The following is a 72,089-nucleotide window of genomic DNA, read 5'->3' on the forward strand; positions in this document are numbered from 1 at the left end:
CAAGCCCAAAGGGTTGATACTTACCGAGAAACAGGCCAAGCCCAAGTAGGCTTGGGTTTTTTTATCCAAACATCCCAGCGCGAGCTGGGTGAATTCGTCGTAGGAGAAGACTAGCACCACCACTTCAGGTGGTCTTGTCGCAGTGCAAAAAATCATTACGATGGTCGTGGTTTCAACAACAACCTATAAATTTGAAAGGAGAGTGAAAAATTCTCAACATTGTAAAACCCTAGAATTTTTATTTTAATTTAAAAAAAAAAAAAAAAAAAACATCGAAATTCAAGCAAGGACTCATCGGTGACGACTTCAGGTCGTCGGGGAAGTAGTTAGAGGTGGCTGGGCATGGCTGTAAGCCATGCTACTCGATGGTTCAAGGGAGGCAGCACTATCTAGGCGTCGAGTTTAGGGTTTGGGCCTGGAGCTGTGGCTCCAGGTTCGACTTTTCGGCTCGGGGGAAAAAGAAGCCCATCGACATGGATGGGTTTTCAAAGAAACCCTAAAAATTCTTTATAATTTTTTTTCAATTCCATATTAATTCAATGCATATTCAGATAAATAATTTAATGCATGAACAGATATTTGATGTAATTCATGGCAATATCAAATTCATATAATTCAACAATTATGGATATAATGCATATACAATTTATGTAGAATCTAAAGGGGGTGTAGTCAAACTAAGATTTGGTAGGATTTTAATAGACTTTAAAATCTGGGTGTAGTCGATTAGAGTTTTAAAAGATGATTTTAAAAGATTTTGAAATTATGGTGTAATCAAATTAGGATTTAAAAATACATTAAAATCTAGGTATAGTGAGAATGTCAAAGATTTATTAGGATTTTAATGGCCAAGGGATTTTGAGGGATTTGAACCCTACCACATGTGATTTCTTTTCACATTCCTCACAGAAGTGGAACAGTTTTGTCTCTCATCTTCCTCTATCGCCACAAGGTATTGCAGTATCTTTATGAAACTACAAAACTATTTGGGTGTGGCCAAATAGAAAATTCATGATCTGTTATTCTTCTGTTGTATCTTTATGAAACTTACAATTTAATTTTTTTTAAAGATTCAGGAAAATTAAAGGCCCAAGAAAGCTGTAGGTATTATACATATCCTTCTGTACTCCACGGAATGCCTTTATACATTTGTTTTGCCATGCTTTATGGGATTGTATTATTACTGTCTTTTACAATTTTTTTTCCTTCCACTTGTTTCTTTGTAATTCTATGTAGCAAGGTAATTTTCATGGATTTAAAAGAAATAACAGAAATGAAAAATTCAACATCTTTTGGGAAAAGTTGATAGAAAATGTATCTATGAATCTGCGTTCTCTTTATGTATGGAACATAGAGAAAACAGACCTTAGGAAACATTGTGCAACTGAGTCATGAGACTTGGAGTTCTTATTTGCAGCCAATGTTGGCATCCTTAAATGTCTTTTGAATTGCCGATTTAAGATATACAGTTTAGGAAGATCTTGGGTTCTGTAAGATTGTTCATTAGAAGATTTACATGATCTTTGAAAATGGACAACTGGTATTGTGAGGACAAGTTGATCGAATAGTATTGAAAGGATGAGGTATATGTGCCTTGTGCCCTTGCAGATTTGAGTGGTTTCTGAGGATCTTTTAATTGGGTTCTTTTGATTTAGTTGTCTTGCTCTACTATTCTTCTTAAGTTGTTTGCATTGGGTTGAGTTTTATGCTTAATGTCATGTGTTTATTGGGTTTCCTGAATAGGTATTGAAGCCACAAAAAATGAAGATGTGCGTGGGATGAGTTTATCCTATATATTTGTCATTTAGTTTGTTATGTTTTGATTGAACATGTGCATCTCTTCATGTAGGAATTATTTGTACATTATATGCTGGTAGTGAGCAAATTATAATCTCGTAATGTTATGTGATAGATCATCCCACACGCATTGCGTAGTTTATATAATGTCTCAATCAAGCATGGAAGTGGAAGGTGGGGAAGAAATGGAAGTGGACGAAGTGGATGAAGAAATGAAAGTGGAGCAAATGGTGGAAGAACAAATTGAAGAAGAAGAAATTGATGAAGAAGAAATTGAGGAAGAAGAACTAAATGAAACCATTAAATATTTATTGATGGCGATTCAAGCTATAGTCCACATGCTAAAAGAGTTTATAATTACATTTGGACAACCTATTGAACATCCTTTTAAATCGACGATCAATTACTACGGAAGGATACAATTATATACATAAAGTACTGAAAGAAGACCGCCCAGAGGATTTCCGTCAAAGGTATAGAATGTATCCTGATGTGTTTGTGAAGTTATGCACTATTATTAGAGAAAAAACACTCTTACGAGATACAAAATTCATTTGCATAGAAGAAATGCTTGCAACAATTTTGCTTATTGTTGGACACAATAGTAGATATTGTCTACTACGTGATGCGTTTGGGCAATCACATTGGACTACCAGTAGAAATTTTAACAAAGTTTTGAAGGCCTTGAACACAATAGCACTGGAGATGATGGCCAAACATGGATTAGCAATGCTATCTAAAATAAGGGAAAGTACGAGATTTTCCCCTTACTTGAAGGTACGTATAGTGTGTTTTTTTTTTGTTTTTTTTTTAATTTTGTATCATTCTAATTTATTCCAAATGATAAACTTAACACTATTTTAGGATTGTATTAGAGCTATTGATGGCACACATATCCCAGCATCAGTGTCCGGATACAATGTAAGCAGTTATCGTAATCATAAGGGTGTCATATCACAAAATGTATTAGCTGCTTGTAACTTTGATTTGGAATTCATGTACGTCCTTAGTGAGTGGGAAGGATCGACTCATGATTCAAGAGTTCTTAATGATGCTTTGACAAGAAGCAATGGACTTAAAGTGCCACAAGGTATCAAATTATTATTTATCATTTTTATTATTATTTAATTTCTCATCAATCGATTGAGTTGCATACTAAAATATATATTATCAGGGAAGTTTTTTATAGTAGATTGTCGATTTCCAAATAGACGTCAGTTCTTAGCTCCTTATCGAGGAATCCGATATCATCTCCAAGAGTATAGTGGTTCGGGTCATGAGCCTAGAAACAAAAAAGAGTTGTTCAATCTTATTCATGCTTCTTTATAAAATATCGTCAAGAGGATATTTGGTATTTTAAAATCACGATTCCCGATTTTAAGGATTGCATCTCCATTTCCATATGCAACACAAGTGGAGGTAGTATTAGCTTGTGCAGTAGTGCATAATTTTCTTCACAAGGAGTGTAGATCGAATGAGTTTCCTATTGAACCAGATGATGAATCTTCTTCGTCTCCACCATTGTCAGTTTCTGAAGGGGATCTTGACCAAGATTTTCAAACACAAGAACAACAACGGAATATTGCTAATGAATGGAGATATAATATAACTTTGGACATGTGGAGAGATGCTCATAATGATAACAATGTTAATGGAGGATAATGAGTCACAAATAATTCTAGTGTGGTAGTGATGAATTTCCGATGATGTTCTTGTAATGTTAGGTTTTGTGGTTGCATTCGAGAAAGCAAAAAAGAAAGAAGAAAATATTACTTGTAATGATGAATTTCTGACTTATATAAGGTTTTGTGGTTGTGTTTGAAACTTGGAATTTGGAATTTCATTTGATTGCTTAGCTACTACGATGACATTATTATTCTATGTATTTGAGTTCATGATTGTGCTTGCTAACACTTCAAATTTATTGTTAATGGATCTCCTTTGATTCAAAATGTTTATGTTTCTTGTGCATTATTTCATTTTATGTTATAAGATTCAACTAATAAATCCTAAGAAATCCACAAAAGAAATTCATACAAATCCATACAAATCTATAATAGAAATCCATATAAATCTGTCGAAATACATATAAAAGTGAGAATCTTTTAAAATCCTTTAAAATTTATCACTTAAAAAAAGTATATTAAAATCATGTGAAATCCAAATCGATTACACCCCCCTAAAATTTGAAAAATGTAAAGTTGGGTCATGCATTATGATGGATGTTCATGCTATCAGGGCTGCAAAAATATCGAGATAAAAACTATTGTTTTGAAAGAACCTAATTGCGTGATGATATTGGTGAACCGGTTTGATGCAGAAAGCTCCCACGTCAAATTCCTAAGCTCAGCAGTACGAACGTGCTAATAACGTGTTGTGGCGTATATTTAGGTGACAGGGAAGGGGGGCCGGCAGCACAGAGAAAGAATAGAGAGAGATGTGTTTGTAGGGTTGTGTAGAGGATGTGTTGTTATTTCCCCTAGGCAATGCCTTTATTTTATAGTAATAAGAGAGAGGAAATATTTCTCCTCCAAGGAATACAAATTCTAATAGAAAACATAAGTAAAATCTAACCTAATCTAGGATTTACACAATTACTTAAATAAGAAATTTATAACAAAAAAATAATAATTGTCTCCTTTTTTTGTATCGTCAGGGCAAGATTCCAATAATTGGGAGGAATTAATGACAAGTTAAGACTGCAAAACAAATTCCAAACTATATATTTTTTTTTTTTCTTAGATATTGTTTGAGACTAAAAGTTTAAATTAAATTAGTAAATAAAATGATATGTCAGAAAATACATGCGTTTATTGACACTTAATTAATAATTCGATCATCAACAATTATGTTATTTGGTTTACAAATTTTAATTTAAAAATTTGATCTCTTTAACATTACCAAATTTTACAGACCACAGTTCTCATTACCAAACTTTACAGATCACAGATCGGAATTCTAATGAAGTTCATAATTTTTTTTTTTTTTTTTTTATGTTAATATAGTCTAAATTTAACACAGCACCGCTCACCTGAATAAATTAACACGGATTTGGATAACCAAAACAACTCATTAACCCCGGACCCAAACAATTACTTAAACAGTAGAAACCAAACCGCCTGAACCGGACGGGATCATCCGACGCTCAGTACGACCCCGTTTCTCAGCACCCTCGATGTCGGCGGAGTTACAGTAGTTCCTGATGGCGGTGAGCTCATAGGGCCACGTATCGGTGGCTAGCCACTGCTCGACGGTGAACAGCTGTTGATGGCAAGGAATATGGACCCCTGTGGAGGTGACCTCGACGTAGTTAACGTACCAGCCGTGGTGGGGGCCGGAGCCGTCAGAGGTGAGATTGAGAGAGCAGATCGGGAAGTCGAGGCAGGGACCTCGGCCGCTGAATATGTCGAGATTGCCCCTCTCGAAGTAGTTGTAGCCGGGACCCATCAAGCCGCCCCAGGCCTCGAGGTTCGTGATCTCGATGCCGTATCCGTACACATCGTAGAGGCGGAGGTTGACGTTCGAGTCCGTCCCGCCCTTTATGATCGACCCCGTGCGAACGTACACCGTGTACACACAATCCGGGTCCTGCAAATACCCATGTTATTATCAAACGCCAAAAATTAAATCAGAGAAAATGAAAATAAAATAAAATAAAATAAAAAATAAAAAAACTAACGAAAAATTCAAAAAAAATTCACTTTAATGAAAAACTATTTTTAAAGGTATAATGAATAGTATCAAGAAAATGTATAAATGTGATTTTTCGTTAAAAATGAACAGTACCTGAAGTGTTTTGTTAAACCTCCTAAAAAAAAATGAAAACTTACGTGGGAGAAGGCGAGGGTGAGGAGGAGGGAGAGGAAGAAGGAGATGAAGAGATAGTTGACGGAGTTGCTGGATGCCATATTTGCGAATTGCGAGGGTGAAGCCTGGTCGAGTGAGTGGTATATTATTTAGACCTTTATATGGTGGAAAATGATATGCTAGTTTGACTATTGCGCCCACGTTGATGTCTGTTTTGGGGGATGATTTAGTCATTCGGTGTGAATGATACAGGTTGGCCCATGTATTTCTGCCACTTGCCACCCTTGTAATGGTGAGATAAGAACACGTCGGGCTTGGTACACTGTTATAATAAGGGTAATGCTAGGGTTTAGGAAAGGAGGGTTCAAAAATATGAGTATTGTTAGGGAAATTAAATTTATAAATTAAATGATGTGTCATCAATATGAAATGAGTACGTTTATTAATGTTTAAGTAATAATTCAATCATCAATTTTCATATTATTTAGTTTACTAAATTTAATTTACAAATTTAATCTGCCTAGTATTACTTAAAAAATATTACTAATGCTCACCTGGCTTTTTGCTTTTTCATTCCTCGTGATGCTTATTTTTTGTAAGATACAATTTTTTTTTCCTTAATATTCACGTTCAGTTTAAATTGGCTCTCTGGCCCTTTCCCTATAAGAAGCCATTGATAACATTTTGTTTTGTGATAAAACAAAAGAGAAGAGTCACACGAAGAAAGAATAAGGTAAGTGATCTTTAAGAATTGAATCGACACTTAAAAAAAACTTTATTATTTCTCACATTATAATCCCGAATTGAATCGACCCTATACCCTCACCTTAATGTAAATTAGGTTAACTATCTTTTGTCAAAACTAGTGTGTAAAATCTTCTTCTTTTTTAATGTTAAAGAGTGTAAAAATCATTAGTCATGGATTGCTCTAGACGCTCTGTGTATAGCTTGATTGGCCTCTAAAACTATTCTGTGCAATACAAAATCTTGATCGCAATCACCGGACGCGAGAATGTTGTTTGATTTGACCAAAATAAAATAAAAGTAATGTGGTTTGGATCGTAAGTACATCAGCTAAGCGACGAGAGACCGGACTTTCCTCCACATATACGCTTTTTGTCGCACCTTCATTATTTACTTTGGAGAAAGTTGTAGAACTTTCAAGCATGCTTTTGTTTTGGTCGAAAGCATGAAAAGCTTTACACAAAAAAAATAAAAAAATTCAAAAAATAAATAAACACACACATGAAAAGCATATTAGAATGATATTTGTAGAATTATGAGTGACAATATTGATGTGTGAAAAATATTACAATATATACAAGATTATTTTAATTTTATTGATATAGGAATTATATACTAATAACAATTGGAAATTACATTCGTATATTATATGCTACAATCACGGAGAAAATTCCAAATTAATTAATGCTATCCTAATGTCATCACCCCTAAGCAAACTAGACAAGCTGGATCCGAAACAAAGAAGACCATGACGAGCCTAACGAAGAGCTTTAGTGAGAAGATTGACCGGTTGATCACCAGAAGGAATGTAACAAACACGATTACTACGAATAACAACTTTCTCACAAACAAAATGATGATAAAGTTTGATTTGACACGTGCAAGCAGGATGAATTAGATTGGTTGAAAGGTAAGTAGCGCTTAAATTATCACAATGTAGTAAAATAGGAAATGTCAAGAGAACCCCAATTTCACCAAAAAGGATGCAAGTGGTCTCAACACATGCATGAGCAAGCGAGCGATACTCAAACTCAGCACTCGAGCGAGAAATAGGAAGCTGCTTTTTGGACAACCCTCCAATCATCATGAGAATAAGCATATAAAGTAGCAGAAGTTGTTTGAGGATGTAGATGAATACCAAAATCTAATGTACCTTTAACAAAATGGAGAATCCTTTTAGCAACTATCAAGTGAGCAATACGAGAACTCATATGCCGAGCAACAATGTTGACCACAAAGGAAAGGTCAGGACAAGTAAGGGTAAGATACTAGAGAGAACCAACTAACTCACGAAAAGCAGTGGGAGAAGCAGGCAAAGAGCCATCTGCAATAATGAGAGGAACTTTGGCAACAATAGTGGTCAAGGTTGGCTTACAGGAAACCATACGAAACTTTGTAAAAAGATCATGAACATATTTAAGTTTATGAACATGTAGGCTAGTGGAGTCAATAGTAACCTGTAATCCCAAAAAAGAACGAGGGCCTAAATCCTTCATGTCAAACCGCTTGCCAATAAGAGCAATAAACTGAGTAACAAGATCTAAAGAACTGCCAGTGACGATAATATCATCCACATAAAGATGCAAAAAAATAGTGTGAGTGAGACGCTGAAATATAAAAAGAGAGGAATCAGCAGCACTCTAAATAAATTCAAAGGACAAAAGGAAAGAAGGAATCCACAATGAGCCTGTTTGAGACTGTAAAGAGATTTGTGTAGGCGAAAAACATGACGAGGATGGGTGTGATCAATAAATCCAGGGGGATGAGCCATGTATAATCTTCGTAAAAAAACCATGAAGAAATGCATTTTTGACATCCAATTGGCGTTACGGCCAATTTTGTGAAATAGCCAAATTGAGAACGGTGCGAACAGTGATAGGTTTAACAACATGGCTAAACGTCTCATCATAATCAATACCTGGTCTCTAATGAAAACCCTTGGCCACAGAGACGAGATTACGCTTAATTCGAAAAACCTACTTGTAGTCAACTGTGTTTTGATTGGATTTGAAGGCACAAGAGACAATGTTTGATTATGTAAGAACACATTAATTTCCTCCTTCACGAAGCTGAGTAACCATAGGATATGGGTGGATATGGCAGTTGATAAGGCAGCCACATCACTGTTTGTAAGTGCGGGTACAACATTGGATGTGGCGTGGACATGCCAGCGGTTGGTTTGATGGTTATGAGCCCAAATTACAGGAGAGAAGGCACTTGCTAGATTAAGACAGCGGTTGGAGGGCCAAGAATCATGGAATAAAGGTGTTGGATTAGGAATACGACTGAAATGCACTGGCCCTATACAACCAGTGTGGGCTCTAAATTAGGCATAGGCTGGGAGACTAGAGGATTAAACCTGGACCTTATAAACGAACCTTGTGTGCAGAGGAAAATCGGAAGGTGGCAATTTACTAAGCTCAGGGTAAAACCGTGTTGTTGTGACCCAGTGTAATTAAAATTTTTTTAATTTTTTTTATTCACTGGGTAACTTTTGGTCATTGAGAAATGAGGAGGTAGGTAGTTGAAGGATTTGGGTGTGTGAAGAGGGAAAGAGAGGTGAAGAGAGGGAGCTACGTGAAAAGTCGATTTCAATTGGATTCAAGGTTAGTTGCTACTGTGACCGGGTAATCAAGTACCTTTATTTATTTTTATTTTTTTTGTTCACTGGGTTTGTTCTTGTCACTGTGAAAAGGAAGAATTAGGTTGTCTTCGTAGGGAAAAAGATGCAGAGAGATAGAGCTAGTGAAGGGTATAAGGGATCGGTTTGTGTAGATTGAAACAATGCTTGGGTTAGAGTTGACAAAGGTTGTTCATCCAGAAACTCTGAAGAAATTGAGATTGTGCAGGTTAGTCTTTGAAGAAATCTAGAGCCTCTGTTATAATATATTTCCATTCCATTTTGTTATTTATAATTTTGGAATTTGAATCCATAATGGTGGGACCACCGACGTGAAATTGGATTTTAGATATATAGGTGCAAAATTTGTGCTAGTTTGTGATAAGTTGTGTTGTAGTTATATAGATTAGTAACAGGTAGACATATACGCATAATTCGATGGGGGATGAGTTAGAAACATATGAAATTGTGGTGGAAATAAAGGATGTAGATGTAAGGGATCAATCTGCTGCAAGGAGGGTTGAATTAGTTTTTCCAACGGTAGACAATGGGTTGAAACTGAAATTAAAAATGGAATTTGAGTCATTAGATGAAGGGTATGCTTTTTACAACAATTATGCACTTGCAGCGGGGGTTGGGGATTCAGGAGCACAGTAGTAAGAAGGTTAGTGATGGTAACACTTGGTTAATGAAAGACTTTATTTATTGCAAGCAAGGCAAGAAGAGGATGGATCCTAATCCCTAACCTAATAAGAAAGGTAGGAGTGGAGATGCAAGAACTGGGTGCAAGGCGAAACTTGCGCTGAACAAGGGAAATGGTTGTGAAAAGTTTGTTGTAACAGTTTTCAATGAAGGACACAACCACCCTATGTCAAGTGCATCACACTTATTTAGATCGCATCCATGATTTTCAGATGCAAAGAAGGCGATGATTAACAATGTGCACATGCTAGTATTTTCATAAGTAGACAAGTGAGTTTATTAGAGGTGCAAAGTGGAGGAATTGGAAATATTGAATGCACCCCAAGTATATGTATAATGCCGAACAACAATTGCAAGCTCTTCTAATCGGCCATGATGCATAAATGTTGAAAGAGAATTTTGAGGATGAGAAAGCAAAAAACGATTCATTTTTTTTCGAGATGGAGATTGATGAAGGTAGAACACTTGGGGTGTTACTTTTGGGCGGATGCTAAGTCATGACATGCTTACTACTATTTGGTGATGTGATTGCGTTAGGAGTTAACCACAGTCAAACAACGATATTGGGTTATGCATTCTTGATAAATGAAAGAACCGAGAACTTTGAGTGGTTGTTTGAAGAAATGCTTAAACGTCTGCCGGGTAAGCCGCCGAAAGTCATAAATTACCAATCAAGATGGAGTGATGGCAAAGGTTATTAGCCATGAATTGTTAAGCACCTTTCATCAGTACTGCATATGGCATATTATTAATAAGTTCAATGACAAAGGTCGGGTTGAGGGCGTTTTCAAGGATTTGCATGATTGTATATGGGATATCGAAGGAAAAGAAGCATTTAAGGCAAGGTGGAATGTGTTGGTAGAACAACATGAGTTGGTTGATAAAACGTGGCTTGAGGACATTTATGAGTTGCATGGAAATTGGGTTCTGACATTTTGTAAGCACCTTATTTTAGTTGGAGTGTCAAGCAATCAACATGCCGAGAGTTGTCATTCCTTTTTCAAGCAATATGTGCATAGGAAACACTGATTGAATTCATCATTCTGTTTAATCAATCCCTTGGATGGCAACGTCAGAAAAAGGTGGTTGGTGATCATACCCCCTCCATTGCAGCTTTGCACCCCAATAGAAGCTCAAATAACCAAATTGTAAACACGATTTATGTTCGAAAAGTTTCAAGTGAAGGAATTGAAAAGTTTAACTTGTTTCTTGAGCGACCAGTCCAAGGATGGGAATGAGACTCCATAAAGTACTTGAGAGGGCTGCGGAGGTGACCAAAATGAAGAAGTTAGCGGTTGATACGATCTCGGGTTATGCTAAATGCAGTTGTAAAAAAATGGAGTTTCAGGTATTCCTTGCCGACACATGTTAGCCTACTTGAGAATGAAACAAATAGAGTTGCTGCCGAAATGTTAAATACTAAAAAGGTGGCTTAACATCGCCAAATCTGACATTATTTTGGACACAAAAGGGAAAAAAGTGGGCAAAGAAGCCAATAATTCTACCGTGTCCAAAAGAGCTAAGTTTTTATGAAAAACTTTCATATTTGATTGACAAGGCTCTGATGTCGAATGAAGGTACCCAACTTTTATCCTTGAATTTGAAATCCTTGGATACAAAGCTCAACTCTTTGGATGGTGGTAACCATGATCAGAAAAGAAAACAAACTGAAGAAGGAGTCAAGAGTTCTGAAACCGAGGTGCTTAAAGATCTCATTCAAGTTAAAAGAAAAGGGGTGTTGAAAACAAATACAAAAGAGAAACGAAGTCAAAATTGGAGACGCAACAATGGGAAAAAGAATTGTCCACGTCTAGACACAAAGTACACAACGTAATTAATTATCGCTTTTGGTTTGCCTGATAATATATTTATGGTTGTAATATTTAAAACAATTTTGGATTGTTTTGTAGTTGTCTAGTTTATGCCGGACAAATCCCAAAGAACGAACACATGCAACAACGGGCCCCGCTCCTGGTGATGTTACAAGGGCAAATGAAGTTACTGACCCCGAGCCTAATTCAATGCCAACCAAAAATAGTAGCACTCAACCTATGGATGAAAATTACGGAGTGCTAGATGAATTTTACGTATATATAATGAATGGCCCATTAAACAGGGTCTGAAAATTAAATTTTTGCTAGTCATTTTGTAAGCAAGCACTAGTAACAAAAAAAAAAATAAAACAATAAAAAAAAAAACCCTTGCGCAATGAAACACACATCGTCGTGCAAAGTGACTTTGCGCGACCAAAAACACATTGTCGCGCAAAGTCACTTTGCACGACGAAACTTTAAACTTCGTCGTTCGCAAAGTCTTTACAAAAATAAATAAAATAAAAAATTTATTTTTTACAATCTTTGCGCGACGTAATCCAAATATTTAGTCACCTAAACCAATTTATTTTCATTTTTTATTTTGTACATACAACACTTAAGAAATAAATCGGTATATATATTTATTAAGTAGCTTTAAATTTATTATTGTAGTTCGGCTGGGGTTTTTGTTAGAAAGATATATTTTAAATTGACGATCGAATTAGTTCATTGTATTCATATAGGGTCAAGGAGTGTAGCTGTAAAAAATCATCAAAACCGGAGTTGAAATAGCCGTTAAATTGTGGTTTTTCGTTTATAACCGTCGAAAAGTTTTGTCCCATTACTTGATCTCTAAATGTTTATTTTTTACAAATTTTGGCATATAAGATCTCGAAGAATATACAAACAAGTTTGACGGTTTGATCGTTAAAACTAGTTTTGTAGAATGCTTATCCCATCAAAACAATAGATTTACTAACACTTAGAGTTTATTTATACTTTCATTAAGTATAACATAAGATTTTGTGGTATCCACTAGTGTAAATATTTTATATTGAAGATCGAATTTAGTCATTGTATTCATATAGGGTCAAGGAGTGCAGTTGTAAAAAATTATAAAAATTGGAGTTAAATTAACCGTTAAATCATGATTTTTCATTTATAACCGTCGAAACGTTTTATCCCATTACTTGATCTCTAAATGTTTGTTTTTTGTGATTTTTAGCGTATGTGATCTCGAAGTATATACAAACAAGTTTGACGGTTGGATCATTGAAACGAGTTTTTTAGAATGCGTATCCCATCAAAACAATAGATTCACTAACACTTAGAGTTTATTTATACTTTCATTAAGTATACCATAAGATTTTGTGCTATCCATTAGTGTAAATATTTTAAATTGAAGATCGAATTCATTCATTGATTCATATAGGGTCAAGGAGTGTAGTTGTAAAAAATCATCAAAATTGGAGTTAAAATAACCATTAAATCGTGATTTTTCGTTTATAACCGTCGAAAAGTTTTGTCCCATTACTTGATCTCTGAATATTTTTTTTTTTTTGCGATTTTTTGGCATATACGATCTCAAAGTATATACAAACAAGTTTGATGGTTGGATCGTTGAATGGTATATATATTTATTAAGTAGCTTTAAATTTATTTGTTTTGTACATATAACACTGTTGACTCTAAAAATTACAAAACCTACGTGGCACGCAGGCCGAGTAACTAATAAGCTAACTACGTCCTTCGGTTGAATGTGGGGCGTGGCTACTCGTCGGCCTAGCTCGGCCGAGGAGTACAATTCGTTGATGTCGCGTTAAGCGCGTTGTTGACTTCTTTATCTTGTGACTGCGACCGAGGAATGAACACTCTCGGTCTTTGGGTTCTAGAGCCTGAAGACAAGGCTACTAATTCTGCGAAGTTCACAAATCGTCAGCGCCCGATTCGATCACTGTGATTATATTCGTAAGAGTATAGGCACGTCGAATCGACACCAAACTATATGGACACAGGTACTCAAATATGATGTATGTCTTGATAGTGAATGTAGTTCGGCCGTCGAAATGCCGAACTCTGAAACTCACTTGTGAGTATCCAATCATAAAGTCACTCGGCGTCCAGTACGCCGAATAACGCAATTCGTAACACCTTACTACGCCGAGAGGGCTAGCAAGGTGACCTCTACCAACAAAGGTTCGAAAAACCTTCTCGGTCGAGACTTAGATAGGTAACCAGTCGGCCTCGACGCAATGCTGTTTATCCAAACTGAAGGTGCTTCTCAGTCGGCTGATTCTGCAGCAATAGTGCTGTTTATCCAAACTGAAGGTGTGTCGGCAAAAAAAGAAAAGGAAAAATCTCAAGGTATTTGAGAGGCTTTGCGCAGGGCAATTGTATGTTGAATTGAAGGTTCTTCTTTGTTGCATGATTTCTTGTATTTATAGCACCCGTTCCTTGAAACTGAATCGCGCCCTTATCTGGATTGGGAGTCCTTGTCCCGTTCCAACTTTACTTCGAACAAACCCACTCCCATTAGGATTTCGAACTTTCCCCTTTTCCGAGGCTTTATTCTTTGCTGACCGGGAATCCTGGTTGCACCAGGACTTCCTTGACCGTTTTGTTTATTTGTTTATTTGGTCGGGCTTTGACCTTGAAGAAGCGGAACCATCTTTTGCTTTTTAGACTTCGCTTTTCTTGATAACCATCACTGCATATTTATGAGATATGATTGCACCATCCTTGTTACTCCCGCCATACAGCCACGTGTCGACTCTCTGCCAATCCTAACAATTTTCAATCATGGCCCTCGAAAACATGCACCCACAGAAGCGTCTCTTCCTCATTAATGCATTAAAACTGCCGCCGCACGCAATCATGCGTCCTGGATCCTCGAAAATCTCGATCCTATCCTCGTAGGTTCCCAAAATATCCGAAATGATTGGGACCTTTTCCCGGTTAAATTTCCCCCGAATTCAAACTAGTGCTTTCGAATATCAAACGCTTGATCTTCATTCTGAAATGCCTATAAATACCCAAATTTCTTCCATTCGCATCCCACGCTTTCAGACATTTTGAAAACCCCCCTTTGCCATTCCTGCTTGCTCGAACAAACGCCCTCAAGTTCATCTCTTTGAAACCTCCTTCAAACCCACGCACTACCCTCTTCTCTACCAATGGCCTCCTTCATCTCCAAGCTTTCCGATGAGTGCAACAAGTGTAAAGACTTTATTGACTGTAACGCCATCAAAACGCTACGCTTCGAAAATGACCTGGCCACCACTCACCAAATTCTGGGTCCACTATTCAAAGACGCAGTGCCGTCGTGCATCACTAACCTTCTCAAGGAGCAATGCTTAACACCCCTAATGCAAGGGTTTGATTGGTCAAAATGGTGCTTGGCGCGGCCCCAAGGGGCTTGGCCCTCGACTACCGCAGCCTGGGTCGCCTGGGTCGACCGAATGAGCGCATTCTTCGGCAAATAGTGGAAAGCCCTTGGTATCTATGATGCCATCATGCTCTCGACCATGGAGATTACCATGGATAGAGAACTGTTCATGGCAGCGCTGAGTTTATGGTGTTCGACCACCAACACCATGATTCTTCCTTTCGACCCTCTCGGCCCCACAGTTCTCGACATCTCGGCTATCCTTGGGACTTCTCCATCTGGTCTCCCAATCGATGCTGCCCTTTCCGGATGCCCCTCGCTCCTCGACCTAAAAGCGTTGTTCGACGAACGGGCCGTCGAAACACTCAGCCGAGGCGATTGGGAGCCTTCGAAAGAAGAAGTTTAGAAGCTCCACAAGAACTTATTCAACTACAATACTCTCATCCTCCACTTCGCCGGCCGAGGCGAAGAGAGCCTTAGGAAAGGAGAACACGAAGCCTTCCTATTCTACTAGTACAACAAATTCATTTGTTGTACCAGGTCGAACAAATGCCTGGTCGAGAATATGCCGGCGGCCCAGGCCCTGGCTAGTGGTCGTTCCTTGGTGCTCAGCCCGGCTATCCTTGCCAATCTCTTCCGCTGCCTGGCCAAGACGACCATCAACAGAATCGACCCGCACCAGAACGGACCCCTCTGGGTATTCCAACTCTGGCTGCAGGTTTACTTCTCCACCCTTCGACCCGAGGTTCCTGCTTTCCAGCGTTCGGCAGCGCTTGGCCCTCAACTGGCCTCTCGATCGGCGCCTCCTCACCGAGCCGACGAGGTCCTCAAACACTTCTTTAATCCCGACGTCATCTCTGACGACGAGTTTCTGGTGTGTCGGCGCCAGAAGTACCCACCTCGATCAGGCTTCCAACGGCCGCGTGGGCCGAGATCGAAGATTGTGATCTTCGTCAGCATTGGGGGTCATTTGTATTGGCCCGCGATCTCCCCGTTGGTTGCGATGCCCGCCGAGCCAGTTGGGAGGTCTATCATCCCCATTTCGTCTCCCGGCAGCTTGGCTACCTCCAAGGTTGCCCTGTACCCCTGCTTGTCTCTCGTTCCCTCTTAAGTTGAGGACGTCTTTCTGGTTCCTCCGAGAGGGAATGTAAGACGACGGAGCAGGAGTTTCAGGATAAGTGTAAAAATTTTTGGCTTCTACCGACCGTTCCTGAATCCTTGGGTACCGACACCTTCGGGGACTGGTGGGATGAGTACACCAGCGACTTCTTCAGCGCCTCGGCCGAAGACGTGGTAAGCAGAGTTTTCGACGACCGGCCCAAACTAGCTCCTGCGGCCCAACCCAAGGAGTCGACCCAAGGTATATTGTCATTTTGCTCTTTGTACTTCAATTACTTGCCCCCCGTTATTAATTACTTCGCTATTTCAGGGGGTCGTGTGTCGAGGAAGGCGGAAGCGGTCGCCGCGGTGGTGAGGGCGAAAAAATTGGTTCCCACGAAGATGACCATTGCCACTGGGCGGACAGTATCCGCCAAACGCCCCTATCGAGACGCCTAGCCGGAGGATGACGCTCCTCGCCCTTCCAAACGCGTCAAGAAGTTGGCGAAGAAAGGCGACCGAGAGATTCATGTTGTTCCTAGTGACACCACAGGGACAACTGCACCTGCCGGCTCTCCTTCTATCCCGGCTTCGGCATACCCCCTTCCTCCAGCCGTCTCTCCGACTGAGGCTACGGCCGATCCGACCGTCGTATCGGCTCCAGCTTCGGAGCCGGCCATGGTGCCTGCCGTGGGGAAGACGGCCGCACCTGTCGAGGCACCCTCTATCCAGCGACCGACGGTCATTCTGGAAGAGGTATAATTCTACTGCCATCCTTTTGTTTATTTAGCCTTCCAATCGTAACAAAGGTTTTCTCAGGACGTCGAGAGCGACGAGAGCGACGAGGTCCCGCTAAAGCGTCGCCCTCGACCAACCAACTCACCTCCCGTCAATCCTCCTCCGGTGGTCGAGGCAGCCGCTCAAACGCATCCCCCTACGGCGAATTGTGGAAAGAGGCCCCTGGCCGTTCCTGAGGCGACGGTCGAAACGCCACTCCATCCGCAGGATGAAGACCTCCCCATTCCTCCGCAAGAAATCTCTTCGGCCTTTGTAAGTCTTATCTCTTTTGTGTTGATTTTATCATGACACATGTTCTTAAAGTAATATTAAATGTCAGGTGCCCAACCGTTCATTTCACCGACAATTTTATGCGCCGACAGGCGTTGTCTATATTTCCTGGCCACCGTCGTGGCCATCAAATGTAGATAACCTCCATCGGCCGCGTGAATTAAGAAGCGGTCTAAGGCACTGGGCTCGGCCATTAAGTTCCCTGGGTTCGAGCAATGACCCAGAGGGTATGGCCGAAGTCTCCTCCCGGCAGGTCTAAAACAATCCCTTTATCATGCACTACATTACCACGTCTTATTTTCCTTTACAAGTTTTCCTCTATGTGCAGCCTTCGTGGGAAGTGGAGCCCGACGCTCTTCTTCAAAGCAAGACTAGTGAGGCCGGCTCTTCTGCTGCTCCTGCCGAACCAGTGGAGATCGTGCCCGAGACCCAAGCTTTCGTCAAACTGCACGAACTCTTGTCCTTCTCCGCCTCCTAAGTCTTCCAATGCAAGGGTCTTGACTCCATTGGGGAGTGCCTAAATAACCTTGCCAGCGGCGGTTACCTGAGCACGGAGAATATCTCCTACCTCACTGACCTTCTGGAGCGTACTCGGCAGCACTTCACCATTTTCGAACAAGCTCTTCGGGCCGAGGATGACTTGAAGGCGGCCAAGGTTGCGCATGAGGCTGGCCGAGATGAGGTGGAGGTGATAAAGGCCAAGAAAGCGCAGTTGACCGAGTTTGATCGCCAGATCTCCGACCTCCAGAGTCAAATTGATGAGCTTCAACGACAAAGGTTTACTGTTGCTTCAGAGCTTGAAAGGGATTTTGAGGCCAACAGAGCTCGGCTTACGGCCTTCGCTGTCGGCGTGCGGCACATCCAGCAACTGCAGCTCAACAAGAAAACGAGGCAGGCTGAGATAATTTTGAGCGAAGTGAAGTGGTTGGAGTCGAAAACTGCCCTCGAGACTTTCCATCCTTCGACCCCTTAGAAAATTATTTTTGTATCTGCTCACTTTTGTTATTAATACAATGGTATTTACTCTTGCATTTCCCACGTGACTGGATAGTACTTTTTTAAAAATTTTCCATTAATCGGCAATTTGTGAATTAAACCGGTCCGATCTCTGAGATGATATGCCCCCTTGCCGAGAACTTTATGAACAATGAATGGCCTTCCCAATTCGGCGACCATTTGCCAAACCTGGGGTCTTTAATCCCAACAGGCAACACCGTTTGCCACACTGATTCTCCTTCGCCAAACGTTTTCTGTCTTACGCGCTGGTTATACGCTCGCTCGGCAATTTTCTTTTGTGCTATTAATAGGTTACCCGCGTCAATTCGATTTTCTTCTAAGTCTTCTAATTCTTGTCGCATAGCTTGACTATATTTGACACTGAACAAACTACTCTGCTCGATTACTCGTAATGAGTTTATACTCAACTCGACTGGTAACATAGCGTCGTGTCCATAAGTTAACGCGTAAGGAGTAGTTCCAGTGGCCAACCAGGGTGAAGTTAGGTATGCCCATAATGCTTCGTTTAACTTCAAATGCCATAGCCCAGGCCTTTCTCTTACCGTTTTTTCGAGGATACCGATCAACACTTTATTGTTTGCCTCAGCCTGCCCGTTTGCCTGAGGGTAGTACGGTGTAGATTGCTCAAGTCGAATATTCAGACTTGCCGCGTATTCCTTAAACCTGTCAACCATGAATATGGTGCCATTGTCGGTTATGATCGTTTCTGGCATGCCGAATCTGGTCACAATATTTTCCTCTACAAAATTGCATACCTCTTTGGCCGTTAATTCGGCGTATGACCTTGCCTCGACCCACTTAGTGAAATAGTCAGTTGCTACTATTATCCACGCGTGTTTTGCCGCCCCCGACGATGGCGTGATTTTGCCAATTACGTTCATTGCCCATCCCCTGAACGGCTATGGTTTAGTAACTGAGTGGAGTAATTCGACCGGGGCTCTCTGCATGGGTCCATGAATTTGGCATGGTACGCATCTCCGTGCATATTTGATGCAATCCTTTAAAATACTGGGCCAAAAGTAACCGTGTCGTCGAAGCAACCAGCGTATCTTTCGTCCTGATTGGTAAGCCCCACAAATTCCTTCATGTACCTCGGCCATTGCTTGGACAGCCTCGTGTGGGCCGAGGCACAATAGTAGTAACCCGTCCTCGCCCTTGCGGTATAATTTGTTTTGGTATGACACATAATTGGTGGCGAGGACCTTCGTTCTTCGGTCGTGTTTCCCATCGGGGTTATCGAGGTATCGTAGCATCGTCTTTCTCCAATCATCGGGTTGCACCTCGACGACACATACTTCTACGGGGTCTCCTCGTTGTAGTAGGGATGGGAGCAACATCACCCTTGTGCGTATTAGGTGCGTGCGCTGGAGAGTTTGCCGATTGACCAAGGCTAGGTACGATCGCAGGCTTGTGGGTGTTACCCTGCCTAGCTTGCCCCCCGTGAGTTATGCTCCGGAGGTGATATGGGCGAGTTCATCGGCGTCCGTGTTGTGAATATGCGAAATATGTTCAAAAGTGATCCGTTTAAACGACTCGGCCAAGTAGGTAGCGACCATGTGATAGGGCGCTAAAGTACAACTCATGCACCGAAACATGCCTTTGAGTTGGTTAATCACGAGTTCAGAAATCACCAAGGACGAGAACGTGGGATGCCCGTAAATCGTGTAAAACATGGAGGCCGATGATTAAGGCTTCATATTCGGCCCGATTATTTATACAGCTGAAATCAAACTTGAGAGAAAAATACCAGCGGTAGTGGTCTGGTGACTGAATGACAATACCAACACCAGCTGAGGTCGAAGTACTGGAACCATCAAAATGCATAGTCCAATGGTTATCACGTGTTGTGATTAAACTAATGTCAACGTCGCCCCCCCCCCCCAAAACCATAAGGGGAAGGGTGTTGGGCAAAGAAATCGGCAACAACTTGCCCTTTGACGGCCTTTTGGGGTACGTACTGTAGGCTGAACTCGTATAAGGCGAGCGTCCATTTCCCAATTCGGCCTTTGACGATGGGCTGAGTGAGCATGTAACGAATCACATCTGTTTGGGCGATGACCTGCGTAACAGATGAGAGCATGTAGTGCCGAAGTTTTGATGCGGCGAAAAACAAAGCTAAGCAAAGTTTTTCGACAGGTGAATAATTGAACTCCGGCGAATTCAGATTACGGCTCAGATAAAAGATAGCTTGTTCATGCCCTACATTGTTATCTTGCGCGAGGAGACAACCAATGGTTTCAGCGGCTGCCGAAATGTACAATTTAAGGGGTTTACCGCGACAAGGTGGAATTAGCACGGGTGGTGTGGAAAGGGCCACCTTGATTTGCGTAAATGCCATTTGATGCTCTTCGCGCCATTCAAATTTGTCGGAATCCTTAAGTTTAAGGAGCGTAGAAAATGCCTTCATCTTACTGGCCGAATTGGCGATGAAGCGGCGGAGGAAATTTATCTTCCCGAGTAATGACTGGAGCTGCTTCTTTGTTGTCGGAGGTGGGGCGCTAATGATTGCGCGGGCTTTATTTTCGTCGACTTCAATGCCACGATGGTGCACCAAAAATCCCAAGAAATTACCGGCCGAAACACCAAAGGCACACTTGGTTGGGTTCATTTTGAGATTATTCTTGCCCATGCGAAGGAAAGCTTGTCGCAGATCATCCAGGTGCGTTTGGCGGCTCTTAGACTTTACCACCACATCATCGATATAAACTTCGATGATTGTACCGATTAAGTCGTGGAATATCGTATTCATGGCTCGTTGGTATGTGGCGCTAGCATTCTTGAGGCCGAATGGCATGACTACCCATTCGTAAGTACCGAGTGCCCCAGGGCAGCGGAAAGCCGTCTTGTGGACGTCGGCTTCAGCGATAAAGATCTGGTTGTAACCGGCATGGCCGTCCATGAAAGATAGCAATTTATGATTAGCTGCAGCATTAATTAGCAAATATGAGATTGGCATTATATATTCATCCTTGGGAGTGGCCAGATTTAGATTACGGAAATCGATGCAAATGCGAATGGCTCCATTTTTCTTTAACACCGGGACGATATTGGCCAACCATTCGACGTACTGAGCGGTCCTAATAAACCTGGCTTTTAGAAGCCGAGCTAATTCGTCCTTGATGCCAAGTTGTACTTCGGTCGAAAATCAGCGTAGGGGTTGTCGAAAAGGCTTACACCCGTCCTTGATGCGTAGCTCATGCTCTACAAGGTTTCGATCGAGGCCTGGCATTTCATGATAGTTCCACGCGAAGCAATCTCTAAATTCCTGGAGTAATTTACGGAGTTCGACCTTCATAGATGGTGGGAGTAACGCGCTGATAAACAATGTTCGATGATCATTGACCGTGCCCATATTGACTTCCTCTAGTGGGTCCTTAACCTGGGGCCGATTGTATTCGAGTTCGGCTGGCGCGGCCTGAACTTTATCGAAAGATAGAACGAGGCCGTTATCTGCTTCGGCCAAAAATTCGATTAAATTGATGCCGGAATTTGGTTGCTTGGCAATGGCGTACCAATGGGCCAGCAGACGTTTCATTGTCGATGAAACTGCGGCTTGACGCCTTTCTTGCTTGGTGGTGTTAATCATCGGCATTGGTGAGTAAATCTGCCAAGCCAAGTCTCGCCGAATCCTGTTGGAAAGTCTCGGCGCCGAGCACAATAACTTTCTGTACCGAAATTCTCGTCGGTTGTCCATCCTCGTTAAAACCTTGGAGGGTGATATAGCCGACGTGATTATCGTAATAACGAGCCTGAATCATGTTGGTTTCAAATGGCTGATTATCGGCTGGGTGTACTACGACCGATTTACCATCCCAAAAGATGAGGACTTGGTATAGTGATGAAGGAATGCAACTGGTTTGGTGGATCCAATCGCGGTCAAGTAATGTGTTATAGTCAGTCTTGGAGTCAATTATAAAGAATGCCGTCATGTGGTGACGACCGGCAATGCTGACTTCCAACGGGAGCACTCATTTGGTCTGAGACTTGTCGCCGATGAAGCTGCTCATAGTTATACCTGACGGGATGAGCTCGTTATCAGAACGACGTAAGGCCTTCATGACGGACATCGGCATAATGTTAACTGTGGCTCCACAGTCGACAAATACTTTAGAAATGGGAAATCCTTCGATATGAGATATGACGTATAACGGCTTTAGATGTTAGAGATTAACCAAGGGGGAACGGGGAAATAATTCGGCCAAGCTGCCTTAAGGTTGTCCCCATTTCAGACTTCCCTATCGTCGTCGTTTGAGACGAAATCCACTTGTGTTGCTTCCTCAGCAACTACGTCCCCGTCCAAGAAATTTGACTGATAGGTACTTGGTTGGAACTCAGCTGGTAGGACGTGGACATACTGATCTCCATATGTTCGAGGACCAAGGGACCCATTGGATCGTGGTCGTCGTTTTCCGCAGAAATAACCATAGTATCAGTTGGCGGAGCATCCTTAATCGAACTTTGGAGTGCCTCGGTGTGAACCAGCATCTGAAGCGTGTTGTCTGAGTCTACCTTATTTTGGCTGTTTTCCTCGACCATGTTTACTGTCGAAGATTTATTTTAGTCCTGCCCTATACGAGCTCATTCTTCATAGGCGATACGGGCGTTCCTCGTGTCTAGATATGCATCCAACCGCGCTACTCTTTTTCCCTCATCGGCTGTGAGGCCGAAGATAGATACAGCCGAGAAAACTTCAAAATGATATCACAAGTGCTGAAGGTCTTCGAGAGAAAAGGGTAATTCGGCGGCGTCAATATCCGTGTAGGGATCGACCTCAAAACCAAGGACCCGAGCCTCCCATATATGTTTGAATCTAGCTTTTATCGCTGGGTCGGAAGTTTTCTGGATAATTTGCTCGGCATCAGGGCAGGTTAGTGCTAGGTCGAGGGCTTCCCGACACGCCTTGGGTAGTCCATACAAGTCATTGGCGGAATATTTCTTATGAAACTCTCGCATGTACTCCAAGGAGTCACCGAGGAATGGAGGGTGTAGATTGCGTCGTATTTTGATGAACGGCTCGAGCGGTGGTAACGGAGAAAGTTTCCTTTCGGCCTCTTGTCTAAAATGCTCGAGACGAGCTCTCGTCTCCCCAAGCTGGAGAAGAAGCTTGATACGTTTCTCAGACTCTTCAATAGTGGTCTCAAAGTCAGGAGCCGCTACTTTTTTCCCTTCGAGTAACTCAGTCATGATAGTCGGGGCTGGCCACTCACTAATGCTTTCCACGACCTCTTTTGGTTGCCACCGGTTGGCAGGGTTGGCCTGCGCTTCTCGTCGTCGAGCTATGCAATCTATCCGTTGGCGACGACGTTTTTGAGATTTAGACAACGCCGTATATAGGCCAGTCGGAGAATTGTAACTGTACCAGCGTTGATCCAATATCCTGGGTGGTTTAAACGTTTTTCGATCGGCTGGTGAGCCCGACTTGCTGGCATTGCGCGAGTAATAATCCTCGTTATAGAAAGGTATGTCAAAGTTAAGACGCTACCTAACCGGGGCCTGGTCTTTTGGTCATACCTGTGGGCCGAGTCTCTCAAACACTTGGCGTCGTGGACCGTTACCAAATCCCTTTGGCGATGTTGTAGAGGTCGTAGATGGTGGGCCTAAAGTTAGTGTCGAAGACGTCTTCTTCCTAGGTTCGACTGGTGGCCCCGAGCGTTCTGTTGGTGGTGCATTTGAAAACAAATCAATCTTCAGTCGTGGTTGACCATTCTGTTTATGGACATGCTGCACTGGGTCGTATTCGGCCTTCCCTTTTCCTTTATTTTTAGGGAGATGAGCCTCCACCATACCAATTGTTGTTGAGGGGAAAAGATTGACGTCGACTGCCATCTGCTTCTCCAGGAATTTTAACTTTCCTTTCTCGATCAACTTTGAATTATGTCTCGGAATACAACACAATTATTGGTTGCATGCTTATTAGAATTATGATACTTGCAGTATATCTTGCCTTTCAATTCGTCGGCCTTAGGGATAGTGTGCCCGGGCCGAAGTTTGATGATTTTTGCTACCAATAATTGATCGAAAATTGCATCGGCCTTGGTGATATCGAAAGTGTATACTTTTGATATTTTACTCATTTCCTCGGCGGTCGAATGGGTCTTGGTGTCTTTGGAACTCACTTGAGCTAACGCCTTGCGGACATAAGGTTTATCTATTACTATCTCGGCCGCGTTCACACTAGCATACTGAGGATCCTCGTTTTCAGCCAATGCATAGCTAACTGTGGGATTCTTATACAACGTTCCCCGGGATTGTGACTTTGACATCTTCTCTTCTCGGAGCAAATAATCGTACTGCTCAACGTGTTGAGCAAGTTCGTACATATCTCGAATATTCGCCCCCAGAAACTTTTTTTTGTATTCCACGTCCAAACCGTTTAGGGCGATCCTGACGAATTCCACTTCGGGGAGAGGTACTCAACACCAATTCCTGGCCAACTTAAACCTTGTTAGGTATTCCATTGGAGATTCGTCGGACGCTTAAGCCATCCTGGCCAACGATGATACGGACATTTCCATCCCCGATCGATAGAATTGTTCATGGAATTTCTCGACTAATTTTTCCCAACTCTGTACGGAGTTGGGTGGGAGATTTATGTACCAAGCGAAAGCTGAGCCTGTCAGTGAAAAATTAAACAACCGTAATTTATAGAAGTCGTTATTGACGTCTCCACACTGCACCGTGAACCAAGCCACATGTTCTAATGAGGATAAAGACGATTCTCCGACGAAAAGACTGAAATTAGGGATCTTGAAACCTCGCGGGTATTCAAACCTCTCTACATAAGCCGGGTATGGATGGATGAATTTTGGAAACTTTGGTCCCTTCTTTAGGGTCGAGTCAATCATTCTCTGGACCTCGGTCATGTTTACGGAAGCGGCTTCTTCTCCCTGGCTTGGTCCATCAGATCTATTGCACGGTCCACCTCTTTTATCTAAGTTGATTGGTTGTGGTCGGGCGGACCCTTTCTCGGCTTGTACTGGAACATTCGTAGAAAGCTGCCGAGGTTGGCCGACCTGGCCATCTTCAAAGGCTTTACTAACAAATAGTTCAAGCATCCTGGTCTGTGTGTCGTTGTTACTTCGTATTGTGTCTAGTAAATCATTCATCTTTTGACCAATCGACTGCTCGACCTGTCGATACTGTTCATCGAGTCGTCTCCAAAGAAACAACCTAGTTGGTGGATCAGAACCCTCCCCACTTCTGAGTTGCGAGGTTGTCCGCCGAGATAGACTTCATTCTCTCGGAGTGTCGCGCTTGTGGCCTCGGGCGGCGCAACAATGATCGGATTTTTTGCCGGGTGCAAATCCTGCCTAAGGCCTTGCACTGGTAAGTCAGCTGTTGACTTTCCCATGATTGTTTTCTTCTTTACAGACCGTGTCTCAATGGTCATGAACTCCAAAGGTCTAGCACAATGGTCCCACTGGGCGTGCCAAAATGTTGACTCTAAAAATTACAAAACCTACGTGGCGCGCAGGCCAAGTAACTAATAAGCTAACTACGTCATTCGGCCGATGAGTAAAATTCGTTGATGTCACGTTGAGCGCGTTATTGACTTCTTTATCTTGCGACTGCGACTGACGAATGAACACTCTCGGTCTTTGGGTTCTAGAGCCTGAAGACAAGGCTACTAATTATGCGAAGTTCACAAATTGTCGGCGCCCGATTCGGTCATTGTGATTATATTCGTAAGAGTATAGGCACGTCAAATCGACACCAAACTATATGGACACAGGTACTCAAATGTGATGTATGTCTTGATAGTGAATGTAGTTCGGCCGTCGGAATGCCGAACTCTGAAACTCACTTGTGAGTATCCATTCATAAAGTCACTTGGCGTCCAGTACGTCGAATAACGCAATTCGTAACACCTTACTACGCCGAGAGGGCTAGCAAGGTGACCTCTACCAACAAGGGTTCGAAAACCCTTGTCGGCCGAGACTTAGATAAGTAACCAGTCGGCCTCGACGCAGTGCTGTTTATCCAAACTGAAGGTGTTTCTCGGTCGGCTGATTCTGCGGCAACAGTGCTGTTTATCCAAACTGAAGGTATTCACCGAGTGCCTCCACAGTGCTGTTTATCCAAACTGAAGGTGTGTCGGCAGAAAAAGAAAAGGAAAAATCTCAAGGTATATGAGAGGCTTTGCACAGGGCAATTGTATGTTGAATTGAAGGTCATTCTTTGTTGCATGATTTCTTGTATTTATAGCACCCGTTCCTTGAAACCGAATCACGCCCTTATCTGGATTGGGAGTCCTTGTCCCGTTCCAACTTTACTTCGAACAAACCCACTCCCATTAGGATTTCGAACTTTCCCCTCTTCCGAGGCTTTATTCTTCGCTGACCGGGAATCCTGGTTGCACCAGGACTTCCTCGACCTTTTTGTTTATTTGGATTATTCCTTCTTAGGATAGGATTCGACCGACCCTGCTAACTGGCCCGGAATCTATCAAGCAACCTATAGTAGTTGACATAGCTTTGGGGCGAGCCCAACCGTATGCTCGGCCCAACAATATTATTTTGGGCCCAAACAAACACTTAAAGAAATTGAATGGTATATATATTTATTAAGTAGCTTTAAATTTATTATTGTAGTGCATATAGGCGATGAAAATAAGTGAATAAGGGTTAGGCGATGAATATCAATATTTCATCGCCTAACCCTTATGTACTTATTTTTTATTTATTTTTATATTTTATATTGTCAAACTAAATTATTTTTTATTTTTTATCATTTTCTTTTCACGGCGAATACACATTTGGTCGTCTAAACCTTATTTATATTTTAAAATAAAATTATTTTCTTTTTTATTATTTATAAAAATTATTTTTATAAATTTTGTGCAACGAACCAATATTTCGTCGCACAAAATCCTTAAATTTGGATGGGTGCCAAAAATGGGACGCGGGAATTTTTTTTAAAAAACTTTGTGCGACCAACACTTCGTTACGCAGAACTTTAAAAATTTGGGCAGGCACCAAAAATAGGACATGGGAAATTTTTTTAAGACTTTGCACGACCAATATTTTGTCGTGCAAAGTGATACGGTTTTTAAAACTAAGATAACTCCTCCACCATTTTCTCAATGTTTTTCTCTACTCTTACCTCCCCTCTCTCTTTCCCTCTCCCAAAATCCGACCCTCTCTCTCACACTCACTCCTCTCTCTTAATCTCTCTTCTCTCTCTTCACTATCTCTCACTCTCACTGACTCTCTCATCTCTCTCTCACTATCTCCTCTAATTTTCTCACACTCACTCCTCGCTCTCATTCTCACTCACTCTCAATCTTGCCAAAAGGTATATTCTCCCCAAATTTAGTTTTTTTTTCCATTAATATGTATTTTTGGAGTTAGTTTTGAGTTTGGTGCGGGGTTTGGCGTCAAGTATAGGGTGAGGAGTGGAGTTTGGGGTCAGATTTGGGGTATACCAATTTTAGGGGAGATTGTGCCAATTTTTTGGTATTATTTTATCTTATTTTTTTTGTTATTTGACCATATTTGTTTTCTTTGTAGGGAATCGTCAAGACTTTGACGGCTAAAGTTGAGGATTAGGACGCTTTCGAACCATATCCCTGCCACTACCACCACAATAGACTTGTATTAGGATTTTATATTATTGTACTTTGTTAATTTATGTGTACATTTTGAATATAATTTGATTACTATTTTTCATGTGTAATTTTATTTTGAATATGTCAATTTAAATTAAAGTAATTAAAAAAATAAAATCATACAATTAAATTAAATTCAAAAAGTAAAAATTCAAAAAATCTTGCTTTACCAAATATTTTGTTGCGCAAACAATTAATATAAGAGAAATAATAAAACAAAAAATAAAAAAACCTTGTGCGATAAAATATTTCGTCTCGCAAAATATTAAATTAATTATTTTAATTAAAAAAATTAAAAAACAAAAATATTTTTGAGACGAAGTATTTCATCGTCCCTATCTTCATGAGCTTTGCGCGACGAACCATTCGCGACCAAAATTTCGTTGCGCAAGGTTTTACGAGACAAAATTGTACTTTGCGCAACAAACTTATTTCGTCGCGCAAAGTGTTTTTTGTAGTAGTGAAGATGTGTTAAGTTTGCACGAGGATGACCTATTCTTTAGTTGTGGCCACATTTGGTTGTTTATGAAAATTTATGTGTCATACAGTGATGGAATGTGTGATAAACTAAGTAACATGTTATGAATTCATATGAATATTTGTAACACCTTATGAGCATTTATGAAACTAATACCTGAGAGACTTACTTAAGCTAGAAACTACAATATAGTTACAAAAGTCCCTACAAAATGTACAGATCGTTAAGTTGTAAATATATACGAAGGGAGATTTCAGGCTAAGTATTCTTGGGTACGTTGTGAGCACCTTGACGTACTCGTGCTTCGTGTGCTTATCACCATCTTTGACGATATCACCCACGTGTGAGGGAAAAAATGCAGTCTCAATCATATCCTGACCAAACCTGATGATTATACGAATGAAATTTCTCAAACCCATCATATAAAGCGGAATCACACTTCTCTTAGAGCTGCTTTGTCGCTCATGAAGTGATTGCCCACGATGTACATCTTCCTCCTCTTTTAGAACTAGTTTATCATACTTACACTTTTGGCTATGTATTTAGCATTTGTACTTGGTCGATTAGTACAACACCTCGTTAAGCTGTTGTTATAATACAACCAATGTGGATTCTTGTCGAGGCACTTTTAATAACACACAATGATGGAGCATGAGTTGGTAGAAAATTTGCTCTTTGCTTCTACAATTTGATCGGTTGGATCATCGGAATCATCATCATTCTCGCAAAGCCATGACATGCGTGGTTTCCATGGTTGTCGCTAAAGAGAGTGTTGGCTACTAAATTGTTCTTGCTTCCTTTTATAGATGATCAATATAGATGGCATTAAATGCCACACCAACCAAAAATGGATGGAAACGACGGATACATAAGGGTATGTTGTATGTATATGATGGCTTATGAATAGTTGTGTAAAGCTGTCAGGTAGTCTATCTACAACTAGTTTGTCATCAGTATTCCTTAAAATTGGTTACCCTTTTTGTGTAACTATATTAAGAATGTATTGTAGATGAAGTAAGTGTTACCTAATGAATTGTCCTTGGTTTCCATTTATGGATGATCAATTTAGATGTCATTTAATGCGACACCAACAAAAACCGGATAAAGATGACGGATTTACGATTGCCTATTGTAGGTATATGATGGCTTGTAAACAGTTGTGTAAGGTTGTCAGGAAGTCAGTTTACAACTACTTGTTCATCAATAATCTTTCCAAATCCTAAACTTTTTACTGTAATAACATTAAGAACGTGTTGTGGTGGCAACAAAATGTTGAGTATGTATACAGTCAGATTTAATAAGCCAAACAATTGAAGATTTTGCATGTCTGTGTTTACAGGCACTTATGAAGACTTATGTCTGCCCTTGGGCAGTCTTGTCACTTTGGTCCTTCTAGTCGCAGAAAATAAATTTTCAAAGACAAAAGTGAGTAAAAAAAGTCAGTAGTACAAAAATATATCACCACTCCCACATCCAATGTTGAAGAAAGCGTGCAAACATTTGTGTTCCAAAAGCCATGTACTCATCTCACTCCTACATCTAATCTTAAAGACATTCTACAAACATTTACATTCTAAAAAACATGTACTCATCTTACTTCTATATCCAATCTTAAAGACATTCTACAAACATTTGTGTTAAAAAAAAAAAAAACATGAACTAATCCCACTCAAACACAAAGATACTTAGGTGAAGCATTACCATAACCAAAGATCTCGTCTACATTTACATCATGAATTGCTTGATCATTCGGTAGCACAAGTTGGGCATAAAACATAAAAGAATTAACCCCTTTGTGCACATCAAGTTTCTTCCTTAATTCCACTTTCTCCTTACTGTACGTGTAGCCATTGAATTTGTCTATCAGTTTAATTGCATTCAAGTATTTCATGTGGTCAATGCTGGCAAGCAACCTCGTTGCATCGGTTTTTAAATCTTGGTTTGCCTTTTGAACAATACTCAACTCATACGAATACGTTCGATTCTCCCAACGAGCTCAAGGTGTATACTCTTCCAAAATAAAAGACACTGTGTTGAGTTATATTTACCTGAAAATAAGCACTTGGAATGACACATACGTAGCATCACTTTTCTGAAGATGTGGCTGCTTTTCCCACAGTTTGATTCTTTGGCATGGGTTGTATTCACGGTGATTGGATGTTGAGGTTTGGAGTTGGGTGTAGGACAGACATAATTGGGATTGAGAGTATTAAAGACGACTGGATTTGTTTTGGCAGGTGAGGTATTAATTGGAGGAGAAGTTATGGATGTTGGTGTATTTAAGAGGATTTGAGATGGAGTTTTGGGTGCTGTTGGTTTATTCAATATGATTGGAGGCGAATTGGGTGTTGTTGCCATGATCGCAAGGACTCAGCCTATTGCACCAGAGTAGAGTGATGGTGGCACTTTGCTCCATTTGATACAACTTCACCCGAAGCTGGTGAGTCCATGACTGGACGTTTAACGTAACAGTATTCGGATCAACCTTACTCCGGCCCTAGAAAACTATGGTCCCACACTTAAAAATGTGGTTAGACCTGTGGTAGTGGTGGATGGGTCAGGAATATAGGCCGTTCGGCTTGGACCAGTGGCGCAAATGGAGGAGTCAAAACAAAATGCAGTCAGTGGGCCGTACAGAGGGATGGCCTTCTGTGAAGATTGGTACACTTGATAGACTAACACATGGGCATTAGGCTAAATAGGAGGCGTATTGGCAACTCACATTCACACTAGCACTTCCTGCAAAGCACAATCCTTGATTATTGCTAAGCATCTTATTTGATTTTTAGATGACTAAAGAACTTTGGGTTCTTAATTAGTTATATTATTATAACGAATAAATTTCAAGTCTTCTATTGCATTTGATACCTAACAATATTTACCTTCAATCAATGAGGCAAATATGAAAAATTAAAAGGCTTCTTTACGAAGATATTTCGCTTTCATGATTTCCACCCACCGGGTTGTCATTATCCTGAATTACTTTCCAAGCTTAGCCAAAAAAGCCATATTGAGGTGATTATATTTCCTAATCCTCAATCCCCCATGGGATTTAGGAACATAGACATCATCCCAGGCAACCGGGGAGAAATTTGACTTCTTATTCCAAGGGAAATGTTTACTCTCTATCAATAGCATTGGTTATCTGAGGTGGGCACTTAAATCAAGCCATAGTACGATTAGGCATCCCAACCAGGCTAGACTTAATGAGGATATGTCTCCCACCTTTAGAAAGAGAGTTTTATTTCTAGCCAGCTAATTTATTTTGAATTTTGAGAAAAAGCTTTGTAGCATTAACGTGATCTTTCCAGAAAATGATGTTATGAATGCCTAAATATCTTCAGTTGCTTTATGGTGGATATGCATAATGTTGACAATATCAACCCATTTTTCCCTTGTTCGCTCTAAACTCGTTCTTCTATTTTATTTTAGAAAAAAATGACAGAAGCATATATGCATGCTTGACCGAACCCAGATTACGACTTTTCAGTGTGTGTGTGTGTGTGTATCCCTTCTATACCTAATTCTCAAGCCAAATCAAATTCCCAAATTCCCCGATATATGTATGGTAATTCAATTCTCAAAGGAAAAGGTAAAACGATTGTTATGGCAGTGAAGGACACCTTCTACCTATCCCACGGATCGCTGACGCTGAGCATCGACGAGTCACTTCCGGCCAGAAAATTCCTCCAATCGTGGAAAGAAACGGTGTATTCTCAAAAACCCACCTCCATCCTCATCATCTCTGGCCACTAGGACAGCGTCGTCACCTCCGTCAACTTCATTTTCAGCTGCTACGGCCCCATCTACGACTTCTACGGCTTCCCCAAATCCATGTACGAGCTCAGGTACCCCGTGTTGGAAATTCAAATAAAAACAGGCTGTAAAAGGTTGCTTCTAGCTGTTAGTTTCTTTACAGGTTGTATCCACACATGCTGCAACTACAAAGACTAAAGTTTCCTCCATGTGCTAGCTGAAATGGCGATGAAAGACAGCAAGTGTGCTGCCATGTGATGTGCTAGCAGGAAGACAGCAGTGTGCTGCTGTGTATTAGCCGAAAGAGTGTTGATTGCAAGCTGGAAAGATAGCTGCATATGTGTGCTAGACTGTCCAAAGTTCTTGCATGTGTTTTAAAGGGTGTAAAGATGTTAAACACCCCATTCATTGCATGTGTTGTTGCATTGTTTATCAATTTCTGTTTTGTATAAATAGGCCATCTTGCTAAGCTTTATAGCATCCCATCCAAATCCCATTTCCATTCTCATTTTCAGCTTGTAAGCTTTAAGAGTTGTAAACTCTTCTAATATTTCAAAGTGTTTGTTATCACCAAGCTTGCTACTTCTTTCATATATCAAAGTCCAAGTGTTTTACCAAAGCTTGTTGCTTCCTTCCTTTCTCTATTTCTTTGTCCAATTTTATTGAGAGTGAAAGTGAGAGGTGTGATAGAGTTTGTAAACTTATCACCCACATATTTTGGTATTGAGTTAGTAAACTCTTGTGAATACCAACAATTGGTATCAGAGCCAGAATACCATTCTGGCAAGTGGAGTAGCTATGGCGTCCAATTTAGTGCAACTCCAAGTTCCCACATTGAAGAAAGAAAATTATGAAAGATGGTGCATCCAATTCAAAGCATTGTTTGGATCACAGGAGCTATGGGAAGTTGTCAGTAGTGGGTATGTTGTACCCACTGCCGAGCAAGAAGCCGTATATACTGCGGATCAAAGGAACACTCTCAAGGACTTACGAAAGAAGGACCAAAAGACGCTGTATCTTCTATACCAGGGTTTGGAAGATTCAACGTTCGAGAAGGTTGCAGAAGCAACAACGAGCAAGCAAGTATGGGATACACTCAGTACAATCTACAAAGGAGTAGATCGAGTCAAGAAAATGAGGTTACAGTCACTTCGAGCAGATTTTGAAACTGCTCACACGAATGAAGGGGAGAGCATCTCCGACTATCACTCAAGGCTCATTGTGATAGTAAATCAGATGAGGAGAAATGGCGAGAGACTCGATGAAGTACGAGTTGTGGAGAAGATACTCCGGTCACTCACATCTAAGTTTGAGCATGTGGTGACTGCCATTGAGGAATCCAAGGATTTGGAGGTGATGAGCGCAGAGGAGCTACTAGGATCCCTCCTAGTTCATGAGCAACGCATTCAGAAGAATGCAAACCCCACAACGCTAGAGCAAGCTTTGGAGTCAAAGTTGAATATTGACAAACCAAATGGAGGTCGTGGGCAGTGGAACTCACGTCGTGGGAGTTCATCTAACCGTAGCCGAGGACGAGCTCGAGGAAGAGGTCGAGGTTATGCACAAAATCGAGGTCAGTCTCAAGAGTGGAGATCTACTCGAGGAAAGGCGCATATCCAATGTCACAATTGCAAGCAATATGGACATTATGCCAATGAATGTTCACATAAAAATGGTGAGCATGTCAACATGGCAGAATCAAGTGGAAATACTGATGAAGAACTTACAGTCTTGCTAGCACACCATGATTCCAGTAGCCAACAAGATGTTTGGTATTTGGACTCTGGTGCAAGCAATCACATGTGTGGAAAGAAGGAGTTTTTTGCCGAACTAAAAGATGGGGCCTATGGATCTGTAAGTCTTGGTGACTCCTCAAAGTTGCCAGTTGAAGGCAAAGGGAAGATCAAGATCATCCAGAAGGATGGTAAAGAAGAATACATCTCCGATACCTACTACATACCAGGTATGAAGAGCAACATTCTAAGCATTGGTCAACTGCTCCAGAAAGGGTACATTATACATATGGAGAATATATTTCTCACTCTCATAAATGCAAGGAGAAAACTTATTGCACGTGTTCAAATGTCAAAGAACCGAATGTTCCCGTTGAAGTTGAACACAAAGATTGGGAGTTGCAACATCGGTGTGATGGAAGATGAGTCATGGAAATGGCATCTTCGATTTGGCCATCTTCATTTCAATGGCCTAAAGTTGTTGTCAAGTGGAGGAATGGTTCGTGGTTTACCCCAGATTGAAGCCACACGCCAAGTATGTGAAGGTTGTGTGCTTGGCAAGCAAGCACGACTATCGTTCCCTGTTGGTGATACATGGAGAGCAAAGGCACCACTGCAGTTGGTGCACACAGATATATGTGGTTCATTGGATCCCATGTCTTATGAAGGTAATAGGTATTTTATTACCTTCATTGATGATTTCAGTAGAAAGACTTGGGTCTATTTTCTCAAGGAGAAGTCAGCTGCCCTAAAAATTTTTAAGGAGTTCAAGGCACTCACAGAGGCTGAAAGTAACTACAAGCTTGTGGCTGTGAGATCAGATAGAGGTGGAGAGTACACCTCCAATGCTTTCCAAGCATACTGCAAGGAGCAAGGAATTAGGCATCAACTTACTGCTGCTTATACCCCACAGCAAAATGGGATAGCCGAAAGAAAGAATCGAACCATCCTTGACATGACAAGGTCCATGCTTAAGGAGAAGAATTTGCCAAAAAGAGTTATGGGCAGAAGATGTAGCTTGTTCGATTTATTTGTTGAATCGATGTCCAACAAAGAGTGTCAAGAGGATGACACCACAAGAGGCTTGGAGTGGATACAAGCCGAATGTTACACACCTAAGAATTTTTGGGTGTGTTGCATATGCTCAAGTTCCAGAAGCCAACCGCGTCAAGCAGCTATTGACATCGTCAAGCTTTGGCTGCGTCAACGTGGACACCAAGCGGGGGCTCCACCACAAGAAATTTTTTGGGGAGCTAGTCACACAAGACAACTAGAGTTCCGAACGAATCATGGGTTGACACCTGTCTCTTTTGTTTTCTGATAAGAAAAATGCCAATTAAAATATTTTACCAAACAAAATTTCTGAATTATCCCTATCACACCAATCATCAACACCGCGTACACACACCAATCCAGCTCCATTGCCGACCAACGATTTTGTCGGTGAATCTCTTCTCTCTCTACCTATTTTTCTTTCTCATCTTCTTTCTATTTCTCTATTATTTTTTTGACATGGAAGCTGATGGATGTTCAGCGATAACTCCCTCAGAGGGTGTCGCAAACTGCCAATCTAATAGCTGGTTAAGTGGTCAGATTCTCGTGTTCTTCTCCGGCGAGAAAATGAAGATAAAAAAAAGGAAAATATGAGAAAGAAAGAGAAAGAGCAACAAAGACGTGATAGAAGGGAGGAATAGGTGGGGCGGAGGGTTCAAGATCCTACAAGGATGTCATTTAATAAAAGATAATATTCTAGGTGTCAGATTGCAATAGGCATGAAACTCCAGCTGTCTTGTGTGCCAGGCTTGTCGAAAATTTTCTCCATTGACCATGACTCATGAGTCTTACCCATGTTGATGCACCCAAAGGTAGACATCCCAGTTTGCCAGCTGTCAGTCATCGGGGAGGGGCACTTCCTATCACTATAACTTGGGGAAGGTGCTGGCCCCACTAAAAGACGAGGGCGTTGTTAGAGCAACTCTACCCAAAGGAGTAGCCCAATGGACCCGTGACTAAATATGACCTAATAGCCCTAGCAATTATCTTCAGCCCCTGCGGGCGATTGCGCATGAGGGGGGTCTAAGCAAGATGCCCAACTCGAATCGGGGCCCGAGAGCCCGAGGTGAAGGTGATGCAACGTTGACATCAGGGTGAAGATGCATGGATTTTTCGGTCGGGGAGGAGCTTGGAGTCTCAGTTTTGGTCATCGTACATCATCTCGTATAGGGTTTGGAACTGGGTCGGTCGAGTCAGAGACTGATTTGACCCGGCGAGTTGTGGCGGCGGTGGTTAAGGAGAAGGAGGGGAGAAGAGGGGCTTGGAGGGCGAGGAGGTAGGGGAATAGAGTATGGAGAGGGATCTTGATGGCAAGAAGGAGAGGGTTTGACTAGAGATGAAGCCCTGTTTGATGATGGTGGAGACCTCCCTCGATTTCAATACGTTCTCGACTGCCATTGGAGCTCTGAGAGCTCGGTGGGGGAATTAAGTGAATGGGAAAGAAAACCCAAAAGTGGGATTTTTGTGGGGATGCAAGGATTGAAAGAAAGATGGGTTCTTGGAGGATTGGAGTGAGAGAAAATGAGGGGAAAGGAGACAATCAAAGAAAGAAGTGAAATTTTCTAGGAAAGTACTAAGAGCGAGGGGGAAAGTAATAAAGAATGTTTTCTCGGGAAGTAAAATATTTTGTATTATTTTATAAAATAAAAAATACTAATATTTTATTGTTTATTGTCATGGCTATTGAGTTTAGGGGTGGAGATGCAAAAGGCAATTACTGTTCACTGGGTGGATTCAATATTGAATTAGCCTAGGAGGCCTTTGCAATGCTGGAGTGGCATCAGGCAGACTTGGGGCAATGAGGATGACCAAGAACAATGAGGTCTTCCCTTGGGCTCATGAGTTTGATATGTGGCTCAAGAGGGCTCTTTTGGAAGGAAGGTACGAGGACGTGAACCAGTGGGCAAAGAAGGCGCTGCATGCGAAAACAGCTCACCTTTGGCCAGACCACCTTTACCCTTTGCATGTGGTGATGGGGGTTGCTGGTTCGTACGCAAACGCTAACACTACAAGAAAATATGGATTAAGTGACCGAATTTTTTATGGCGCGTGAAAATTCAGCACATATAGGTAAAACAAGTGACGCTTTTTTAAAAATCGTCACTTTAAGATTTTTGGAGGACACCAAAATATTTTGCGTCACTTATACTTTTGGATTTGCCACAAAAAAGTGGGCAGGAAAGTTTACCGCCAAACGAAATTTAATAAGTGACGCAATGTTAAATTCATCACATAAGAAGAGGGAAGGCCACCTGGCCATTCCTCACATATAATATTGAATTAAAAATAAAAAATATAGATGCAATTATCAAAACCCCCAAGTAACAAAACCTATCCATTTATTTTCATTTCTTCCCAGTCTTCCGCACCGTTTCGTCTACTCCTTCACTCTAACTTCGACGACTAGCTACTTGGTGGTTGCCAGCAAAGGCGACTACCACCTCTCATTTGTCTCCCTCCCTCAGCCATTCTCCCACCCTTTGATTCTCGTTCACTAACTCTCTTATCTCTCTGACATAACAATATCACATTGGGGAAGGAGAAGTTCAATTTTTTTCTCAAGTTCTTTCAGTTGACAACAAGGTACTTTGTTTCTCTATATTTCTTTAATTGTTTTTGGATTTTTTTTTTCTTTAATTGTTCTCCAGATTCTGATTTTCTTTCGCTAAAGATCCTATTGTTGGTGAATTGTTCTATGCTTCAGGGAGAGTTATACTAGCAGCGAGTTTTCTGCTCCAGTCTTGATTCTTCTTTACTCTTTGGAGTCAAAATTTTGGTCTTCGTGGTTAGTATATGTTTTTATATTTTTTCTTAGTCCCCTGAATAAGTGTTATCTTTTTGTTTTTTGTTTTTGTTCAAATGTTGGAAGTCTATAACCATTAAGTTGCGTGTTGTCTTTCTTGAGAGAGGTGTTATCAAGAGTCAAGACTAGGTCCGCCTTGAAAAATTTTGGGTAGGGCCTACAATAATCTTAGTGCCCTTTGTTACTAGCTACTTGCGCTGGGAATTCTTTAGATGTGTACTTTCTTGTGTTTTGGCTGGCTGAAAAGGGATAAATATAAGAAATGATTAAAACTACTTACATCCCTCCAGTAGAGCTCCGCAAATCACTCGTAGCATTCTCTGGAGTGAGTCCTAGACTTTTATAGACCAGGAAAATATAGTTTGACTAGGACAATACCTGAAAATCCTAGAATTTAAAAGACTAAAGTTTGTTTCAAAACATGAATTATCAATATTGTGTCCTTTGGAGTGATCCTAAAATACTTGATTATGTTTGTAAACCTATTTTTAGAAATATATGTAGAAGTATTGATATCAGCAAAAGTTCTTAATTTCTAAATAGATTTTATGTCTTTGCTGTGGTATATGCAAGGTTCTAAAAAGCCCTAGGCGCCTAGGTGGATTTAGGTAAATTTATTATATATCGTGTAAATAAGTAGAGATTACATAAAGTACATGTATCCAACAAGCTTACAATTTGAAAACACATTAACCATGTAATCAATCTGAGTGTTTTTGGATGATACATGTATCCAACAAGGCAACAAGTATCCATCAAGCTTACTTACAAAGTTACAAGTTACAATCAAAATGAATGTTCTTGGATAATACTTGTATGCAATAAGCATCCAACAAACTTCTGTTTTAAAAGCACATTGTTGTTGAGCATATAATCAAAATGAGAGTTCTTACATGATACATGTATCCAACAAAAGACTATAAATGATCTCGGAAAAATGCTCAACTCCATCCAACAACTAAGACTATAAATGATCTCGGGAAAATGCTCAACTACCCCTCTTAGTCTTTCCTATGAGATGAAAAAAGAGAAACAAAACGGAAAGCTGTATAATTCAGAACAACTAACAAATCATAATCCCAAATAACGCAAAATCCAGCGGAGCACGCATCATTAGATGCCTAAGGACACGTTACATCACAAGGCCTCATTGAATTAGAGAGAGACCACAAAAGTAAAAAAAGCAGATGTTTTAAGTTGATAATGGCAAAAAGCTCAGAATGAAGTCATGCACTTGACCAACCTATACTGACTAAATGAATTTTCGAGAACCTAAAATTAAACCTTCAGTGAACTTATTACACGATATGGAGTGATTGATGCATTTGCACTGCCACCACCACCTCCTCCGCCACCTCCCCCACCACCACCTGCACCTCCGCAAGGAAAGAGGGTGAAGTGGGTGAAGGATCCCTTACCTCCTCCTCCAAATGATGCACTTGCACCTCATCCACCACCTCCTCCACCAACACCTCCTCCATCATCACCTGCACCTTCGCCAACAAACACTAACCCAGGTAAGAAAGGTGGTTACAATTATTTACTTTTTCCTTATTAACATAGTTTTAAACAACACATTACATTGATTAGGGATACGTATATTTTTCTAGAGACAGATTTTGATTTTTTTTGCAAGAAAGATGACTCGTGGAAAGTCATGTGGGAAAGGCGTCCATGATATTTTGGAGGCCAATAGCGGGCTAAAGATGCCAATCATCTTTGATTTTAAACATCAAGTTCCAAGTGATCCAGTTGTGTCAGGTTTTTTCACGTTCAAGATAAGGAATATTGTTCGGACTTGTTCACCGGTTTGCTATGAGAGATGGTTTAAGGTCCAAGCTTCAGAAAAAAAGAAACTGCAAGAGAACTTGCTTGTGAGTTTTGAATTTAATTCAATTTATTCATTGTAATTTCAAGCACTCACTTGCATATATTTATGTTTAACAATAGGTATTATTTGTTGTGGACTTATCCCATCCGAAGATCATTGAATACGTTGACAAGAAGATGGCAAAGTTGTACTCTCAGTTTAGGCACCGGTTGCATCTACACTACTTGTCATGTGGAACACCTGCGAGAGGACGAGCTAAGCTTCCAGATGATATCATATGGAATGGGAGACCAAAGAGTCATTGGGATTGGTTATGTGATAATGTTTACAATACTACTCTTTTTGGTATGTATTCTATACAATCTTTTCTAGTATAAATCCAAGTTAGAAACCAATTCTTTCAACATGAAGACTTCTTGTCATGTTCTACAAATTCAATTTTTATAGTCAGAACCTCTAACCTTTTATGCTTCATTTTCATTTTGGTTGTCATCTGCTTAATTTTCCAATGTGAAATTGTGACTTGTCATGTTCTTCGAGCACAGTGTTTCTAGTTATAACTCTTGCATTCTAGCTCTTACCTTATATGCTTCTTCATTTTCATTTTAGTTGTATGCTAGTTAATCCTTACAAAGTGAAATGCATAGACATTTTTCGTGTTCGTTCTTTAAATTCAGTGTTTATGGCTAAAATTTCTGCATCTTGGCTTTGTTACTTTTTGTTTCGTATTTTCCCTTTATATATTGAGATTTTCCCTGCCTTGTAGTTGGTGGCTTTATTCATCTGATTTGTTCTTATGGAACTCATCTGCTTAGTGTGATTTTGCAGGCCACCGATTAGTGTTTCAACTGTTTGTTTTAAATGAATTTTGTTTCTTTGACTGTGATTAAGATCTCATGTTGTTTGTCTATAACATTTATATTTTGTTAGGAAAGGATTTATGTATCTTAGCCTACTTGGCTATACTGCCACACACTTTTGTACTTGTAATTTTCAAATCTGCTCAAACACCTATTTAATTAGGTTAGAATTAGGAATATGGCAAAGGTAATATAACCTCTGTTTCTGTGGAAATTTTAAGTTTGGTTTGAATGTATTTTTCATAGATTGATTGAATGTACAAGGGGGGATATATAATGAGGTAGAAGATTACAAGCAACCCTACCTTGGCAAATCCTACTAACCCGGTAAACCCTAAAGTTGTCACTCCTTAAATTAATGGAGTGCAGCAAGTAGCTAGCACACAACTATCAACAAGTCATCTAGATGTCAATCTTCCTCAAATTAAGGGATTAGACTTAATAAAGAATCTTATGGAAAGAGGAAACATAAAATCTGGCAGCATCAGCCACCGCATATCGTCTAATATCCATATGTAGCATTAGTATGCAGCATCAGTCATGTGTAGCATAAGTCACCCCATATCGTCTAATAATTAGTCAGTATACAACATCAATCACCCCATATGTATGCAGCATCAGTCACCCCATATGTATACTGCATTAGTCACCTCATATGTATGCATCATCAGTCGTATGCAGCATTAGTCCTTAGCTTGTGATGTTTCTAATATTGTTGACCGAGAGAATATAGAAGGTGAGGTGAAATAGCCCTCTAAGGTGAATGAATATGTACAACTGAAATACATGACGTTATAGATGACAAGTTTGAGAGCTTGGAACTTTCCAAATTGTACACGTGTAGCTAACTAAATCTTCTTTTGTATGTCATGTACCAAATGTGTAATGTAGGAGCTTTCAAAGCAAAATGTTGATAATAGGAAGAAACAGAAGTATCACCACAAAGGAGGGGTAAGGCCATTTATCCAACATGCTAGGAAGGCCAAGATGGTAATGAAATTCAATTACTTATTATACTCATTATGGAATTTACATATTCTAATGTATGATTCTGCATGATTGAGCAGAAGGGAGATCCATTATCTGTGATTGACAATTGGGGGGCTTTCCATAAAGACAAGAACGGTCAGTGGATAAATAATGTTGCCCGGGACAAATGTGTAAGTTATCATTTGTGTCATTTTAAGGGAGATGGAGATTAAAAAAATCAAATTTGACATGATACAACTTAGGAAACACAAATAAAGTGAACATGCAAGATTGAATTAAAAAAAAAAAACTTAATATAACTAGCTAGAAGCTGAAAGGTTACCTAACATACATTCAAACAGAAACTGCTTTAATGGTTATACGTTGTATGTTGCCTAATCCTATGTAAAACACATTGAATCATAAACTACAAAATCATATGTAAAGACAATTTATATCCAATGGTTTGCTTCTACATCAGTTCAGGATCACATCCAAGTATTTAAGTGGTGTTTTCTTAAGCATATTAATTGTGGCTGATTTGTATGAAACAAAAGAAACTTATTTGTTTGTATTTTAATATGAAAGGATAACATGAAGAAAAAGAAGGATGAAGTTAGGGAGAAGCTAATCCAAGAAGCGCCTAAGGGTACTATATTCGATTCCATACAAGTACCATTGGAAGATGAATTTGGAATCATGGCTGAGAACCTTGGAAGGGAGGGAAAATCTGTTAACGGTGTAGGCCTTTTCCCTTGTACGGATACGTTTACTTTCTATCCGTTTACTTTTGTTTCTTCTATGGCTTCAAGTTCTGAGTTAACTGATATGAGAGATCAGATCAAGATTCTATCAGATGGTTTCCTCAAATTGCAACAGGAAAATGAACAATTGAGAGCTCGGTTGGATTTACAAAATGATGATGAAACCTTGGCATAAAAAATTAAGGCTTTTTGGCTGCAAGTCAGGGGCAAACCAGCAACAACTCGAAGGAATCTGATGGTAATAACTCATCTAGTGAAAATGTTTATCCTGAACTGGAAGAACATGACTCGGAAGAAGAATGATTTCAATAGTTATGTCTTTTGTTATTAGTTAAGTATGCACATGGTAGACCTTTTTGTTAGCACCTCAATGTGTCTTAGATTTTTCTTTTGTTAATTAGTACCTTAAACGGTCCATGTATAGGCCTTGGTACCCTTCTTCACAAATTGCTATTATTAAGATAGGCCACCATGGGTTTGATTGATTTTGGGATGTTTATGTTATTTTGTTGGATGTATAGTTGTTGAACATATTCGAACTTATGTGGTTTAATTGTTGATTAATGAAAATGGGAAGTATAACCTTATAATTGTTATGAGTTGCTATTCTAGATTACGAAACACAAATAAGTAATGAATTCCTCAAATATTATTCCTAAATAGTTATTTGATTATAACATATGTGACTGTTGATCCTAAAAATTATAAAGCCTACGTGGCGCACAGGTCGAGTAACTAATGAGCTAACTACGTCATTCGGTTGATGCGGGGCCTGTCAACTCGTCACCTGAGCTCATCCGAGGAGTAAAATATGTTGATGTTGCATTGAGCGCGTTGCTGACTTCTTGATCTTGCGATTACGGTTGAGGAAGGAACAAGTTTCGGCCTTCGGATTCTCAAGCCTGAAGACAAGGCTACTAGTTCTGCAAAGTTCACGAATTGTCGGCGCCAGATTCGGTCACAGTGATTATATTCGTAAGAGTATAAGCACATCGAATCGACATCAGATTGTATGGACACAAGTACTCAAAGCATATGTATGTCTTGATGGTAAATGTGGTTCGGCCGTCAGAATGCTGAACTCTGAAACTCACTTGTGAGTATCCAATCATAAAATTACACAGCGTTCAATGCGCCGAATGTCGTAACTCTTAACACCTTACTTCGTCGAGAAGGCTAATAAGATGACATCTGTCAATAAGGATTCGGAAACCTTTCTTGACCGAGACTTGGATAGGAAACCAGTCGGCCTCGACGCATTGCTATTTATCCAAACTAAAGGTGTTTCTCGGTCGGCTGATTCTACAGCAACAGTGCTGTTTATCCAAACTGAAGATGTTCGCTAGTTGCCTTCACAGTGTTGTTTATCCAAACTGAAGATGTGTTGGCGAAAAAGAAAGTAAAAAATCTCAAGATGTTTGAGAGGTTTGCGCAAGGCAATTGTGTGTTGAATTGGAGGGCCTTGAATAATGCAATCTGCTCTCTATTTATAGCAACAAACCCTCCTTACAATCAAGTTGAAACCACACTCGGATTAGGACTCCTCATTCTAATCCGACTCTATCTCGACCAATCCTACTCTTATTAGGACTTTGAACTCACCCCACTTTTCAGGCCGTATTTCCAGCCGAGAACCCATATTGCATTAGGACTCGATCACTTTCACTGAGCAGCCTTAGACCACTAGGCAGCCCATAGTACATTTGGAAAAGCTTTGGGCTGAACACAAACCTACACTCGGCCCATTATTATTTTGGGCCCAAACAGCGACATAAGCCGCTTCACCCATCAAAAGAATATGTGGCGATTTCAGCATCACTTAGTGTAATTATATAATTCTGGGATCATATTGAGTGACCCAAAAAAATCACTTATAAGTCGAATTTTGTATTTTGTGACGCTAATTTCATCACATATTAGAATAATAAGTGACGGAAGAAGCGTCACATAAAAGAAAAATATGTGGCAACTCCAATATTCGTCACTTAAACTATTGGTGACGCTGTATAGGTGACGCTAATTGTGACGCTGAAATTTCGTCACATATAGTCAAATGTGAGGATTTTTCATATTTATGTGACGAATGTTGATTGTCACAAAAGCCATGTTTTCTTGTAGTGTAAGCAAAGTCACGAAAGCTAGGACCATGGTGCTGTTTCGTACGCAGCCTACCAGTTTACATCACCTTGAATTTGAACTACCAGCTGTCGCTGATTAACTATATATCTCAATAAAATTGCTGTTATATTATGATTTCGTAGAATGATATTACGTTGTGAATGAATTCATCGAATGTGTATTAGTGAATGTTGTATTAAGGACTAATGAGAGATTGTTTTCTTGGTTTTATGGTGAATATGGCTTAATTTGCTGCAAAAAATCCATCAATCTAAAACTGCAAAAACAAACTAACTGCATGTATAATTACATGGAACTTGTGATATGGTCCGCTTTAGTGTGTAGTTATGATCACTCTCTAATGATAAATAAAATCAGGGACGGAACCAGATTTCTATAGTGGGGCGGGATGCTCGATTGAATTTTTCGTTCGCATGGATAAACAGAACCAAATCTTCAACTATCCCCTAAAACTAAGATATAACATGTATGATTTAAAAATATTTTTGGAGTACAAATTACGCTTATAAAGAGTGCAAAATAAAAATTTTAGAGTACAAATAACAATTTTTTTTAATAACCAGAAATGGGTTAATTATGGTCCCATATCCAAGAAATGGCCCATGATGAAGTTTATAACCAGAAGTGGCCCATTGAGACGAATATTGACCAATCGGCTGATAGACAGAAACCAGCCAATTAATTGATTCATGCTTCATATTTAATAATCATAATTTATCAAATCAGGAATGAAAATCCACGTCGAAAGTGGTAACTCAATATCTAAAGTCGATTTACCATTTTTTAGATTTGTAAGACAAGAACGGACTTCGTTAGTAGATCTAACTAAATAAAAGTTACAATTATGTGTGTGTTAAATTTGAGGAAATAAAAAAAAAATATTGAGTGGAATTAAAATGGACTTTTTTATGAATAGAATAAGAAGAGATAATGTAAATAGGAAAATGCTGGGGAAAATTATGTTTTTAGGCCATATTTCGTAGTTCACATGATGTGTCGGTTGATAATTTGATTCTTTCTTTAATGATTTAGAAAAGGAATCCAACTATCAACTGGCATATCATTTGATCTACAAAATATGGTTCAAAGTAGATAGTCTCTCTTGTAAGATTTTTTATTGGGCTTACATCTATTTAGGATTCCTAATTGATTAAGAATACAAGATAGAAAGGAATATTTGATTATCCCGTAAATATATAATAATAGGGAATATCTTTTTTGTTAGGCCATGGAATCTGAAGGTGCTAAAGATATGTATTAGGGTCTCCTTTATGGGCAAGAAACCTAATATTCTCACCTATAAATATAAGGCTTAGGTCCCCACTCTTATGGATGTATACTAGCTGAAATATATAGATGAGGGATGAACTCACAATATTAGACGCACGTCCGGATAATAGAACCATATAGGTCTGGTGCAACAAACTTGTCAACAATGTTGTAGGCTAATCGAGGTAACAATGGACAGAAAATAGCTTGTAAAATAACAATAAAGGAATGACAGCATGCATACATATTAAGAATATGAAAAATTGAGGGCAGCAACAGATTGTCAAGTACCTTCTACATTGACCAAGTAAAACATCCAAAAATAGGATATGTGATTGGACGAATCACGGCTGCCTTCTTTTCTTAGTTATGTAAGTTGTAACCTCCCACCCTCCTTCTCACCCTTCAATTCTCCAATCAATCTTAGAAGCCACCTCCTCTCAATTCTCATGCATGCAATCAGTTTTTCCCCTTATTATCGACCTTCACCACACCACCTCTCCATTTTTGAACCGCTCCCCATTCTACAATGGAGGAGCGGGGCTCACCTGCTGCGGCAGCAGGCGACGATGACGGAAACGAGGACCCTCCCCAGTCAGAGATGCAGTTAGTACTCCACCCACCATCACCTCCCTTCCCCGGAGCAGGAACCTACGTAGTCCAAATCCCCAAAGACCAGATCTACCGCGTGCCACCCCCTGAAAATGCCTTAATTGTTGAACGTCACCGGAACCCCGAAAACAAGAAGAAGTCCCCATGCTGTACCATTCGTTGCTTGATTATAGGAGCAATTATGATTTCTCTGTGCCTCATACTTTCCATAACATTGCTTTCATTGTCCCTCACTGTGAAACCTAAAGAGCCTAAATTTTCAATTACGAACGTGTACGTGAAGAACCCTAAATCAAAATCCTATACTGGCAAGAATTCACATCCAGGCTATGAAGTTTCCTTGAAAGTGAATAATCCAAATGGACATGGCATAAACTACGAAGGTAGTGAAGGGGCTTCCCTTTTGTTCAAGGAAAAAAGCATTGGCAAAGGAAAATTTTCATTAAAGAAACAAAAAAAAGATAGTTCTGCCAATGTAAAGCTTGTTCTCGACGGATCGAAAGGAGCTTTGCCTCGTGAGGTTGAGAAGAGTATGGAAAATACTGATTCGAAGGTGCATCTGCCTTTCACTTTGAAAATGGACCTTTCGGTGAAGGTGAAAGGATTCATCAAGACATGGAAATTGGAGACAGAAGTTGAATGCCAATTCAAGGTGAGTACATTGGGGAAGGGTACAAAGGTCCTACAGCAAAAATGTGAAGCTAAATTTAAGGGCTAAGAATTTGGTAATCGTGGTAAAGGTGGTGGTGATGTATTTTCCTTTTTAATTTTCTGTCAATTGTTCTTTGCGGGTTTTAATGGTTGCATGGTGATATTAATGGATTACCATTTTAATTTTTTTAATCAGAAATTCCTATGTTTCTATTGTTAATTGGTACCTTTTGTATGTTCGTTTTGCCTTTTAATTCTTGTATTTCAATAATATATCCTTTTTTTTTACGTACGAATAACAAAACGCTTATAAACCTACCAATACTGTTCAAATTGTGACAAGAAATTTTTTTATACAAATTGGAAGACTAATTACTGCAAGCGTCCAAGCACAGCAACTATGCTGTGTGCAATAATATTGTTCAAACTGTGACAAGAAAAATCTCTTACAAACTGAAGCCAACAAATTGGAAGTCAAATGTGAATCACGGTCGACCATGTTCATGGTCAATACACACACACACACACACATTGGGTACATTACTTTAATGCCCAGAAATTTGATGTGGAGTGAATTTGCACAGATCCTTTTAGCTTTTCTTGTCAAACTTTTATTTATTTAACATGCTCTTTAGATCAATTTTCATTAGGTTAGACTTTTGGGATATTTGGTATTAAAGTCTGAGTTGTTGAAGATCAAAGTACAAATGGTTTTACCTCATCTCAAGCTAGGTTTGTTCAAGTATATGCATTTTACATTTAAATTTTTTTACGCATTATGACTAGTGAAATGCCTAGTCGATTTCTGCATGTATTTTACACTTGAGCTGGCACACAATTTAAAAAAGCCCACATAGGTTGGACTGACACTTTTTATTCGAGAACGAGTTCTTCACCATTGATTTTTTAGATTGCTTTTACATTTTGACAAGTGTCTTATATATGGTGTACTTGTTGGTTGCAAATAGAAGATTTTTGGTTTATTAGGGTTGGGTTGAGAATTTTTTTCTTTGGTTATAAAGACCAAATTTTGTAGAGAGTGTTTTAAGCTCCCCAAGCCTCCTCTACGTGTTCTTCACAAACCCTAGTTGCAAATATCTTTTTCATGCATTAAATTCTGTGCTAACTGACCTACATTATTTTTGAAAAAAGTTCACATTGTTCATGGTCTTAATCTTATTTTCAAATCTTCATATAGACCTTGTTTGGATTCTCAATTAGTTTCTTCCTTTCGGCTGTTTGATTGAAGAAACCGACTTGTCAAATTTTGATTTCATAGCTGCGTATCATCTTTCATATCTTCAAATCATTTGCACGGTTCATGTTTCGTGTTGGTGCCACAAAGAAATGAGCTGAAGAAGTGTAACTGTCTCTTTGTGAAGACCAAAGACTACTCCACCTAGTGCAATATAAGGTTACACACAAGCTGTTCTTTAGAATAGGTCTAAGAATTGAGCTTGTTGTGGTTAACTTGTATGAACCTTATTGTACACTTGTTGATTGGACTCCCTGGAGTCCCCAGTTTTTTAACCTAGTTAAGGATTTTTCCAGTCAAAACTTGTTGTGTACACTGCTCCTTAACTTGCCTGCATATCTAGTTATTGATACTACACGCTGTCTTTATTGTTTGCTTAATGAATTGTTATGTGAATGTTTTAAAATTTGTGAGTCCATCTAAGTAGACTTTGACTAGCTGGAAGTACTAGTCATTTAGGTTTAGTCTTGGAATTTTGATTTCATATCTGACAAACTTGTATCTTGTTGACTAGCTCATCTGACTAGTCTACTGTGAAATATTTAACTTGTATTTGTGGGATATTCCACCTAGTATCAATTTCATCGTCGCTCACAGCAAATACCACATACAGCCATCACAAAAGCATGACCACAACACCCATTAAGCGAGACGACAAAAACTACATTAATCCGAGAACGAAACCACTGGTCGGATAATTTCTATGGAAGACACTCTATCCAATACCACCTACAACTACATTGCTCTAATGACATCCACAGCTTTCACGGTTCAAGACGGAGCCGCCAGTTCTAGGCAGTGGAGGCGCAAGAACTTGGTGCATAAGGCAACAGAGCAGCTAGATCTGGGCACATCAGTTGGAGCAGCCACAAAATTGGTAGAGGAAAATATCACCACCATGGATTCAAGCTGACTGAGGGCTAGCGGTGGCGCCGGGGAAAAGGGGGGGGGGGGGGGGGGTGGGGAGATGTGATGTAGGAGGAAAAGAAAGGAAGGGATGCGAGCAATGAAGTCAGCTATGGTCAATTTATTATTTCAACGTATCAATTTATATCACGATTGGCCATGTCACAAGCCATGAAGCCAGCCTGATTGTCATAGCCATTCCACACCCATAGGCGTTTTAGCTAATATGAGAGAAAATGATGTACGTCGAGATTATATGAGAGAAAAGAATGTGGACGAGTCAGACTTGGACATTGATACTCAGTTTGATATCATTATTAAGAACCTCATTTTGATTGGGAAAGTAAGTATATCCGAGAGGCGGAGAGCGAACAAGTGGTCCAGTTTCTACAATTAAACTACGAAGGAAGTCTAAATGCAATCCAACCTAAGCCACTCATGATAAAGATGTTTGTGACGTCTCGCTCTCAGTCCATTTGCTTTCGTAATGTTTTTCATCAGGTCAATTTTGTGACTCGGGCCCTTGCCTTGGTTGGTCTAGCTTTTGCTAAGAGGCATCTTTTGTTTAATTTGTTGCCTCTGGAGCTCGTGATCCATGGGTGTAGGATTATCTTTCGTCTAAGTTGCCTGAGAGAATGTCTTATAATTTTGTTTTCTTATAAAATAATTAAAAAAAATAAAATTACATATACAGATTAAGTGAAAATATAGAACAATGGATACAAACTAAATTTTCTGAGTAATAAAGCTACGTATTAGACTAGTTTTCGGGAAAAAAAATCAAGATTTATTATAGGGAACTTTAACGAAAAGTTCTTGGTATTGTTCACTTCAACGAAAAACCACATTTTAAAGCTAAAAAGTCAATCCTAGTAATATTCACTTTACCCTTTATTTTGTCCTTATCGCTAAAACTCAAAGTTTTCAAACTATTTTCATTAGTTTTCCTTTTATTATATTGCCAATCTCTGATATGCATAGTCGGGAGATCTTCACGTATTGTGGCCACAAATACTAATTATTTGATTGCACTGGAGATTATACTACATGATTCAATATTTTGTTTAGATGAATAAAAAAAAAAAAAAGCAGAAACCTAGGCCCATACCCAAGCCCAACCTACTTCGTATAATGAGTCTAAAGACCCATTCAAAGATTTCATCTTATCAACTCTTCGCGACTTCTAAGAATTGCAGACTTTGCGTGCGGACAGAATGTGGGCTGTTGGCATTAGGAATTTTTTCTTGTATGGGCAAGCTGAAATTAGTATCTTAAAATTATACGTTGATTTTTTTTTTGTCTATTTAACATTATATAATAATCAACATGAAACAATAATGATGAAATATAAACTTTAATCAAAATAGTAATCTAATCGACAAATTCAAAGACCATATAAATAATTACCTACTAATTTAATCAAGAATAGTAAATAAGAGATTAAGAACGTACCAAATGTGACATTCATTAGAAAATCTCAACGGAAAGTAAGGAAATTGCGGAGCTAGGGGTTTAATGGTTGATTAAAAAAAACTTTTTTCTTTTCTTGAGTAAGAAGCACAATAGCTAAATTGCATAGCGTAAAAATTCTTCTTTCATTATTATTTTTTTTATCAAACAAAAGATTTGTTAGAAAGATGTTAGATTAGAGAGTCCACCTACACCTTGTGGGTGGATCAGTCATTGGCCATTGGATTAAAATTGAATGGTTGCAAACGAATCCATCATAATGAGCTTAAGGTGAAACCGGGTCATAAATGACATGTCTCTTAATGAAAATGGTACCCAGCATGAATTCAAAATCTCTTGGGATTTAAACACCACGCCCTGACATCAACACTTACCATGTTTAATTAGTCTTGTCCTCCTACAAAAACTCTCATTCTCTCGTGTTTTCTCAAACATGCTTGCCGTCGAAAACATCCTTCTCGTTCGAAAACTTGTTTCCCCATTCCAAACCCAGTTATAGGTGGTATGTGCTTGTGTTCTCTAGCTTCACAGAAATTCCAGACAACAATGAAGAAAATCAGAGAAGTTTGGTTGAAGGCTATGCAGTCGGTTCCATAGAAAAGACATGTTTTTCGCTTCATTCGAGTTGGGTTCAAAGTGCTTCCACGATAACCGATGTCATATTTGATTCCACCCAGTGAATTTCAAATTGGTGAATTTTGAAAATGGAACCCTAGAATTTAATTTTGTTATTTCTGTTAATTAGTATAAATTAAGTTAGGTGTAAAGTTAATTATGTGTGTTCATTGATGTAATTAGTTGGAGTTTGTGGATATATGTGAAATTTTTGGAAAATTTGGGTGTGTTGTGAAGTTATGAAGTTATGGCGGGTTATGTAGAGGTTGGGTCGTTATCTGTTATTTTGGTAAAGTTATACTTTTGAGTAAGGATTGATTTTGTATCTTAATTATTGTTAATTTTATTGTGGGACTTGAAATTGCTTAAGTACTAATGCTCTACTCATAGTAGATGTATAGCTATGAAACTTTGGCGATAGGTTGTCAAAAGGTTATGTGTTGTTATTGTTAATTTGATGGTGCGATTTGAAATTGCTTAAGTAATGATGTTTTGTTCATAGTAGATGTATAACAATGAAATTTGGTGACACGTTGTTGTAAGGTTATGTGTTCTTGATTGTTGTTGTGTGTGTATTGTAATGTGTACAGGATATGACAACCCAGGGTGTTCAACTAGCAACCAAAGAAGAAGAAGCATGTAGGGGAAGGGTTAGCAAACTATCCCAAGCCCTCCATGTTTTAGGATTGATTAGGGAGAAGTTTAATGAGGCACAACTTGGTGCCTTTAGGATATCATGCTTTGGCCACCTTAAGGGTGTGGATAAATTGGCCTTTAGTGGGCAATTGATTCATGATTTGTCGCTCCGTAGAGTGGCAAATCAAGGGTTAAAGACCTAGAGGGGCTGACCTATTTGATAGGTTGTGAATTGACCCGGTTAACAACGCATGACTTTTGCCTCATAACCGGCTATGATGTGATGAACCCATGACATAAAGGTTGAGCCACAAATAATTAGATTGTTGAGGGAGTATTTTCCCGAGAAATTAGGGTTGGTGGGTGAAAGTAGCGAAGGGAAGAAAGAAAAGCGGAAAGGTAAAGCCAAGGCTGCCCTAAGAAAGTCAATGAAAAAATATATGTGACTTGCAGAAATTGTAGTTTGCTAAAATATTGCTCGATGTTTACAACGTTTTAAAAACCTAGTAAACATCGAATAGTATTTGAGCAAACTACAACTTTCCAAATTTGAAGCCAATGTTCCAAACCATTCATCTTTTACATTTCATTAAAGTATGATACTCTGAAAATAAGATTACCGAAAAGTCCTTACGACAATGCGCAAGCAAAGCGTAAATGTAAATGATAATCAAATGGTTAGTATTTGTTGCTATGGATTTTGCATTATGGGTACAGGTTGAACTTCCGTCCTTCATGAAAGTTGTAGCCCTTGTCCATACGAGCATTTCTACTATTTTTTTTCACATTTTTCCCATTTATGAAATAATTATTTCATTTTTTTTTTTACAAATTTAAGCCCAATCCTAGTGAAAACACTATTCATGACTATTTCGATCGTTCCAAAAATCCTTATCGCCATATCACCATGATCATAACGTAGAGAATGTGATCCCATCGTCTATATATATATATATATATATATTTTATTTTTTTTTGGATTTTTAACAATTTTATTTTATTTTATTTTTTATTCACAAAAATTCAATAATTCAAACATATTCCCAAAACCAGTCCATTTGCATTTACTACTTCCACTCTAACATAAGCTTGTCCTAAAGCTAATTTCAAATCTCAACAACCAATCATCGTGAATACACCCCTGGAAAAGAATCAAAGTCTAGCATCAAGCGGCAGGCGTAATGGTGGTAGGCATCATTACAACCGTTTGTTCTCAGGTATACATCGTTTAAACCACTATCTTTTCTTTTGCAAGAGTAAACAAGTTCAGTTGGTTGGAGAAATTGAGTGCATTCATCGTGAGTTGAGAACTGTTGAAAAGGCAAACCAAGAATTAAAATCGGAGGCAATGGGGATTATTGCCTACCTCCACCACATGAAATACTTGAAAAAACTCAACCAATAGAGAAATCCAACAATTGCACCTACGCTAAGGAAGAATTAGAATTGAGGAAGAAACTTGCTGCACATGAAGGGGTTAATTCTTTGAAGTTTTATGCCCAACTTGTGCTGCTCAATGATCAAGACATTGATGATGTAACCATACACTAGGTCCTTGCATTTGGTAATGATTCACCAAATTAACTTTATGTGTACATGTTTTTTGGTTCTCAATTCTTTGTAGAATGTTTGTAAGATTGGATGTGGGAGTGGGATAAGTACATGTTTTTTGGAACACAAATGTATGTAGAATGTCTTTAGCATTCGATATGTGGCAAATTGTTTTTTGGTTCTCAAATGTTCAAACTATGTGTTTAAGATTGCATGTGGGAGTGGTGATATGATTCTGTGTACTTGTCAGATTTTGTGTCAATGGTCACTATGAAAATTTATTTTGTGCTTCTGGAATGACCTAACTGACAAGATTGTTGCAGAACTGACACAAATACCATAACTGCTCATAAACCCACACACAACCAAAGCCGTCAAATGTCACACCCCATTAAATGTGATTGTATACCACTTGAATTTTCCTAGCAACCACAACATATCCTTAATGCAGTTATAGAAAAATGTTAAGGATTTGGACATAATTTGGAACCAACTGGTTGTAAACTATACATGAACTGAATATACCTATAATAGACCGTCATATATCCGTCATGTCCATCCAGATTTTTGTTGGTGCAGATAATTTAATGACATCTAAATTGATCTCCTATTAATACAAGCCAAGGACAATATAGGTCTTAACACTTACTTCGTCCACAACCATGGCAACCATAGATGTCATGGATGATTCGAGGAGTGATACTTATTTTGATGATCCGACTGATTAAATGCCCAGGCGAAGATCAAATTCGGAAATTACTCACTATTCGTCACTACGTAACATCAAAACTGCGACAAACAGAAGTCCGGCTTGGTCACGTTACAGCAAAATCTGAATGAGGCGTTGTACAATTGGCTAATTACAAATGCCAAATACATAGCCGAAAGTGTAAGTATGATGAACTAGTTCTAAAAGAGAAGGAAGAAGTACATCATAGGTCAATCACTTTATGGCGACAAAGCAGCTCCAACAAGAGTGTGACTCCACTTTCTTTCATGGGTTTGAAATTTTCCCTTCATATCTCCATCGTAATTGCAATGGATATGATTGGGACAACATTTTACCCTTGCACGGACATATTAAGAGATGATGGTGATTACAAGGAGCATAAGTACGTTACCGTAAGGGATATGATTGTGACTACATTTTGCGCACTTTTTTAAGTACATCGCAATGTCAAGCTTCTGTAAATGACTCAAATGTTGTCTTCATAAGCGTTCATAAGTTGTCACAAATATTCATATACATTCATCATATGTCACAGTTTGTGTAACACAATTTTCACCATTGGTGTGACACTGAAACTGTCTAAAACAACCATGGCATAGAAAAATAATAATTCATCCCCCATCCAATTACACTTCAATGTCTACCTGCCATAGAACTTCACAACTACAACACAATGTATCACAATCCAGCAGAAGTTTTACACCTATTTATCTAAATTCCAAATTCACAATTTCACCCAAGTCGAGTCCAAACCACCCGTTATTATGGATTCAAATCCCAGATTTATAAAAGCCCAATGAAATCAATCCTTTCACTAGCTCAAAAGTTCCCTTTCTCTACCGCACAACTACAACCCTCACCTATCCCTCTGTCCGGCAGAGACACAGCCAGTGAACAAAACAAAAATAAAATAAAAAATAAAAAAAAATAAAAGTAAAGAATTTACCGTGTCCCATTTAGTCGACCTAAAATCAAACCCTCCCAACCTTGACTAAGTCCTTGTCTCTGCCTCTCTTTCCCGCCAAAGACAATCCTAATTTCCCCCTCTATCGCCGAGAAAAACACTCCCAGTGAGTGAAAAGTAAATTAAAGGTAAAAGATTATTGGATCGCAGTCACAACACAGCTTCAACCCAACTGGAATTGATCCTCACTCCAGCTCCATGTCTCCGCCTCTCTTTCTTTGCCTCTTCAACGCCCCAACATATCCCTCAACTTCCCACCTCCCACTTTCTCTCAGACGAGTACATACCCACCGAATAAAAATAAATAAATGTTTTAATTACACCAGGTCACAACAACCCAGTTTTACCCATGAGCTCGGCAAATTACCGCTGTCCGATTGCATCTGCATGTAAGGTGTGTTTTTAACGTCTGCACCTTAGAAACACCTATCAACTTTTTACAATATCGTACGTAGCGACATAGTTTGACAGATTAATTAGTAGAGCACCTCCAGTTATACAGTGAAAATAGCTAAGGACCAATCTATCATTGTTAATTATAAATGTTGTTAAAGCCACATATTTTTCTATTGCAGATGCTAATCGCTAGCATGTTGATTAGGATTACTTGAATAATTAATGCACAATACCCAAGAATACCGATCGCGTGTATGCGCTCACTTTCTCCATCTCTTTCCTCGTTTCACTTATTTGTTAAGAAATAGATAGAGTAACCAAAAGTAACCGTGACAGGTAAGTTTTTCTGCATGGATGGTGGCATGGAGGTTTCCCTCCAATTTCATTCATTTTTGCATGGATGGTTGGACATGAAAATCGATCTGTAAACGTATAGCACATTATATGTGAGACATATTTTTTACACCAAAAATAAAAAAGCAAGTGGATAGCAGTGTTGAATAAAAGTGTGTTGGAAAAAAGGAAGGAAACCTTAGTAGTGTTGAATAAAAGCAGGCCATCATCTTTTGGCCTCCTGAAAATACACTTTACAGCTTAGTATTTATGTAGATCCCAAAAAAGACTACTTTCCCTGTGCTTTTTTTCTTTCATGGACTTGCACATGGTTAGTTGGAGCCATGCTTTTCGCTCCTTTCCATGGCATTTGAACTTTAAAGTTCCTTTTATTGTGATTAATTTGATCCTTTGATATTTTTTTAACTCTCATACAAATAATAATTGCTCATATATAATATTATACTCTCAATCTTGAATACTTCCTTAATTACTGCTTGCAGATCATCGGACTTGTATATTATACGGCTCCAGATCTGTTGTTTCCAATTTCTTTATGTCTCCTATTTCTCAACATGCGTCCATCCATTTAACCTAGCCTTACTTTTAATGAAACTAAAAATATAGAAACTAGCAGCCACCGCGTCCCCACCCACCGCGATCCCGGTAGTCCCCCACACCAGCAACCCAGGCAGTACCCAAAAATAGAAACTAGCAGCCACCGCGTCCCCGCCCACCCCGATCCCGGCAGTCCCACACCCCAGCAACCCAGGCAGTACCCTAAAATAGAAACTAGCAGCCACCGCGTCCCCACCCACCCCGATCCCGGCAGTCCCACACACCAGCAACCCAGGCAGTACCCACGCCAGCCGCTCCATTCACCAGCAGCTACCCCTGCTCTTACTTGCCGTCACCAAAAGTCTCCCCATCTACACTTGAGAGTGTCAAATAAGTGGAGCTTTGAAATTCTCCTCGATAACAGGAGGATTTGTTAGAAAATAGGGTCTAATTACTATATTTTAGTCACATAAAAAATAGGAGAATTGTTATTAGCACTTTAAAAATCTCATTCTACACTCCAAACTTTCTATATTAGAAAAGAAAAATATACTTGTGAGGAGTGTATAATGAGATTTTTGGAATACCAATAACATTTCCCAAAAATAAATAAATTATCATATAATTAAACACAAAACTCAATGCATACGAACAGTAATAAGTAATGCTAAATGCACATGAAAATGGATTAGAAAAACCTAAAAATCCTTGAGCCAAATGTTAGACATTTTGTCCTTGAAGACAAATTTATGCCCTACTACAACAACCACGTCCTTATAATAGTAGCATTCCAAATTACAAGACTTCAATTAACCATAATGATGTTAAATACTCTCTCACATTGAATCCAACGAGACTCTCTAAAACTCTCTAACAATAGTGCTCTACGTATGAATATGCTAATGAAAAAAAGTGACTGATAACTATATGGGACTCGCTTATTTATAATTGTTGAAGAGCTTTTTGGGAAAGTACACGTCTCAAATTAAAAGGGCTAGTGTTGCAACTATTACTTAATAGATGCATCTAAAATCCAAAGAGAGAAACAATCTTGATGCCCTTTGGAAATTCAAATTTGGCACTTACCTTTCAAATTAGAAAGGTTATCATGGTTTTCCCCAATTAAATTTCTATTTATTTAAATAGATTATTCAAATGATAAATATATTTTTTATCAATCACCCGCATAAATGGAAATTAGTTCAAAACTATGCAAATAATAATGTAGACACTAGAGAGAGATTCAATAGGAAAGTACTGCATCAGGATAGGAAGCTTTTAGCTTTAAACCTTCCATAGTGGGTTATATCAGATTTACTGGCTAATCAATGAACACGATGTCTTGAAATACTTAATTGTTTATGCAAACCAAGACAAATGTAATCGCACAATACCCTTCTAGACACCCCATGGTTGCTGGATTGTGCTCATTTCGGCCTTGGACAATTTCTGATTTCTCATGAGTGCTCTAGAGAGTTAAGCCCTTGAGAAAATTCTCATAGGAACAATCCCATTCCACACTCAAGATAGGTGACTTTCCATTTAGAGTATCCTGCAATACTTCAGTTGGACTTCTAAGTATTCCAAGCTATAGGAATCATTAAAAGCAAAGCTTAACTTATCTCAATGGCAGGCAACATTGTTATCATCACGGGATATGGATAGTAGAAAGTATATCTCTGCAGTGCTACTCTGAATTGTCATAATTTAATAGGAAAACTAATGAAAAGGGCTTAAAAACTTTGAGTTTTAATGATAAGGACAAAATAAAGAGTAAAGTGAATAGTACTAGGATTGACTTTTTAATGTAAAAATATGTTTTTTTCGTTAAAGTGAACAATACCGTGGACTTTTCGTTAAAACTCCCTAATTTAATTGATCATTTTCAATCTAGATCTTGGGATCTCCAGTTAACTAGGTTGGGTTTCTACTGTTACTACTATAATTACAGACTTTTAACCCATTTCCCTTGATGATACAACTCACTCTCTACTCAAACCTTCAAAATTTGGATCCACTAAGCTGACTAGTCATACTATATGGCCATCACAAAACTCATCCAAGCATGGAAATTAATTTCGTTTGAAAGTAGTTGTTTCCAACGTTAAGTCCTCCAAACATATATTAGGACTTACTAAGTAATTTGCTAGCACATTTAGGTAAAATCCCCCACATTTAAAGTATTTTTAGAAGGTCTATAACTTTTTAATGCCTTAAAAATTCTTCATTAGGAGATAACTACAATGTCTAATGAAGTACACACTATTTATTTCTCAACAACGTCCGTTGAACTAATTAATCTCTATTTATTTGCCTTTTTTTTAGAAGCAAATTACTTTTTCTTTCTTTTTAACTAAATTTGTAATATCAAAGATAGCTAATCCACACCACAATTTTCTCACATTAAGGTTGCTTTTAACACTATAAAATAAATCATTCTCCATATATAAGAAAACAAGAAATTATTAAGTTAATTTATTTATCTATCTTCTCTTGTATGCCTTTACGGAGAAATACGTCTTGACACTTTGCCTATGAGCTGATCAAGTTCTTGTGGCTAGAACCCTAATTCTTTGATCAATGTTGATTCTAAAAATTACACAACCTACGTGGCTTCCAGGCCGAAGTAACTAAGAGCTAGCTACGTCATTTAGTGGCTTGAATATTGATGTGGGCATGCCAATTCGCTACCAAACTCAGCTGGGTGAATATCTTGAATGTGTTGGATGTGGTGAAATACATTGTTGACTTCTGAGTCGAGTGACTTTGGTCAAGGAAGGAACACTCTCGGTCTTGGATTTTATTATATGAAGACAAGGTTATGCAAATTAATGTGAGGTTGAAAAATGGCTTGGCTGTCTGTGTACCCAATTTTGAAGCTAACATGAAAGTAACACCTCATTTAGTCAAGAAGGCTAATGAAGTGACCTCTTTCAGCGAAAGAATCAATGATTCTTCACATGCTAAGACTTGGGATAAATAATCAGCCACTGACTTGGGAGAAAGCCTGTTTATCCAATTGGTTGAGACTCCTTAGCCAAACTGACTCTACAACTCTAACCCGTCTATCCAATCGGTCGTCTTTGCTAGTTGCTTATAGAAAACCTCACTATCAACTGGCCGTTACTCGTCTATCTAGTTAGAATTTATGCTGACGGTTGGTAAAACAGTTATTTTTCACAAAAATGTGTGAAGGATTTCGCGTAGAGCATTAATTTTATTGAGTTGAAGATTCTTTCTACGTTGTAAATGACACACAAGACTACCGAGTTACAGAGTCCTAATTGTATTGCAATTTCTTAGCATTATTTGACAACACTTTCAATTATCTCCACCAATCCATCTTTCGCTGAAACTCTATCACAACTGAGTCTCTCCCTTTTCAACTTGAATTAAGATTCTGAACCTAGACTTTTCAGACGATCACTTCACATCCCTATTGGTTGATCCTGATACGTTGAAACCTTTATCCAAATATCAATCATGATCTTCAAATAGTCGTACTTTGTCTAGAACTTAGCCATGCGAGACACTAATCCTGATTTTCCAGGAATCCTACCTTCCTCGGGACTCGGCTAATCTATCATTGCCTTATCGTTAGACCCAGCCTCGTAGCCTTTTTTCTAGGCTATCAACCAACTTAACTCAAATCCAGGATTTCAAGCCCAACCATTACCCCTCGCTTTCGAAATCTTCGGTCACAATTATTGACTTAAGGATTTTGAAGAAGTGATCACTGACCATCCTCCTCCGTGCATTTTTATTTATGGTCTTGATCCAAATGTTACACGTTAGTACTACGCCCGACATCAAACCTTCACATTTGCCACCCGTTGAATTCCCGTGAAGCCCTTTCAACGTCGACTGTAAAAAAAACTCCACGCGTCAAGTTCTTTTTAAAACTAATTTGTCGAACATCTTGTCTCATTGGGCTGCGAAAATCGTGGCCAACCTTTTCAAAATCTTCGTGATTAATACATTCCCCGAGAGTTCCTCCTATTTTGAAAATCTACTCTCTTTCTCTCCGTATAAAAGCACCTCCTAATATCTCTCCATTCTTTAGGCTTCCAAAACTTTTCCAAAATTTCTTGCTCTCTGCAAATCTCTAGCTTCAAAAGTCTATTAATTCTTTCTTCAAACCAACCCAAACTCTTTCCCATTCAACAATGGCCGGCTCACAGCCTTCTCATGTTGAAATTAAGTTTCGCCTAGCTCATGGTTTTTGAACTTCGTCGTAGACTTAACTTATTGAACACCTCTTTGTTTTGAACTTTGATTGGATGTTTGAGAACTTAAATACCTTGAGCTGGACATCTTGAGGTTCTGGGATGATTCAGATGACCTTATTCGTTCAGCCAAACAATTAACTTTCGGCCTAGCATCTTTATTTCAGCCTTACATTGACTGCATAATACTATCAGCTAGTCAGACTCGATTGACTCTTGGCTTAAATGATTCTCGGTCGTCATGATGCACTGAAGCCTTATGATGAGCAAGGTTAATCTTCAATCTTGGAGCTCTGTTATGCTTAAGTATGTAAGCATTAACCATGTTGACTATTGCTATGGAAAAAAGGTTCAATGTCAACAAGAATTTGTGCTTTCTCCATGAACATGAGCTTTTCATTATCTATCCAATTCAGAATAGTAGACATTTCACACCACAAAATTGCAGTCATATACTTGTTGAAGTTGTGAAACTTGTAGTAGACATTTCACTCTAGTAGTTCAGCCTTTGGAATCACATGACCTATAGGTTAATTAATTTTGCTACCGAAAGTTGGTTGAAATGTAGACTTTCGATGTCTACATTTTTTCAACTTTTGGTAGCAAAATTAATTAACCTACAGGTCATGTGATTCCAAAGGCTGAAGAACTAGAGTGAAATGTAGACTTTCGATGTCTTTATTGCACTTTGGCCGAAGCTATTCAAGCCTTTATATCTTTTGCATCCATATGAGACAACACCTTGCACATAAAGGGCTTATCAATAACTATTTCAGCTACATCAATGCTGACATATTGTGGTTGTGGTTCTTAGATCGAAAGTAAATTATGACCTGGTTTTTGTATAGAGTTCCATGCGACACTATCTTTATTGTTATTTCTTCCTTAAGCAAGGAGTCATACTATTAGACATTCTCAGCCAGCTCATACATATCTCGAAAATTCATGCTTAGGAATTTCTTTTGGCACTCAATATTGATGTGGTTCTGTGCCAGCCTAACATACTCTTTCTCAGGAAAAAGAACCTTGCACCAGTTCTTTGTAATCTTAAATCAATAAATATACTCGGCATGTGATTCATCAGATGCCTGGGCCATCTTTGCCAACGTCGACATTGACACTCTTATCCCTGCTGGTTAAACTATTCATGGAATTTCCTAACCAAGTCGTCTCAGGTCTGCACTGAGTTTAATGGCAAATTGATGTACTATGAGAAAACAGCTGATGTTAGGGTGAAATTAAAATTCGTAATTTAGAGAAATCATGGTTATCATCTCCATACTAATGTAAACCTCGCAATATGATCTTGCAAAGACTGACTCGGCTTGCCTGAGAGTAGGCTAAAGTTGGGTATTTTAAACCCTCGAGGATACTCAAACTTCTCGATGGCTGGAGGATAGAGATGGATGAATTTTGGGATCACCAACCCTTTCTTTATGGCTGAATCGATCATTCTCTGAATCTCATCCATATAAACCACTATTGGATTTCCCCTCTCTTCAAATCTGGTAGGTCTATTAGGCAGCACTGACCTATACGGAGATTCTAATCAATTTTGGTCCCACTCAAATATCCTTCAAACTATTGAGCCAATGGTAACCGGATTTTTTCTTAGCGAGATTAGTTCTTTTCTTATTAGGCACGGTGACATCCAGTCTGGATTGTCGAATTTAAGTGATACCATTGTGTTTCTTCATGATACTGATTTGTTGCGTCATTCTTGAGAATGAGTCCACCGAGCTCACGCTCTAAGGTAATCTCAAGTTGCCTTGTATATTCGGCAAACGTTCATCGTATGAAGAATTTAGACAGTACATTGTCTAGGGACATGATTTTATCGTTTTCTTCATCTTCTTCCTCAATTGTCCCCCCTTAAGGTCTGTGTCTCGCTGGCTTGGTAGTCATTGAAATAGTCATCATAGTTGGTCTTTAACTGCCCAGATTTATTTCAACTTTTCGCATGCAACATTGTCTTGCATGACAACAACAAGAAGCCCTTATGCCAACTCTACGTCGGATGTCAATGCTACTTGATTTGTTGATGCTTTACCCATTGTTTTTTCTTTTTACTGACATAACATGTTTTGATGGTTATGAACTTCGTAGTTTTAGAACTTATGTCTTATAAGGGGTGCCAAAATGTTAACCCTAAAATTACACACCCTACATGGCACGTAGGCTGACGTAACTAAGAGCAAACTACGTCCTTCGATGGCTTGAATGTTGATGCATACATGTCAATTCGCTATTGAACTCGGCCGAGCGAATATCTTGAATGTAGTGGATGTTGTGAAATGCGCTCTTGACTTCTCAATCGAGCGAGACAAGGGAATGAAAATCGTTGTAAAGTTCTAAAATGACTCGTTGTTTGTGTGTTGAAATCTAAAAGTAAACTAAAAGTAACACCTCACTTCGTCGAGAAGGCTGATGAAATGACCTCTTTCGATGAAGGAATCAAGGAGTCTTCGCCGTCTGAGACTTAGGATAAATAGTCAACCATAAACTTAGAAGAAACTACGCCTATTAAGTTGGCCGAGACTCCTAAGCCAACCTAACTTTACAACTCTGGCCAGTTTATCCAGTCCGTTGCCTTTGCTGGTTTGTTTTGAAAAACCCTATCAATCTAGTCAGTTTTTTACTGTTAGCTGTGAACATAACTAGTTTATCCAGTTGCAATTTAGGCTAATGGTTAGTAAAGCAGTTAGTTTTCACAAAAATGTGTGAAAAAGTTTCGCGTCTAGCGTTGATTTTTATGTTGAGTTGAAGGCTCTTCCTATGTTGCAAATCATCTTGTATTTATAGGGACAAGTTACTTGACAAAAAAGATTGCCGAGTTACACAATCCTGATAGTATTGCAATTTCACCGCATTAACTAACAAACTTTGAATGATCTCCACCAATCTTTCTATCGCTGTAACTCTATCACGGCTGAGTCTTTCCCTTTTCAACTTGAACTATGATTATGAACCAAGACTTGTTATAAGATCAACTCACATCCTTCCTGTTGATTTTGGTATGTTCAAACCTTTATCCAAATATCAATCATTATCCTCAAATAATCCTACATTGTCTAGGACTAGGCCACGCCAAACACCAATCCTGATGTTTAAGCAATCTTACCTTACTCAAGACTCAGCCAATCCATCAATGCCTTACCATTAGGCCAAGCACGTCACCTTTGGACCGAGCCTTGCAGATCCTTTTTAGGTTGTCAGCTATTTGGCTCAAATCCAAAATTTCAGGCCCAAACACAAGGACAACACCACCTTTAGTTACCTCGAAGTGAAAAACAACATTAGTTTACTTAGGCTTCTAATTATCATAGCCAATAATCATGATCTACGGCAAAAACCCTCATTGTTATTGTTATCAAGTTATTTCCCTTTCTGGGTGTACTTATTTTGCTTTTGTCACTTATAGTTATAACGGTCTCCTAGTCCTATTTTAATAACCACCAAGGTAGATCAATTTAGTTGGTCCACTATTTCTCTATCAAAGAAACAAGTACCACCAAATATCAAATTGCTCTGCCATGGTTATATATGGAAAAAATCGTGGCTCATGTTGTCGTCAATCTCAACCAATTGGTAGAATAGACCATGTAATAGATTTCTAATTGAAACTTATCATGATTTTCACCTAAATCTTATTTCTCTTCAAATAGAGTTGTAACTTCAGATTGCAAAATCTGAAAGAAAACTTATATCTAAACTCCCATATATCATTCTTTGATTACTGTAGTTGAAGTCATGATGCCTTTCCAATGTTTTGCAAAAAAAAAAAAAAAAAAGCAGTGTTAGAACCTTGTTGTACGTTTTCTACAATTGAACATAAAGACAAACTTGCGGAATATCAAACAATATTTCATTAACTGTCTATCTTCCTTTACAAGCTAGTATTTGTAGAAGTCTCTAACTATAACAACCTGTAACTAACTATTACACAATCATCACCCCTCCCCTTAAAATCCATACTTGGCAATGGCATAGATTACAACAAAATTACACATAATTAAAAATAATGCTCATATCACAATTTGAAACAAGGAAACAGAAGTCAAATTCAAAATTACACAACTTTAGGAAACTTGAGCTTCAATTCTTGATACAACTCCCATGTAGCATCATCCTTGGAATGGTTCTGTCATTGCACCAGTACTTCAGTTGCAGCAGTATTCCCTCATTGACAATCATTCTATCCAAAATAGCAATGGGATTATCTTGTAAAATTCCAAAATTTGTAATCACAGGTCGTGGCACAGTAGCTTGCACAGTGTTACCCAGATGCTTCTTTAAATAAGACACATGGAACACTGGATGTAACTTTGTGTGTTTTGGTAGTTGCAACTTATAAGCCACAGAGCCAACTTCGAAAAGTATTTGAAAGGTCCATAAAACCTTGGCTGGAGTTTGAGAAAAAGATGTGCAGCAAGAGACATATGTTGGTATGACACCAATCTCAAATACAACCAATCACCAGTTTCAAATACTCTCTCAATCCTACACTTATCAGCTTGAACTTTCAGTATGGATAAAACCATATTCTCTTTCAAACTTTGATCCATAACATCCACCTTGGTAGTGCCACTATCATAAACATGGATGGTTAGAAGAGCTTGACCATAAACTATCTCAAATGGAGTGAGTTTAGTAGCAGTATGGAAACTTGTGTTAAAATTCCATTCTACCCAAGCTAGCCACAAAGCCCACTTCTTAGGTTGAAGGCTGCAGAAACACCTCAAATAGGATTCTAAGCACCTATTTAGTATATCAATTTGACCATCAATTTGAGGATTGTATCTAGAACTAAAACATAATGATGAACCTTGCAAGCCAAACAATTTTTTTTCCAAAATTTACTCATAAAAATTGGATCTCGATGATTGATTATGGAATTAGGCATACTATGCGGTTTATAAATGTTGTTAACAAAAAGTTGAGCAACCAATGAAGCAAATTAGGGGTGTCCAAGTGCAATAAAGTAAGCATATTTGGATATTCTGTCAAGTACTACCCAAATCATAATTTTGCCCTTGCAAGAAGGAAGTCCCACATTGAAATCAATGGATGTATCGATCCATACCCTTATAAGAATTGGACGATGGTGCAGTAATCCAAGATGAGACAATGTCTTTTATTTATTTTGTTGACATTGAGCAGCAAGCAACCATTTTCTTAATGAGTTTTTTCGTGCCTTCCCAATAGAAACACCTAGAAATTCTTTTATAACTCTTCAAAAATCTGTCATAACCACCAGTAGAGATGGCATAGTGCTCTGTAAAAACCTTTTCTCTCCAAGGACTACTAGGACTTAACACAATCCTATTCTTGTACTTCAAGAACCCATTATCCACCTGAAACTGTAGATTGGTAATAGGAACAAAATCAATATCAACAGACAACACTCTTTGAATTTTTGTAATAACCCAGTAATCTTTTTCTATTTGTCTTCTCAGATCATCCATCCAATGGGAATAAGGATACGCGATGGCCAATAACTCCATTTCATCAATTAATTGTAGAGAAGAGGATTCCAACGTGAGCGGAGGTCTTGATAAAGCATCAACAGCCTAATTGTTGCATCCCTGTTTAAATTGTCTTTCATAATAAAATCAAGAAGTTTGGCCACGCACTTTTGTTGGAAATAAGTGTGGACTCTTCCTTGAAAAAAAATAAAAAAATACTTCAAGCTATGATGACTAGTTTGAATTTTGAAATGATTCCCTACCAAATAAGACTGTCATTTGTGAATAACATGTAAGATAGCCAACATTTCCCTTTCATAGGCTAATAGCATTTGATTTCTTAGACATAAAGCTTTACTAATGAAAGCAATGAGCCTACCATCCTATTGAAGTTGTCTTTCTTAGTGAAAGCAGTTAAGGGACTAACATTTTTGCCAAAGTGAGGGATGAATTTTCAATAATAGCATGTTGACCCCAAAAACCCTTTTAGAGCTTTCACAAATGTTGGAACTGGCCACTTAGCAATTGAATCCAATTCAGTTGGATCAGCAGAAACACCATCCTTAGAGACTATATGACCTAAGTGTTCCACCTAAAAATTTACCAAATGCACATTTTAATTGTTTCACAAACAAAGGATGTTACTTTGGAGTTTCAAAGATTATCTTCAAGTGTTGTAAATGTAAAGACCAAGTGGCACTATAGACCAAGATAGCATTAAAGACAACCAAAATAAATTTTCTAAGATGTGGTCTCAAAATTTCATTCATAATACATTGAAATGTTGCAGGGGCATTGGTCAATCCAATTGACATAACTAGAAACTCATAGTGGTCATCATATGTCCTAAATGCTGTTTTCTCAACATCATTAGGATGCATTCAAATTTGGTGATAACCTGCCCTTAAATCCAACTTAGAAAAATATTGTGCACAAAGCAATTCATCAAACAATTCATGAATAAGAGTGGTAGGAAACTTATCCTTGATGGTGATCCAATTGAGTCATCTATACTCCATACACCTTCTCCACATACCTTCCTTCTTCCTCACTAGAATCAGAGGAGAAGAATAAGGACTATTGCTAACTCTGATAAACCCAGCCTTCAATAGCTCATGCACACACTTTTCTATTTCAACTTTTTGAACAAGACCATATTTATAAGGTCTGCTATTGGGAAGTTTGCTACCCTCTACCAATGGAATTTGATGACCATGAATTTTGTGTGGAGGCAAGGTACTGAGAGTGAGGAAAACCACATCATACTTTTGCAGAAAGTGGTGTAATTCTTGTTGTTGAACATTAGTGAGGTTCTGAGAGTGTTGATCCACCTCAGGAGCTATTTGATGGGCATCCTCAATGTTTTCCTATGAGATGCAGGACTAGCGATACAAAAATGTCTTTAAAATTATGAGTGAACTCCATGTATAATTTATCAAAACACATAAGAGAGGACCCAATGTCTTGAGCCATTGAACTCCTAATATAGCATTACAACCACCTAAAGGAATAACATATAAATTTGAAATACATCTGAAATCTTGTATTTTGATAGGAGCTTGGGATAATGTGCCTTGTGTAGCCACTTTGCCACTATAAGCTATCTTAACATTGAAAATATGCCATGTGTCCAAACAGCTCTTGCATAATACTAGACAATATTTCATTAATTGTTTATCTTCCTTTACAAGCTTGTGCTTAAAGTGTCTATAAAATGCAGGAGGAAAAAAAAATTATAATCAAGCTAATTAATGTCAATTTGTGTGTAATACAAATAGATAAATAAATATTGTCACCTAATTTGCTAAACTTTCGCCACTTCGACAATTAGAAATAGCTTTTGTGAGGGCGTCTCTCCAACAAGTAAACAATTGGTTGAGTGTTTTCCAACGAGTAGAAAGAGATTAATCCGTTCTTCTGGAACCAATCTTCTCGCAAAACAAGGTACGAACCATCTTCCAAACTTCTCGCAAGTGCATCTTATTACCCATAATCGGGTCATGAGTAGCTTGAACCCAACATTGACACAATGTAACATCTTCGATGACTGACCAATATGAACCTACTTCATTAGCCCTTTTTTTTTAGAAAACTTTGGTTGAAAGTATTGAAAATACTGTGTAAGATGGAAGGTAATGGTTAGGTATTTATAGTTATAATTTTTTATTTTATTTTCTGTATTTTTTAACTTTTTATATAATTTTTATAACTTAATTAATTTGAACTGTTGGATTTCAAAAAGATTGAAATCCAACATCCCAAATTTGGACACATAACCCAACAGTAAGATTCTTAAATTTTTCAATGATTTTTTTAAGGTCGAAAAACTTGGACCGTTGATTTGAAAATGAAACAGTCCAGATTGTGCTACGTCACTAGCCGTTGGGATATAATCAAATTTTTTTATCGTTGGAAATCCAACGGTCTAGAAAACTACCCATTGAAAATCCAACGGCCTAGACTGTGCCACGTCGCCTCATCTACCGAAGCAGTTAGTGCACTTGCCAGCATGGGGTCCATCTCTGAATTCTTGTTGAGGACGATCGGGTGTGTTTCCCACCCACCTGCCGCAAAAAAGTAAAAAATAAAAAACAAAGCACGTGGCTAACGTTAGCCTGGCGTCACAATGTCACATGGGTTGGGTAATGAGTCAGTGATTTTTGTCTAGGTGAGAAGTTGGGCTCCACTGGAGGGATAAAGTGGGTTTCTTTTTTGGTTTCCCCCCCGGGGGGGGGGGGGGGTGGGGGAGGGGTGGAATAAACGGGTTATCCCCTAGGGGATTAAGGGAGGGATTGACCAAGGGGAATAAGGCAGGGGTTGCTCTAAAAGATGTGTGTATGAATAAAAGAGCTTATCACATTCTCATGTCTTTCATGTACTTTGGCCAAACGACCTGCATTTGTTTCAAAAAGGGACTTTCAGAGTTCCAATTGGCTAACTGTAACTAGCCAAGAATCTAATTCTATAGACTTCAAAAGGAAATAAATGAAAAATTGTGAACTTGAAGGCCAATAGGGGTAAGAGAATCTTTCAAATATATGCAGAGACTATTGTCAGATAGAACTTCGCAACAAATATATATGCTTGTTCATTCAATTTAAAAAATATTTCCTTAAGCATATATATGTATAAAGGAAAGCTAACCAAAAGGGCTTGAAAACTTTTTCTTTGAACCAAAATCCATATTGTAAGTTTATTTAATCGTTAGTATAAAGCCCACTTTTATATCAGCCCAAATGAAATGGCCCAAACTAAAATAACACGATGATTTGTCAATTTTACTCCTAATGGATGTTGTTAACCTAACTTAATTATTATGTTTGACTAGTTATTTTGGAGTTAGCTTAACCTAACTAATTGAATTTTTATTTTTGTAGAACAATTGCAGAGTTCTGCATTCTGCATTCTACATTGTTCTTCAATTTTTTTCGAATCTAGTTGAGTGGTTTGAGTGTTGCTTGCCGACGAATGTTTTGAGAGTGCATCTTCAGATCATGATCGCCGTTGTTCTTCATTCCTGTTAGGGGGATTTTTCCAAAACAATCCTTTGTTTCAGAACAATTTCGCAGTGATTGCATGTTTTGAGATTCTATCGAATTGTTATCATTGGTATTGTTCGTCGTGGTTGAATATTTCACTAGAGTGATTGTCTTTCATATTTTGATTGGATTTTCATTTAGAGGTAATTGGCACTGTTTTTGCAGTTTTGAATGCGATTTTGTTGTTGTTTTTATTTATTTATTTTTCTCTTTTTGCATGTAATATGTATAGCTTTTTCTTTTGACTTATATATTTTTGTTAATTTTTTGTCTTCAGATTAGCAGATTGATTTCAATTTTTGAAATTTTCAGTTAGCAGTTTCTTATTTCAAAGAATCTCAGGTAAGTTTTGATTTGTTTTGTCTTTTTTTGTTTTGTTTTGTTTATATTGTATATTGTTCATATTACTTTTATTTTCATTTTTCAGAAATTTATTATGAATTAATTTGTGATCATCACATTTGATTTGTTTAACATTTTTCAGAAATAATGTTATTTTTTATGAAACGGTGGTTATTATAGTGATTTTCAGTTTACTTTTTGTTTTGTGATTGTTGTGTTTTAGAAATAGTGCTATTTTTGTTCATTTTATATGTACATTGTTTCACAAATAGGTACTGATTTGTTTTACAAAGATTGGAATTTAGTTTTGCAACAGATTAACAAACAGTTGTTGTTTTTACATTTTGTTGTTGTTTATTGTTATGTGCATAAAAGATTGTGTGTTGATTTAAATTGCTTTATTTTTTTTTTTTTTGTTTAATAGTTATGGAGAATGGTAAACTAGCTCAATTTACATATGGTGGTTTATCCGTTGTTAGTTCTATTTCAACAACTTCTACCTTCAATCAAATTTGCATTGATATTTGTTATAGGTTTAAGGGTTTGAGAGTTGGTTGTTTTGAGTTGCAATATGCTTTGAATGAAGATCCTACTTGCCTGTTAGATTGTGATACTGATGTTATGAATATGTTGATTATTCTTGATGTTGTTGGGAAATCCATTGTAGAAATATTGGTTATGCATAAATGTGACGATTCTATGGTTCAGTTATCTACAGAAAACATACCTTCTTTTGCCATACATCAAACTCTATGGTTATTGTTAGTGAAAATGATTATTTAGGGAAGTATGGTTCTAACGGTGTCCACAATTATATGTCATGTGAATGAGATAGTTACATATAATCTGAGGGGCAAGTTTATAGGGAAGGTTGTGATAGGAGCATATTTGTGCGACTTTGTTATCTTATTTCTTTCCATTTGCTTAGTTAATTTCCATTTATTGTAGTAATATAAGTTATTTTCATATTATTGTAGGTCCAGTTGGTAAAGATGACAATAAATGGCAAAATTGAGCAATTTGGAGCAGTTTTGGACTTGGATTGGATAGCAAGCATGGATAGCATATGGGCTGGACCCTTTTGGTGTTTAAAAGGTGTTAGACATCTGCTAAAATCCGAAGAAATTAAATTTGAGGCTTGGAAGGCAAGTAATTACACAAGAAAGAGGAATCCTAGTTGGAGAGAAACATTATCTTATCCTATCTTTTCCAACTTTATCTTATCTTATCTTTAGCTTCAAGGAGGAATCCTAATCACATTCCAACACTTTCTACCTAATTCTTAGAGTTCTAAAATAATTTAAAATGCCAAAACCCCTTCCTCTTTGGATTCATCCGTTCCCCTATATATATGAAATTCCTGCAGCGATTTAAAGTGTGCCGTGCCTACCATTCATCCATTGAAGTTGCTGAAATTTTTAGAGTTCTTTCTTTCTTTGTTTTAAGTTTCAATGTTTGTTTTAGATTGTTTATCAGTTATGATGAACATGTGAAACTAAGTTTCTTTTTAGTTAGAGGTGAATTCGAAGCCATGATCATATGTTTTATATAAATTGATTACATTTAGTTATTATTTCATAAAACATGAATGCGATTTACTTATCTGCTTTATAGAAAACTTATTCTTGTATGTTTATTAAGGATGCATACTTAGTTTGCATGCAGGGATTTGATGCTAGAATATAAGGGAATTTCACCTAATCGTTATGAACTTATATTTGTAAGTGGTAAAAATCCTTAGTCATGATTGAGTTAAGTAAATCCTTGGCACTAGTATCATGCTTCTCATAGTTACAAATGCTTTGTCAATGCTTATGATTTTCACATAACTTAATGATCTTCAAGATGTATCTCTATCATACTTTTCATAGTTAGGGAACTTGAGAAGAATAATTTGGTTACGTCACTGAGTCCAATTCAATGACCTTAGGAAAATCTAAGAGTTAATTAGTGTTATTCACGGTTAATTTATGGCATTGTCATTCATGGTTTATAGGAAGAATAATTGGAAATTGATTTGTATGCATATGTTTCATGTGTGGAGAAGAATCCCTTAGCTATCCTTGCATCTATATTTCATTCATAATTTAATTTACTTGCTGCCATTTACTTTTGTTTTAATTAAATTCGTCCAAAATCCCCCAATCACTGTTTTATTGTTAGTTTAACTTAGTTTTCAGTTTTATAAGTTTAATTTATGTTGATTAGCATCCCTTCTAATCCCTAGAATAGAACGATCCCTACTTACTCGTACTACGATTGTACAATATATAGGGTTTAATTTTTATGTTAGTTTCCACCACATCAAATTTTGGCACCGTTGTTAGGGATTAGTAAATTGCTAATCACTCTTTTTTTTTTTTTTTGTTTATTTTTCTTTTGATATTTGATTTAGTTTTATTTGTTTGATTTCAGGTACTAGAGAAGCAAGACATGGCAATTGCTAATCTTGAAGCTGAAATGGTGAATCTTACTTCTCTTATGTCACAGTATATCGAAGGGTCCACTATGCAAAGTGTCCCTACA

General features: G+C 38.6%; 1 protein-coding gene, 1 long non-coding RNA gene and 2 pseudogenes across 2 annotated transcripts; 3 read left to right on the plus strand and 1 right to left on the minus strand.

Annotated features, from left to right (window-relative positions):
* Window positions 1–4,636: 4,636 nt before the first annotated feature.
* On the minus strand, window positions 4,637–5,742 carry LOC137719424 (PLAT domain-containing protein 3-like). The gene is made up of 2 exons (XM_068458466.1): window positions 5,628–5,742; window positions 4,637–5,385 (listed from the first exon to the last, which is right to left on the minus strand). The coding sequence occupies exons 1-2, from the start codon at window positions 5,703–5,705 to the stop codon at window positions 4,894–4,896; spliced, it is 570 nt and encodes a 189-aa protein (XP_068314567.1). The 5' UTR covers window positions 5,706–5,742; the 3' UTR covers window positions 4,637–4,893.
* Window positions 5,743–31,698: 25,956 nt separating this feature from the next.
* On the plus strand, window positions 31,699–44,096 carry LOC137725121 (extradiol ring-cleavage dioxygenase-like; annotated as a pseudogene).
* Window positions 38,865–41,912, plus strand: LOC137719347 (uncharacterized). The gene is made up of 4 exons (XR_011066388.1): window positions 38,865–39,356; window positions 39,466–39,658; window positions 41,065–41,333; window positions 41,731–41,912. It is a non-coding gene; the product is annotated as an uncharacterized lncRNA (long non-coding RNA).
* Window positions 44,097–45,665: 1,569 nt separating the features above from the next.
* On the plus strand, window positions 45,666–46,858 carry LOC137738032 (NDR1/HIN1-like protein 13; annotated as a pseudogene).
* Window positions 46,859–72,089: the final 25,231 nt, after the last annotated feature.

Source organism: Pyrus communis, chromosome 1 (assembly GCF_963583255.1).
Source record: "Pyrus communis chromosome 1, drPyrComm1.1, whole genome shotgun sequence".
Classification (NCBI taxonomy): Eukaryota; Viridiplantae; Streptophyta; class Magnoliopsida; order Rosales; family Rosaceae; genus Pyrus; species Pyrus communis.

Coding starts and splice junctions, on each gene's coding strand:
- LOC137719424 (XM_068458466.1), bottom strand. CDS start 5,705: ATGGCATCCAGCAACTCCGTCAACTATCTCTTCATCTCCTTCTTCCTC. Junction 5,386..5,627: donor TCACCCTCGCCTTCTCCCAC/GTAAGTTTTCAT, acceptor GGGTATTTGCAG/GACCCGGATTGTGTGTACAC.